The sequence below is a fragment of the Elaeis guineensis genome, chromosome 5, assembly GCF_000442705.2.
Source record: "Elaeis guineensis isolate ETL-2024a chromosome 5, EG11, whole genome shotgun sequence".
Classification (NCBI taxonomy): Eukaryota; Viridiplantae; Streptophyta; class Magnoliopsida; order Arecales; family Arecaceae; genus Elaeis; species Elaeis guineensis.
This window is the reverse complement of record NC_025997.2, coordinates 106,114,116-106,186,204: the sequence shown is the minus strand read 5'-3', so window position 1 is coordinate 106,186,204 and position 72,089 is coordinate 106,114,116. Positions and strand designations below refer to the sequence as shown.

Below are 72,089 nucleotides of genomic sequence, written 5' to 3'. Positions count from 1 at the left end.
ATCATGCTTCTACCAAAATTAAGCTCTCAAAACCTCATGGAACCAACTCACACCACCGCAACTCGCACAAAATCCCATATATTTGAGGAAAAATCTCAATTAGAACCTAAGAAACCCCTTTAATGTCTCTTAAGTGTTCTTCTTTCCCAAAGATCTCTGAAAAAGATAATAAAATGAAAAGAAAAAGAAGCAAAAAGAGAGAAAAAAACTGATCATCCATGTGGGGAAAGGTCTTATCTTTAAATTTTTTCTATCTTTCCATTATTTTCGTTGATTTTTTCAATATTTTCCCCCATTTTTCCTCTATGTTTTCCGTCCCGAGGAGTCCCAACCTAGTGGGAGGCTTGGAGCTACCAAATAGGGAAAGCTTAGACGATGGCTCGGGCTTTGTGTTGGGTATTCCTTTCCTTTTTCCTATTCTCGATAAGTCTCAATCGGATGGGATGCTAGGAGCGGCAGCTGAACAGGAAAGGTTAGCGGCTCGGTAGGAATTTTGACTCAGGACTTATATGTAAGGGTTTGGATGATATAAATATTTTGTCAATCACAATATAAATAAATTTGGTTAGTTGTTAGTGTTTGGAATAGTAGATAGACCATCCAAAAATTTGGAGTTCAAATTTTTCCATCCATCTATTATAAATTATTTTTTTTTTTAATTTATAATATCAATTTCTGATGGATTATTCGTTATAAAATCTACTTCTATTTGTTAAAATATTTCTGGCTGTTTGCCCGTCAGAACAACTATTTCAATAATTAAAAAAACTATTCAAATTATGTTTTTGACGGAAATTTTAGTTAGAAACGTTATTGATAAATAATTTGTCACTGAATCGGTCACAAATATTTTTTATATTTTTTTAGATTTTTATAAAAAATATTTCCAACAGATTTTTTGATAAAATTATTTTTGATGGATAATTTTTATCAAAAATTTTGAGATATATTAATTTTATTTTGTTGCTCCTTTTCTGACGGCAATCTGTCAGTGATTCGTCAAAAATTTTTGATGGATCACATTTGTCAAAAAAATTCCATCGATGAAATTCTTATTTCTAGTAGTGTATACATGTATGTATTCTGTAATCATCCACTTTATACTAACAGATCCGCCAAGTAGAAAGCCATCCAGTGATTCGAAGAACCCCAACGGCACATAGGAAAACCCTACAACCCTATGACTAGCTTGGCTTATTTAAAATACCGAGGCAGATATGGTCATGAGCGTGATATTATAGCATGGGCCATTGAAGCTGTCTATGCATGGTGACGCTATGCCTGCGGCTAATAGACATTCATGTTCACCAAGTGGTATAGGAATGGAAGAAAGGGGAAATTGATAGCTGCTCCCTCTTGTTGTTTTCGGGCTATAATCTCTAATTCCTGGGTTGAGACTAATCCTTGATCTAGAGTTTCAATTTCACTTAATTAGACACCTAGTCCTTGAAAAGGTGGCAATCAAATTGTGTCGGGCCCAAGATTGATCGAAAATCTGTTAACTCAAATCAGACCTTTCTATTAAAGAGGTCAAAAAGCCAGATTCGAGGATGACTATCACATTAAACAGATAACTTAGCCCAACCTGTAATGCATTGAATTAGGTTAAATGGGTTAAGTGGTTAAGCATTGCCACCCATCCCTCCCCAGCTATCCTCTATCTGATATAACCTATATACCCCTCCCGATGGGATAACCACTGATCTAAAAGAAATAGAATCTATGGCTGGAAAACTTAAAACTTAGGATCTGAGCTTGGATGGTTATCCAATGTGTTTGGTGAATAGATCCATAGAAGAGTCAGGATCCTCTCTAACCAAAACTTAATAGATGCCTAAATTTCAGAACCATAATAAGAAGGTAGTTCTTTAAGAGTTGACACCCATTTTGCTCCAATCCACCGTAGCCGATGGCTCCAAAGCAGTAGTTGTAATCATATGGTTGGAATGGCTGAACTTGATGCACCATATAGTCATATTCATTTTTGGTAAAAATTAATGAAGCGCTTGGTTAAGGTTTTGTCTTTCCAAATCACGATAGATGGGGCCAAGATCATTAACAAGTCTACTTGTCACACAAGCAAGATCGCTTCATTTGGTCATGCGCACTGTGAATTAGAAAACGCCAGCCCTAAGATGCCAAGATTGCCATCCAGAGAAAGAAGGGAAGGTAGAATATACATTAGCTCTTGGTCGATAGGCTCGAGAGCTATGCGAAGCCAGCCACCAGGTTTTTGGGGACCAGGTGATGCCTCTTGTTAGCTACTAATGCTTAGACTCCATGAGAGAAGAACTCTTTTGCATCATGTCTCAGGAGAAGAATAATTTGAGAGAGATTTTCGTAAATAGCCCATCACATTGCATATTTCAAATATGAACAATTTTAAAATTGTACAGTCTTGGTATGTGATGTGGTTAGTGTGCATGCATCTGCTGCATAATATGTACACAAGGCCCCTCAAATCTATGCATCATACAATATAAGGCTAGTGACAATTTGGTTAGAAAGAGCAAAAGTTGTTGATCTTGCAAAAATAGATACTTCACTGTTTCATTTCAACAAATCTAAAAATGGGAGTAGCTATTTACGTAAAATTATGTGAAGGAGAGAAAGAGCCTGGTGTACCTTAGAGAGGATTTTAGTCTATATGAACTATCGTTGGGTGCAGTCTTGATCATTTAGGATCCTCCATCAATGGAAAGCTGCCTCAGCTATTAACCAGTTTACACAATGTTATGAACTGAACACAAGCCAGAAATGGACTGGATGGGTGTGATTAAGCAAGACTAGAAAGGAATGCATAGGAAAGTAGGCTGAATGTCAAAATTTATTTTTTTCAAAAAAAAAAAGATAAATAAACTGTTATATGTTCTCTTTTAGGAGACTTCAAGGTGCTAAAGTCACAAAAATTTTTGATGTACATAATTTGATTCATTTCATGATTCAAATGATCGCAAAAGAGAATTAGGCATAAAAAAAATTAATAGGTAACCAAAAAAAAAAAAGGAGACATTGGATGCTCCAATATACATAAACATCTCCTAAGAGATCAAAACATAATAGATAAAAGGAATACAGTTCTTGCAAATCTTCATTGATAGATCTCCTACGATCTCTCTTCATAACCTCAGACAATATATGGAAGTTCAATGATCTTGATGTCTCTTGGAGCATCTCACTAGAGAAACATCTCTGAATCATCATATGGATGTTGAGATTAATAATATAAGCTCCAGATGGGGAACATTTTGGAAGCTCCAATGAGGAACACCATTCTCAAACCCATAGAATAACTTACCATGAAGTCCTTTAGATGGTAAAATATGTAAATTCAAGGTTGCGCCATGAGATATTTAGGTATGGATGGCATGGGACAAACGCTGTCTTTCTAATTCATGTTTCAAAACCACCCTTTGGGGACACTTGTCACTATTTTAGGAGTCTATACTCCCCTTTGTCGAACCACTCCATTGCTTTTACTAAAAAAAAACACACTCCATCCTCCCATTAAAAATTACTCCACAGCATCCAATCATGCCCCTTCAAGGTGTGGAGATCGCTTGGAGGAATAGAAGAAAGGATAATTCAGAACTCCCCTTTCACGACACTTGTCGCTATTTTGGAAATCTGAACTCTTCTCTGTCAAACCACTCCATCGCTTTTACCTAAAAAAAAAACACACTCCATAGCATTCCATTGGGTCCCATCAAGGTGTGGAGATTGTAAAAAAAAAAAAACTCTATCACATCCCATCACGTCCCATCAAAATGTAGAGTCCGAAGGAATGGAAGAAAATAAAAGAAATGAACGACCATTATCAAATCTCACACGTTAGTAAGAATAGAAAGAGAAAAACCACATACAATGAAATACGTGAAGGGAGCAAGGTGAGGGAGCTGGGCTGAGGAGTTCTTTTTCTAATTAATATAAAAATAAAAATTTATTTATTTAAATAATTTTATTTTAAATTTATTTATTAAAATAATATAAAATCGATAAAACATCATTTTGAATGATATTTTTCATGATCACGTCACACCCTATTTTTCACCTAGATCAAAAAAAAATTAAAAAATAAAAATATCAAAAAATATGATGATTTTAAAAACATCATTTGAAATGACGTTTTTAAAAACGCCATTCCAAATGGCATCTTTAAAAATACTATATTTTTTAATTTTTTTTTTCTCTTGCAAAAAAAATGATAAAAAATAGAAAAAAATAAAAAAAATAAATTTATAAAAAAATAAAAATTTTAATTTTGATAAAAATAAAAATTATCATTTAAAATTAGTATCTTTATTTCAAATTATCTTTTTAAAAAATATCTAAAAAAAATTGATGTAAAAAAAATTAAAAATACCATTAAAAATTTTAAGAAATAGAAATTATAATTCTAAAATTTAAGAAAATAAAAATTTTAATTTTAATTCAAATAAAAATCATCATTTCAAATTACAATCTCCTTTTTCAAATTAATTTTTTTAAAAAAATCATAAAAGAAGAAAAAAATAAAAAAAATAAAAAATTCTAATTTTGAATAAATTTTAAAAAATAAAAATTTTAATTTTAATTAAAATAAAAAAATAATTTAAAATTATTTTATCCATTTAAAATTTATTTTTTTAAAAAAATATCTCAAAAAATCTTAAAAATTTAAAAAAATATAAAATACCATAAAAAAGAAAAAATGAGAAAAAAGGTAGCCAAATAAAAATTATAATTTTGAATTTTAAAAAATAAAAATTTTAATTTTAATTCAAATAAAAACCATCATTTCAAATTACTTTTTCCATTTCAAATTAATTTTTTTTAAAAAAATATGTCAAAAAAAATAAAAAATAAAAAAAGTGCCATAAAAGAGCAAAATATTTAAAAATTGAGAAAAAAATAAAATTATAATTTTTAATTTAAAAAAATATTTTTTTTTAATTTTAATTAAAATAAAAAATATCATTTCAAATTATTTTTCTCATTTCAAATTATTTTTTTAAAAAAATATTCCAAAGAAAGAAGTAAAAAATGAGGAAAAAATGAGGAAAAAATAAAAATTCAAATGTTAACTCAAATAAAAAACATAAATTCAAATTATTTTTTTCATTTAAAATTAATTTTGTTAAAAAAATATCCCAAAAAAATTTGTGGGGGTTAAAAAATAAAAATATCAAAAAAATGAGGAAAAAAAATTATAATTTTAAATTTAAAAAAATAAAAATTTTAATTCAAAATTTTTTTCAATACCGCACCGTACGTAGCTGTTTGTGCTCGTACCAGATCGAGATGTATCAGTACGGTCCGATTCATCTCATAATTAAATTATCCGATATACTATTATTATTTACATTATAATTTCTATAGTTCTTTTAGCATAACTTTTTCTCTCCTAATGTTCTGAGATATATTAGAGTATGTGTAACCATATCCACAAAGCATAATATCCGATCACTTGAAATTAAATAATATAAAATAAAATTAATAATTAATAATATTAAATAAAATAAAAATATCAAGCGTACAAAAAATAATACAATAAAAGTTTCAAAAATACTAAGTACAAATCTAAAAAAGACTAAGTCCCACAAGGACGTCGTGGTGTCCATGGTCACTTGGACCTTCTCAGGAAGGTTCTCAACGGCTGCTCCTGCTCCTGCTGTGATGGCTCCTCCCCTATATCAGTGGAGGAGGTCTGCTGGTCATACTGCTCAGGAATAACGGATGCTGTCGGATCATCTACGGACTGAGCAACACGCTCAACCCTCTCATCTGGATACATGGATGGTCCTAAAAAGAAAGTATCATATTCATGTGGCCAACTGGTATCCGGTGATGTCATCTGGGGGATGTAGGAAGAAGAAGGCACTGCCATCTGTGGATCAAAAGACGGTGGCATCTGTGTAGCATCTAATGATGACATCTGCGGAATATGCGGTGATGACATATGTGAAACACATGGTGACGGTGTATATCTCATATCTAGTGCATCGGCTACTCCATACCAAGGCGCACAGCTATATGGATCAACACCAATCGCCACCAATGTTCCGAAACTTGTTCTCTCTATCTCACGCAGTATCCGAATCCGTTCGTCCTCATCAGTTATAGATAAAGTACGACGAGCATCCAACACAAGACTCGACATAGAATCAATCTACAAAATAAAAATAAAATAGTCAATATACTGTAAAATATAAAACAAAAATATAACACAAACAACATAAATTAATTTTTGTAGTCTTATCAAAAGACGCACAGCAGAACTCTCACCCTCGTATCCGAAAATTGTATACCGAGGCTGTCCAATGACTCACACTGTAATGCTAAAAAATCAAGCTATGTAGTCATCGGTATATAAACGACCTCTCAAAATAGGATCATCATGAACAATGTGATCTCGACGTGCATCCCAAATATCGATGTACTCTGCATGTCTGATACGCTAGTCAATACGAGCTCTCCCTCGTCGATCAATACGATGAAGTTCCGGCTAGTATCAAACTGCTCTGGGATACCCTGAATCTGACCAAACTGCCGCAGGACACGATCGGAAAGATACCACTCTACCACATCAAAACAAATAAGAAGCACCCTAGTAGTCCATATATTATGTCCAACTGTATACATCTGTGGTAATATAGCCAATATCTTATCTGTATATGGCTCTCACAAAAATTGATAGAGTTAAAAAAAAAATTAGTAAGCTAAAATTTTAATAGATTATGAATATTGTAAAATGATATTTGTAAAAAATTTAGAATTTATCTGTCTATATGTATCAATTAATGTATCCAACTGGCACCTATAAACCCGTGCCACTCTCGTCGATACGTGATGAACGTTGAATGCAACATTCTATGTTTCATAATCTACTCATGTTAAATAAATTTTATCAAATTTAAAATAATAAGTTTCAAATAAAAAAATAATATTTTTATACCTATATCCCAATGGTCCATCCAGTCTGAATGGAATATCAGGATCATGCTGCTCTAATGACATCTCGAGCAACTATCATCGTAATAGACTGATAGTCAGCATATGCTCCCATACCCAAATCTGCAAATTTAAAAAAAAATCATACATGATATACCCAATGTTTGAAATATAATTGAATATTAAAAATAAAAATTTTTAATTCACATACTTGTAATAATACAAAATAACCACCAATCTCGCTCTGATCAGCATAAGAATCCCGACACATAGCTTTGTACAAGCAAGCTATTACTGTACTGCCCTAACTGAGTCTACGAATGAAGTCTAAATCCTCTAATAATGGTAAAAATATCAACTTCATCTTATTCGATGAAGTATCAGGTAACAGAACACCACCTAACAATTGCAGCACCTAATCTCTAACATACTATTGCACCATCTCCTTTGGTGCATCATCCGCAATATGAAAACATCGATAACGATCATCCAAACACTCAATCCTGAGTCATGAATGATCGAAAAAGTATGCGTCGGGCTCAAACCCTAGCAATTGCAAGCACAAAACCTGCCACTCCAGAATGGTAAGCATGGGATCAACTCTGGTAACTGGATCGCCATCAACTGGTAGTCCAGTAAGGATGTTGACATCTTATAAAGTGATGGTCACCTCACCAAATGAAAGATGAAATGTGTGTATCTCTGGACGCCATCTCTCAAGCAAAGCAGTAATAAGACCAACGTCCATCTGTATATGACCGATCCGATATACTTCATAGAATCCAAGATATCGTAAATAATCCAACACTTTATGTAGGATATCCTCTATGTTGGAGCATGATCCCGGCTCCTCCCACGGACCTTGGGTGCAGCGGAACCAGCAACGAACAAATCTGGAGACTTCTGGACTCGATTGAAGGCCCTTGACGAAATCAGCCTGGTTGCAGTCTTCTTCGTCAGCCTTTTGTTCCAGATGAAGAATGCCTCTGAAATCACCTCTAAAAAATCCAAGATCTAGTACCCAACCAGATCAGACCTGGACCAAGGTCTTCCAATTCATAGATCTCGAATCAAGGTATTCTAGATAGGGAAGAAGGTAGATGGAGACAGACCTTGCAGATCTGTCCTGCTGCAGCCTTTCCTGTAGATCTTTTGATGGAGATCTCACCCGCACCTCAAACGACCTCAGATCAACTCTATATCTGAGAAGAACTTGTACCAACCTCTTCTCAAGAGATTCCAGGTCTTGGACCTGATGTTTGGATGGCTGCAAGAGAGGGAGAGAGGAAATGGTTGGCGGCACAAAGGGGGAGGGGCTAGCACCTCCCCCGCTTTTCTTTCCTTTTTGGGACCTGGCGGCAAGAAACTCTAGGGTTTCTTGCTCCTGGGGCATGGAAAATAGCTGGAGAGAGAGGGAGAAGAGAGAGAGAGATTTGGGAGAAAGAGTTTCGTATTCTCTTGGTTTAATCAAACCTATACAGTGCATGTATATATAAACACAGGGTCAAGTGACCCAAACCCAAAACTCCCTTGACCAACTCTATGGGAGATTAGGTTAACCCAAGCCCATGTACACCCATGACTCGACCTAATCTCACCTATCCTAGGCCCAGACCTGGCCTATAAAGAGTTGGTCCCTTGAGGCCCACATAACCTAGACCTCAAGAACCCGAAAGGCCTACAGCCTTTCAACCTAGGGCCCAACTAGCCCTAGAGCCTCCATGAAGCCCTCATGAATGATGGACCTTGGCCTTAGCCTTGGTCCCCTGGGCCTTGGGCACACTACCTGGATCACAACAATCTCCACCTTGGTGTCCCAAGGCCTCAACTAGCTCCACTCTGTCCATCAGCCGAATTAGCTTAACACATCTCTGAAAGCTGTCTCGTAGAAGTACCTTCGTAAGTGCATCAGCTGGGTTCTCTTTGGTGTGTACCTTTACTAGCTCCACCTCACCATCCTCCACAAGCTCCCTGATCTGATGATACCGAATGTCGATGTGCTTTGTCCTTGCATGATAGACTGAGTTCTGTGCTAATAGAAGTGCACTCTGGCTGTCACAGTGCACTCTAATGACCTCCTGAGTAAGGCCCATCTCCGTCAACAAATCCTTCAGCCAAATTGCCTCCTTAGCTGCTTCTGTCAGTCCGATGTACTCCGCCTCTGTAGTGGATAGGGCCGTGATAGGCTGCAGAATCGATCTCCAAGAAATAGGACTTCCATACAGGCTAAAGATGAAGCCTGTCGTAGACCTCGGGTATCCACATCTCCATCGAAGTCTGCATCTACATAACCGCCAATCAGCCCCTGAGCCTCCCTAGACATGTCAGAGTATCCCACTGCACCTCCTCGCTGTCCGTAGCAGATGCCAACTCCAACCGAACCCGTCAGGTATCTGAATATCCACTTCAGAGCTCTCCAGTGCTCCCTACCAGGCTACGCCATGAACCTGCTAACCTGACTCACTGCATGAGTGATGTCTGGCCTACAACAGACCATCGCATACATCAAGCTCCCAACTCCTGAAGCATAAGGAACCATCTCCATCTCTTGAGCCTCCACCTCAGTCTGTGGCGCCATGGTCTTCGAGAGTCTGAAGTGACCGGCAAGTGGCAGCTCCGTCGGCTTTGCTCCCTTCATCTCGAACCTCTCTAAGACCTTCTATATGTAACCCCCCGGAGATAGATGCAGCACCCTCTGGGCTCGGTCTCTGAAAATCTTCATGCCTAGGATCTTCCTTGCAGGGCCCAAATCCTTCATCTCAAACTCCCGAGATAAAGATGCCTTCAGATCCTGCACAACCTTCCTACTCTTGCATGCTATAAGCATGTCATCCACATACAAGAGTAGGAACACCCTAGAACCATCCTCAAGAGACTGAACATAAACACAGGGATCAAACTCGCACCTGAAAAGTCCAATGCTGCGCACATAGGAGTCGAACCGCTTGTACCATTACCTCGACGACTACTTCAGCCCGTACAGTGACTTCTGCAACAAACAAACCTTTCTCTCTGATCCTGGATCCCTGAAATCGGGTGGCTGCTCCATATAAATCCTCTCCTCCAAATGCCCATGAAGGAACACCGTCTTGACATCCATCTGCTCCAGCTCTAAATCCTGAGCTGCTACAATGCTCAGCAATACTCTGATGGAAGTATGTCTAACGACGGGAGAGAAGATTTCACTGAAGTCGATGCCTTCCTTCTGGGAGTATCCCTTGGCCACTAACCTCACCTTGAATCTGATACCTCCCTGCTCTGAAGGCCCTTCCTTACGACTGTAGACCCATTTGCAGCCAATGGGCCTCTTCCCCTGTGGCAACTGCACCAATCGCCACGTCTGGTTCTAGTGGAGAGACTGCCTCTCCTCGGACATCGCCTGGACCCACCGCTCTTTGTCCTGGCTCTCAATAACCTCCTGATACGTATATGGGTCTCCATTCACTGTCACCATGGCATATGACAGCATCTCCTCGAAGCCATATCGGTCCAATTGCCTGATGGTCCTCTTGGACTTGTGTAGGGCAACACCGATATCAATCCTCGATCCAGCTTGCTCCTGCTGGACCTCTTCACCTCGATCATCCGTCTGAGTCCTCTCCACCTGTGGAGACACCTTAGGTAAGTTCTCCACCTGAATGTCATGTCCTCCCGTAGTACCTACAAGAGACAAAATCAAAAAGGTAAGCTGTCCAGCAGTGCCCTGCTGGACCTCCTCCTGCTCCTGCTGCTCTTCCATGCCTGCTTGCCTCCGTAGGACTGACTCCTCATCAAAAGTCACATCCCGACTAATGATGACCTTCTTTTCCAAGGGATCCCACAGCCTGTATCCCTTAACTCCTCGCGGATAGCCTAGAAACACCGTCTTGCGTGATCTGACGTCTAGCTTGCTCCGCTCACCAGCTCCAATGTGCACATAGGCCGTGCACCCAATACCCGTAGATGGCCCAGCCCAACTGTCCTCCCAGACCACACCTCCTCTGGAAGCCTGCCATCCAACCTGATGTGAGGTGACCGATTGACCAAGTAACCCACTGCGTCAACTGTGTTAACCCAGAACGCCTTGGAAGTCCTGCCTGTAGCCTCATGCATCGTGCCTTTTCCAGAAGTATTCTGTTCATCCTCTCGGCCACCCCATTCTGCTGTGGAGTCCCCTTAACTGAGAAGTGTCTCCTGATCCCACACTCCTCACAGTAGTCCTGAAACTCTCTGCTGGTGTACTCCCCGCCATTGTCGGACCACAGACACTTCACACTCCTCCCCTGCTCCTTCTCCACCTCAACTCTCCAGATTTTAAACTTGGTGAAGACCTCTGACTTCTCTCTCATGAAGTAAATCCAGAGTTTTCTTGAGAAATCATCAATCAGGGTCATGAAGTATCTGGCCCCATTCCTAGCTGAAATTGGGGCTGGTCCCCACACATCCGTGCGTACTAACTCCAGAGGGGCTGCACTGCGGGCTGTACTGATGTTGAACTGAACTCTCCTCTGCTTTCCCATCTGGCAAGGCTCACAGATCTTCCCTGTAGCACCATCCTCCAGATCAGAGATGAGTCCTCTCCTGCTCAACTCCCTCAGCCCCTTGTCACCCATGTGGCCTAGGCGGTAGTGCCACATCCTGTAAGCCCCCTGCTAGTCCTGTGCTGCAGCTGTTGCATTAGACTCTTCGGTCACCACAGATCCCTCCATGCGATAGAGGTTATTGTCCTACCTCCTGCCTCTCATCACTACCATAGCTCCATTGGAGATGTTCAGTACTCCGCTTCTAGCCCTACTGCTGAAGCTGTATCCACTGCGCTCCAAGTAGCCTAGTGACACCAGATTCTTTTCAAGCTCAGGGATGTGCTTTACATTTGTCAATGTCCTCACAATCCCATCAAACATCCTCACCCTGACTGTCCCTATCCCAGCCACCTTGCAAGGATGATTGTCGCCTAGAGTCACTGATCCCTCATCTGTCTTGATGTATGTCGCAAACCAAGACCTGTGTGGTGTATAGTGATGTGAGCACGCAGAGTCTAGTGTCCACTCCTCTGTGTAATGCCTGTGACCATCTGATACCACAAGTAGATCATCCTCCACCTGCTGCCCAGCAACTGCACTCACTGATTTTGAGCCACTTCTTTCTCCCTTCTTGCTCTTCCATAGTGGACATTCTCGCTTGAAGTGCCCGAACTCGTTGCACTTGAAGCATTTCATCTCTTTCTTTCCCTTCTTGGACTTGGACCACCCCCTGGACTTGCTTCTGCCTCTGCCTCTACCTGTCCTCTCCCCTACTGCCAAATCCTCCTGGGGAGCCCGATCTCTGGTCAACATTTTTCTTTGCTCATTAGACCTCAGCACTGAGACCATGTCCTCATATCCAGAGTCTCCTTGCCATAGAGCAGTGTAGTCACCAAAGAGTCATATGATCCTGGCAGCCAACACAAAAGCAACAGGGACTTGTCCTCCTTATCCAGCTTCACCCCGATATTCATCAACTCCATGCACAACTGATTGAACCTCTGAATGTGACCAATCACATCAGATCCCTCCTGCATCCGAAGACTGTACAACCTCTTCTTCAGCATTAGCTTGTTGCACATGTTCTTCCCCATATATATGGTGTGCAACTTCGACCAAAGGCCCTTCGGGATCTTTTCTTCCAGCACCGAATACAACGTCGCATCTGCCAAACATCCTCTGATCATCGAGCATGCTTTCTTCTCCAACGATGCCCACTGTCTATCTGTCATTCCCTCAGGCTTCTCATCCAAAGCCTGATCCAGATCTGCTTGCACCAGAAGATCCTCCACCTGGATTTTTCACATGAAAAAAATTTTCTTGCCATCAAACTTCTCGACATCGACCTTCATATTGCTGCCCATGACTGGATCTAAGCCAAACAAGCAATATAAAATCAAGAAGTGTAGAATATACCTTGATGATATCTTGCTGAAAATTTTCAGCACTTGGGATCTTTAACTTCTCATGCTTAAAACCGCATCCTCACCAATGTGGCTCTGATACCAACTATTGGAGCACGATCCCGGCTCCTCCCATGGATCTTGGGTGCAGCAGAACCAGCAACGAACAAATCTGGAGACTTCTGGACTCGATTGAAGGCCCTTGATGAAATCAGCCTGGTTGCTGTCTTCTTCGTCAGCCTTTTGTTCTAGATGAAGACGCCTCTGAAATCACCTCTAAAAAATTCAAGATCTGGTACCCAACCAGATCAGACCTGGACTGAGGTCTTCCAATTCGTAGATCTTGAATCGGGGTATTCTAAATAGGAAAGAAGGTAGATGGAGACAGACCTTGCAGATCTGTCCTGCTGCAGCCTTTTCTGTAGATCTTTTGATGGAGATCTCATCCGTGCCTCAAACGACCACAGATCAACTCTATATCTGAGAGAAACTTGTACCAACCTCTTCTCAAGAGATTTTAGATCTTGGATCTGATGTTTGGATGGCTTCAAGAGAGGGAGAGAGGAAATGGTTGGCGGCACAAAGGGGGAGGGGCTAGCGCCTCCCCTGCTTTTCTTTCCTTTTTGGGACCTGGCGGCAAGAAACCCTAGGGTTTCTTGCTCCTGGGGCGTGGAGAATAGCTGGAGAGAGAGGGAGAAGAGAGAGAGACTTGGGAGAAAGAGTTTCGTATTCCCTTGGCTTAATCAAACCTATACAGTGCATGTATATATAAACACAGGGTCAAATGACCCAAACCCAAAACTCCCTTGACCAACTCTATGGGAGATTAGGTTAATCCAAGCCCATGTACACCCATGACTCGACCTAATCTCACCTATCCTAGATCCAGACCTGACCCATAAAGAGTTGGTCCCTTGAGGCCCACATAACCTAGACCTCAAGAATCCGAAAGGCCTACAGCCTTTCAACCTAGGGCCCAACTAGCCCTAGAGCCTCCATGAAGCCCTCATGAATGATGGACCTTGGCCTTAGCCTTGGTCCCCTGGGCCTTGGGCACACCACCTGGATCACAACACTCTGTCCTCTAAAAGTCAGTATCAGATCGTCGTAGACGAAGGTGTCTGGGCTCCTACAATAAAATATAATAATTGGATAATGTATATGACTTTTAAAAAAAATTAAATAGTAAATAGGATTTGAATGCTTACGCCGCCATCTAAAATAGTCTGTGATCGATGGTGCTCCTGCAATATAAGAATACTGCTGTCTCGAGGATCGAGATACCGCGGATCGTAAGCCATAATACGCTAATGAATCTAAAATAATGATATTATCACAAGTGTATTAAAAAATAAAAAATATGATACGATAGTAATTTATTTTATAAGAAATATATTTTAAATACAATATTATCACACGATATAACTTAAACACAAAATTCAGTTCATCTAACAGAAATACATAAAATAATAACGAAAATACATCTTCGGAGCCTTTAATTTCTTCCACTGCTTGAAGTTGAAGTGTGTTGAAGTATCCTAAGACAGCGGTGGCGGTCATGACCCTGTTCCTTACAAATACCATAATGGTTCTTACTTCTTATTTGCCTATCATCCATCTCATTTCGTAGTCTTGTTGATTTTGGTCTACCTTTCTTCTTGGGTCTCAAACGATGATGATCAGGAATACATTTGAACATACATATATGCATCCAATAATCTTCATGTGGTAATGAATTAAAGTCACCGCTCCAAGCATTCATATATGCTGTAATTGTATATGCATCATCCACAAAACCACTAAAATGTACAGCAATTTCTTGACATACAGCTAAAATATGTGAACATGGATATTTGTACATGCTTCACTTTCCACAAGAATATTTTCTTTCAGCTAAAGTAACAGTATGAGAATTTTCTCCACCTCGTAACCCTACGCTTGCTCTCCTCATAAGTACTTCATATATACCTCTTTGAAGGTTGAATGCTATTACTCGGTGCTGGTTAGCTTTAACTTGATCTTCAGCAATCTTATTTGCAACATGAGGAGTAAAAAGATTATTTGGATTCTCCTCTACATATCTCAAAGCTTGGACATACCTCGTATTGAAGTATTTCACAAGACGATAAAATATCATTTGAACACAAGCTGTAATTGGCACATTTCTAGCTCCTCGTAAAATACTGTTAAAAACTTCTGACAAATTTGTAGTTAAGACACCATAGCGTAGGCCATCATCATGTGCCAACGTCCACTTCTCCTTTTTTATCTCGGACAACCAGCTCCAAACCTCTTCATTCACTGTTCTGATCCTACCTATGATAAAGTTGAACTTGCGAACTTGATGAGTGCTTCCTGCTTGCCATACTGCTCTTTTCAGCTGTATATTTTTAAAATGAGTGTTGAAATTACTGCAGATATGTCTTAAGCAGTATCGGTGATAGGTACGTGGTGGACTCCATCCAATAGACTCATCCGCGATGGCATTTAATATACCTGGATGCCTATAAGAAATTAAGCATATTCCATTTCTATCTTTGACGATATGTGTTTTGAGTTGGAAAAGAAATCAATTCCAACTTACAGTCGTCTCCTCATCCATAATTGCATATGCTAATGGAAATATCCCATTCTCTGCATCAATTCCACTGACACCAGAATCTTTCTCAACAATATGTCAGACTAGTATGCCAATCATCCTTTTACTGACATGTTTGTGGTCTCGACTCAACCCCATAAACAAACAAGTGTGAAGACCCTCATATTTTATGATTTGAAAATATCAATGTTTTTTCAACAATGCAGCATGAAGCCTCCATTTATAATTTTGAGCATTATCTGATGATGCGCATTGTACGGACCATAATTTTGAATGTGACTGAACTACATTATATGTCCGATGCTTTACAATGTGATAAAGATCAACAGCTCTCCTTACATAATTTTTACTCTCAAACATTAAACCTTTAGAAAATTCAGTCATCGAGGAGTCCCAAAACTGATAGTCAGAGTTCAATCTTCGACCAGCACTAACACAACCACCATCATCTAAATTTATATCATTAAAAAATTATGAGGGTTCGTGCAAATGAGATTGAGGTTCTCCCATATTAATATTAGCCTGAACATCTTTATCATCATTCTCATCTTCACCATCATTATCATTACTGCTACTGTCCTCATCCGTCCAATAGTCTTCATCTCCGATTTCATCTGACTCAAAGTCTAGATTATCAGAATTTATTCCACTGACTACCCAGTCATCATTCCCTATATGAGTGTCATCTCCCGCACTTACCACTACTTCTAGCAAAAGAGAAGTCATTATAGCAGAAGACACAGGAGAAGTCACCATAGGACTCTGAATAATTGGACAACTAGGACCGGCAGTAGTGGAATGTTGTTCTGCAAACTCTTGTGCTTTCTAGATCCTTATACTCCGAAAAAAATACTGATCGTAGAATGCAATCCAAAATCTTTCCCAAGTATGTATTTCACCGTCTTATTCATACTTATGCTGTAGTCGCTGATACCAGTTGTATGCTTCTCCTTATAGTAAATAAGCTGCATATCAATTTTTTTCTTCATCACGACACTCTTGGATAGTAAAGATCTTTTCCATCTCCATTATCCAGTTATCAGCTTCCAAAGGTTCAGTAGTCCCCTTGAAAGCTGGAGGAGCAAGCTTTTTAAATTCTGAAATATTTTTCCGTTGTACTAGTTTCTCTCTATGTTGTGGTGGTGGATGCTGATGTTGTTGTGAATCTCGTTGTATCTGCTGTTGTTCAAGCATTTGTTATTGCATTTATTGTTGTATTTGTACCATCTCGATTAGGGTCTGTATTAACTGAGCCATATATGGTTCCTGACATGCTCTCGAAGTACTCCCATTAGGATTTATGACTCCCTCCTCTTGAGGGGTGCTACTGGTCAGATGGGGAGTGCTACCATCCCGTGGTTGTGATGTCTCTCTTGTGATTCCTTAAGTAGTTCTTGTCATTCTACAGAGAGGCATAATAACCTTTATAGTAGTAAAACCGTATTAGATTCATTTATCTACTAGTTAGGATGGGTTTACTATGATATTCATACTTTATCGTCCTAATATTCCTGATGTCTACCCACCTACACTTATACTATGTCTAATTCTGTGTCATAATTTATTTACTTATGCTCTGATACCATATTAATTATCATGCCCCCAGTCCGAGATCGCGAACAGGAGGTCACAACAATCGCCGCATACTTATGAAGAACTTTCTCCATAAGCATGCAAGGCATCTCATCACGATATCAATGCATCATAGTGAAATAAATTCAAATAATTATTATTCAACTTTAATTCAATTAATTAAATCCAATATCTTACGTCCAATAAAATTTTACTAAAAATAAAATAATAGATATAAGTTCAATAAAGTTGATAATGCTAAATCTCACCTCTAAAAGCTCTGTCCTAATATTATTTCCCACACTCATAATTAATTATCTGAATCTGAAAAAAAAAAAATGAGCTAGACAGCCTAGTAAGTAATAAATATCTCAACTAGATATTTCAGATATTTATATAATTTTTAAGAATAATGCTATGAATAAACATAAAAATATATTTCATACTGATTCAATGCAAACCCAATCTTTTCAAATATTCATATATAATATAAACATAAATCCGATTCGAATTAAAACACTCGTAACTCAACAGTCTCGACTATGACCAATGTTTAAACCCCATTGATGGGGTCCACTGAATACCAATGCACAACCTCCATTGACAGGGTCCACTAAACACCAGCATACAACCTCCACTGACAGGGTCCACTAAATACTAATACACAACTCTCACTAGCAGGGTCCACTGAGTATCAATATATAATCTTCATTGGCAGAGCCCACTAAAACATAGTTAGGCTGAGAGCATAAATTCGATCTGTATCAAAATACTTTTGTATCATAACATATCATAATTTTTATTGAACATATGTATAATCAATAAACTCATAGTATTTCAGAATCACTTTTTGTTCAAAATATAATTTCATAAATCATGCATAATTTCAAAGAATAATTATTTACTTTCAGAAAAAATATAAAATATCTCGAAAAGATGATTCATTAGTTACCTTTCACAGATCACTAAATGAATAGATCGATTAATCTCTAAGAGATTCTTCAGTGCCTATTATTCAAAATTATATTCTTACATTAATTTTAATTCAAAATTAAATCTAAACAAATTCTAAATCAAAATCCTACTTGTGATCGGACTCTTCACTAAACTTGATCAAAATTATCAAAATGAAGCTTTTCACTATGCTAATCTTAGAAGGATAACTTTGGAGAGAGAAATTCATCACTAGAAAGAAATAATTTAGAGAGAGAAAATTCTAGAGAGAGAAAGTAGAGAGAAAAGTTCAATTCTAGAGAGAGAAAGTAATGGTTCAGGCTGAAGGGAAAGAGAGAAAAATTTTCTCTCATATTTATTTATTTATTTATTTATTTATTTTTCTTTTCTTTTCTTTTCTTTTCTTTTCTTTTCTTTTTTCTTTTTCTTTTTTTTCTTTTTCTTCCTTCTTTTACTTGTTCCCGTGGCCTCCCATGGGTGAAATAGGTGAAACAAGGGACCGAATGGTCCCCTCATAAGATTGGTCGATCGACAATCGACCGACATGAAAATGGCCGGCAGTCGGAAGAGAGCGCACCGCCATCCGAAGGAACCCAAATCGGTGGCCGGTGACGACCACCGACGCCCGAAAACCAAAAAAAAACTGAAACCTTTCCCACGATAAAATTCAGTGACTCCGATCGCTGGCAAACGTGCACACCAGCATAGAAAGGAAGGGAGAAAAGAGAGGAAGAGAACCATATGCTTACCTCGAGCTCTGACAACATCTTCAGTGAGGAATCGCGGCAAGCATGGTGATGGTTTTCACGGACGATTTCTGGCGATCTTCACCATTTCGCTCCAAGTTTTCACGATGGGAGGAAGGGAGAAGGGTCTCCCTCTTAAATAGAATCGGAGGGGAGGAGTTTGACTCCTCTCCGGTGGCCTTTCCGACTCCGATTAGGAGTCGTCGACAGTGGAAGAAGACTCTCGCAGGGAGTCTTCTTCATTTTTTTTTGGGGCTTTTGTGTTTAAGGCCCAATGGGCCGGGTGTTACAGCTAGGCTGTGAGAGAGAGAGAGAGAGAGAGAGAGAGAGAGTGAGAGGAGTATAATAAATGATAGAATAAATTATATTTCTAGTCTCTAAATTAAGTTGAATTTTTTTAAATAATCTTCAAACTTTAAAATTTAAATTTTTAGTCTCTCAACTTTTTGAACCCGTTTAATGTTGCCATCCGATATTTTTTTGGTAACTTTCTCTCACCAAAAATCATGCATGGCATTTATCGATGATTGCCTGGCGTCTTTGTTTGCCTAGATAGCCATCGGTAATGATGTGGATAAGAAAAAATTTAAAATCTGCTTATTTGTACTAGAATTGTCCACATGAATGTCTTAAAACCGTCCGAATAGATTTTCTTCGTCAGTTGAAGGCTTTTTTCTGCTTATTTCCTAATTTTTTCAAACATCGTATCCTCTTCCCTAATCGAAGAAGGCTCTTCTCCTCCAAATCAAAGGAGTTGCTTGATTATCGATGTCATTCCACAAAATTGGAAGTTATTACTACTCGTGAGTGTTCGACTGCAGTCACATTTCTCTTCGACCTTCATCATCAATCGAGACTTACTATTCCTTCTGCATTGGTAGGCAACCCGCGCTCTTTTAAATTTCTTATGTGTTCGGCATTGTTGTTTGGCAAGTTGATATAGAGAGTATATTTTAAAAATTAGAAAATTAGGACAAGTTGCTTGGCAACCAAGAAATGAAATAAGAGTTGGCAAAGGGTATAGGAGTTGGCAGAGGATTATAGTTCATCGTGGATTAGGGCAATACTGCATTTTGGTTGTTGATGGCTGTATTTCAATCATTTCTTTAGTGATAGGACAGTTTCTAGGATTATTTTGGAAGAGATTCTATCAGAATTTTTTGGTGCTCTGTTTCCTTAATCGGAATCATGCTCTACAGTGCTATATTTAGTTTTTTTTTTGTGAGATAATTGGTTTGCGAATTTAGACATGTCTCAAAGTGTTTTCCAATTTATTGTAATGGTTCAGTAATTCTATCATTTTTTGTGATCACTATGATTAGATGGAGTTTATGGTTACTTTTAGGAATAACTCTGTATGTGATTAAATGTTTTCCTATTCATTGTAATGCAGAAATATTTGTTATATAATAGAACAATGTATCTATGTAGTCCTTATAGTATATTAACTATTTTAAATAGTACATAGATTTCATAAAACTATATGTTCAATGTAATTAGGTCAATATTTTTGGAATGTGTATTGCTAATTTTTTTTTTAATGCATGTACATATTGTTGGCTGGTATATTGCTTCCTATTGTAATTAAATGCATATACATATCGTTGTTTGGAACATGCTGATAATAATCACTACTGTTTGAGTCCTATTTCTAAATAATCACTAATATTAAAAGAATATTAAATTTGATCATTAATGTTTGAGTCCTATTTCTAAATAATCACTAATGTTAATAGAATATTAAATTTGATCACTAATGTTTGAGTCCTGTTTCTAAATAATCACTGATGTTAAATTTGATCTTCAGAGTATTGATGTATATGGCTTCAGATACATTTTCTATCATTTTTCATTATGATGGAAGGTTCGAATTCAGACGTACTGTACGGTATGTCAGAGGGCAAACTTCAATCTTTGATAATTTTAATCCTGATAGAATATCTATTCTAGAGTTGGAAGGCATGTTAGAGGATATTGGGGTTTCCAATTTTTCACAATTTTATTATGTCAAGTCAGAAAAAAATTTGAACAATGAACTGAAATTTATTTTTGGAGATTAGGATATTTTACAAATGGTTGTAAACATTCCTCCACATATCATGATATATGTTTATGTGGAACATAGAGATAAGAGAGTTCGTCGTGCATCCACTTCAGCTGTGTTGGATGCTGTGCCAGATCCAGAAAAGTTGGGTGAATTATAACTTTGTTCAGTTGGAGAGCCTTTGTTGAATTTAGCGTATGTGTAGCAGGGAGGGTTGGATCTTCTACTGGGAGGAGAGGATTTGTCGCTGGGAGGGCTAGATCTTCTGCTGGATGAGTTGGAACTTCTATTGGAAGGGCTGGAACTGCTGCTGGAAGAGCTGTAACTTCGGCTGGAAAGGCTGTAACTTCTGTCAGGAGGGCTTCATCTACTGCTGGAAAGGCTTCATCAACTGCTGAGAGGGGTTCATCTGCTGTTGGGAGGCATTCTTCTACTGCTACAAGGGCTGAAGTTTCAATTGGGAGGATTGCCTCTGTAGAGATGGCTAGATTTATTCCATTTAGGAGGGCTATGAGGGGTACAATTGCTGGTATTGGAAGGAGTGGACCGAGTTCATCTTCAGTAGATGCTTGAATGATCTATTTAATATGGTTATGTTGTTTTTTGTATGTAAACAATGTTAGATTTCGGCACTTTATGAATGGATGGTCTATGCAATGTATTTAATGTATCATATGACTGACAGCTTTTAATTACAATCACATGTGCACATACAGCTGATAATGTTGATGAAATACAGATTTTGAATACACTGGATGGCCTATGCATCATATATTTTGTTCGTTCCAGAACTATCTTAAATGTTTGAAAGGAGTCCTCAAGGTTTCAGGCTTTTTTTTTCTGTTCATGTGGCCAACAAATTTTGACTGCTTTTACAACTTCACATACAGGTTCCTAATAAATTAGATGGGCTTTGTAACACATATCTTGTTCATCCTTATACCATCCAAAATGTTTATATTTGATCCCTAAAGTTTCTGTAATATTTTTGTTCAGAAATTGTTCTATTTTTTTGATAGTTGTCCACCTTATTTGTTCACATACAGGTGCTAATACATTGCATTGTTTTTAAAAGCTTTATAAAAGTATTTTTGAAATAAGTTAACAATTTTACAGACTCTGTAAATGAAATCCACATTTTTTTTGTTCAGTCCTCCCCTATTTTCTAATAGTTCTGTAGTTTGTTTTGGTATACCGTAAATCAAAATCGTTATACCATTACTCAAAAAATACAAGAAGTTAACAAGTAGACTAACATAAAAAGATTTCATTTCATTAACAAATATCCCATTTTAACACCCATCAACCACCATCGTTAAGCATTACAAAATGCCAAAATAAAGTACAAAACAATACATCCCCGAACTAACCCTAGTTCTTCAACAACAGCGGATCAATAACCAACCAAGAGATCAAAATAATTCTCCGATATATCTTCTCTTTGACATGCCAGCATCCGACTTGCTTCACCATCTCATTGACTTCCTCCTTAAGCTGATTTATCACCATCTTTCCGCATAGACATATTTCAGCATCAAACCATTCAAAATAATCACATAAAACAATCCTCCCCTATCAAAAATAAAGAAATAGTCAAAAAGAGGGAGAAAATCAGCTGGAGTTAGAGAAAAACAACTCATACTCTAAATCGTGGGCAACCAACAAATCTTCGACCTAAATTTCTCTTAGTCCAAGAGATCTTCATTTGAGCACGATGCTCATAAAAGCAAAACCTTTCACTGTCATTATTGAAAGTCCTACATCGGAAGGAGCCGTTAGATCCAACTATTGATGAGCTTCTATCCATGGAGAATGCAGCTGACGGATGGCTATCGTAGCATATCGAAAAAAAATGGGGAAGATTTTAAGAACTAAGATTTCGAGATGATAGATTACAAAAAATGGCCAGTTGAAAGTGATTTAGAGAGGTAAGGTTTCAATCGCAGGAAGGGGAAGAAAAAAAATCCGTTCAAAGGATTTTAGGGATCCATACGGATAAGTAGGCAAATTTTTAAAAAAAATTTTGTCCAGATCATCACCGGTGACCACCTAGGCAAACAAAGATGCCAGACAATCACCAATGAGTGCCACATATGACTTTCGATGAGAGAAAATCATCGAAAAGATACCGAAGGGCAACATTAAATAGGTTCGAAAAGTTGGAAGACTAAAAATTTAAATTTTAAAATTTGAAGACTATTTAAAAAAATCCGACTTAATTTAGAGACTAGAAACATAATTTATCCTAAATGATATTTGGATAGTGATGCTACTAGATCCAACGAAGGAAGAAAAAAGAGTTGAGACTGTTTGTTAGTTTTTTTCTGTCATTTCCATCTTAATATGCTATTTACATACCTGTATGTTTTATTTTCGAACAAAATTTCTTAAAAATTATATGGTTATTTTTTTTTTATAATTCATGTGGTTATTTTTTAAAAAAAATTATACGGTTATACAAAAATTAGTGTTTGCTTCTTGTCTTTATTTCTTTATATCGAGCCTAGCCAGATTAGTTGTGCCGAGTATAAAAGCTCTCTCAAATCATGCCACGTGTCACTATTTCCCCGCTCCCTCTGCCAAGGACAAACCAGTATTTCTTTCTTTCCTTGCATACACGCCTCCCATCCTCCGGCTCCCCTCCTAACGACAAGCTCCCCCACGTGCCACTATCCCTTCAGCTTCCCACATCCCTCTTGGAAGGTTTGATTCAATGGGTGCTTGGCTTCGAAGCCTCAAGAGAAAGCTTAACTTGGAAGGCTCGATTCAGTGGGTGCTTGGTTTCAATTTGGCTGGCGCATACTAATGTAGCTACAGGTTCGACACATGGCTCAATTTAGAGGGTGCTTGGTTTCAAGGTTCTAACAAAGCTCTCAGTCCTTCAATGGTGCACATTAATGTAGTTAGAATCTTGAGAAGGGGCTAAATTCAGTAAGCACAAACTAGTATAGCTACCAATAATAGATGTTGATAATTTCTTTTATGCCATTTTTAGTAATTTGATAAATTTGTGCAAATTAGCTACTTAATTTTCCAACAATTGTAAGATTATGAATAAATTAAAGAGTGAAAAGTTGGGGCTTTTCTTCTACTACTTCTGTACTGCTTATATGTCAAAAATCATGATATTTTGAAATCCTTAACCTATACATCAAACGATCAAAAATCGGATAATTTAAATAATATAAAATAATATATATTTTTAATTAGTTGATGTATGGATTAAGAGCCTCTAAATCTTATTATTTTTAGTATGTAAGTAATTTAAAGATAATAAATCATATCCAATAACTTAAATCATTAATATTATACCCCATCATCTAATCATGATTCTTCTCTAGTCTATCACTAATACATATATACATACACTAATATAAATTAATATATATTTTTTGGATGCATAAAGATTAAGAATCTCTATGTTATACTACTTTTGACATATAAGCCAGTTTGAGATAATAGATCATATCCAATATCTTACATCGTCAATATCGAGCCCCATCATCCAATTACAATTCTACTAGAGCAAATCTTACCCTACCACCATATAAAAATAAAATAATATATACATTCTTTTTGACTACTTGATGCCCAGCTTAAGAGTCTCTATATCATATTATTTTTTATATATAAGCTATTTAGAGATAGCAAATTATATCCAATAGCTCATATCATTGATGTTAAACCCTCATTATCCAATTATGATCCTATTTGAGCAGATCTTAGCATATCATTATGTACATACATATAATACAAAATAGTGTATATTTTTTAACTAGTAGACACATGGATTGAGAATTTTTCATCCTATTTTTGGTAATATAAGTAGTTTAAAGATAATAGATTATATCCAATAATTCAAATCACTGATATTAGACCTCCATCATCCAATCATGATTCTGCTTAAGTAAATCTTAGCCTATCACTATATATATATATATATATATATATATATATATATATATATATATATGTGCGCATCCATCCAACAATACATACAACAATTTGGATCATTTCATTAATGTTGGATCCCCAACATTCAATCATGATTCTTCTCGAGCAGATCTCAGTCTCCCACTACATACATACATACACAGACGTGGCTACATTTGAGTACATCTCCTCTTAGATGTTAGGAAGTGTACAACGATGATCTAAGATATCGGACGTGATCTAGTATCTTTAGATTACTTACATATAAAAAATTATATGACTTGAAGACTATTAACCGATGCATTAAATTGTCAAAAATTAGATAATTTATATAATACAAAATAATATATATTATTTCACTATTTGGTGTATGAGTTAGAGATCTCAAAATCATGTGATTTTTATGTATAAACAATTTAAAGGCGATAAATATCCAACAACTCATATTATCGATGTGGAATCTCCAACGTTCAATCTAGATATGACCGAATCAAAATAGCAATCCAATCATATATGTGTAGAAATATGTGTGTGTGTCTCTCTCTATATATATAGAGAGAGATGGACTAAGCTACATAGATTTAATCAACTTTAAATCACATGAGAGGATTTCATATCAAAAATTTAAATGTTGAATGTGACTTACTATCTTTAGATTACTTATATATCAAAAATTATATAATTTAGAGATATCTAATCTATCCATCAAATGATCTAAAAATAGATAATCTAAATAACATTAAATTATATATTTTTTTATCATTGAATGTATAGATTAGAAATTTATATAATTTTTTAATATATAAGTAATTTAAAAATAATTGACCGCATCCAATGCTCGGATCATTAATATATCTGTGTGTGGTCTATACACATAAGGATTATGTATGAAGGTATGCACATGCACGTGCGCCCACACACACACATATATTAAAAAAAAGATATAAAGTACTCATTTATAAATATAGACCGTATGGTGCCATATCAGCAAAAATACAGCACTAAAAGACACAAGCGCTATGGACAGTAGAAAAGATGAATAATTAATTGAAAATTACCAAAGCTTAACCTCATTTGAGCAAGCTTTTTATGTACTAGGTTTAATAGATTCATCACTAGGAATTTTCAGATGTGCCACCCAAACATGGGCTTATCAATTTTATAGTCAATAAAAGCATCCAAAAAAGACGTTCATCCATGATTTATATGATATTTTCACAGTAACCGATGAATTTACACCTTTGACAAACCCTTAAATTAGAACAGAATTCATGGGAAGTATACAAGAAAATTAAGAAATACTGGGCCTTGGAGATAAAAATAGATAAAATATGGAAAATTTATTTCTTATTTGTGAAACCAAATCTGACCTATAGGCCAGACAGATACCAGCAGCGCATCATCTGAAAAGTCATCATATCCAATTTTGAACGTCTTTATCCCAGCAAATTCACTTCTATCGTCCACAAATCAAATATATAAACCTAGCCATCAATTCCTCATCACATGCTTTTTAACTTTCCTCTAGATAAAATCCACCTACAATAACAGTGCCAGTGAAGGCAGCCATCCACCAGTATGTTGCAATCGCATGTCTTACACTAGCAAAGTGGTCGATCAGAAAGAGCAAGAGAAACATGACCATCTCATATTGTTTCATCAAAACCATCAAATCTTAGAGAAACTCCAGCAGGCAAAAAGAAAGATCCTACAACCCCCCAATTAGCTTGGCTTGGTAAAATTGTTGAGATAAATTATTTCCGCGAGATATATCATAACATTTCCCATGGAAAGCAGCTACGCATGGTCATGTGATGTGCTCTGCTAGTTGAAGACCATACTCACCAAGTGACAGAAAAACAAAGGAAATCAGTCAATATAGATACTGGTAAGAAAACCTGACTTCGGCCCCTACCATTGCATGGTCGTCCAATGTGCCCAATCAACAGAATGAATAGAAACATATACCTGCCTTTTTTTTTTCCATTAAAAAAAGCATACAGGAAAAGGCATAGATGCCTACGTTTTAAAACAATGTTAAATATGGAGTTTTGCAAGGTTTGATAATTGACTCTCTGATCCAACATGTAACTGATGGCTTCAAAGAAGCATCTGTAATAATATGAAGGGAATAACTAAAGACTACGAACAAAATCAAATGCTTGATGCACCTCATAGTTATTCTCATTTCAGGAAAATAATAGTGATGCCTTTGGTCAAGGTTTTGGCTCTTCACATCACTAGATGGGGCTTAGGTAGTTAGCAAATCTGCCTGTCAATCAACAAAATAGAAGATAACGATAAGAAAGATCCATTCATTTTGCCCTACTTCTGTACACAGAAAACCTGAGAAAGCATATCAGAGATGGAAAAGCCAGAAAACAGCAGAGTATCTAGCATAACATGGCATGACTCTTATGCTTATATAAATTTAAAAATAGGAAGAAACTAGCAATGTTGCTTGCTATTCCAGTATGATCCACCACAAAATATAATAATAAGAAAAATTTAATAATGAAAATGTAGCTACTTCGATTAATATTGATTCAATTTCTTAACATGATGTTGTCCATAGAGGAGATGAGTAAATTATCAAACCACTTCACATAAGGTTGTGCTAGTGTTGACTCTTACAATCAAACCTTTTCCTGTAGAATTCTATAAGCATTGCATGCTGACACCTTCTAGTGGATAACAAAAGTGTAGAAAGTTAGGTGCTAAACACAAATTGCTGCAGTAGGCCTACCTTGTTTAGGGAAATCATTTCTCCTGCAATAGCTACTTGTACTTGCAAACTTCACTAAACACATCTTTGATGATGACCTCAAAACTGCCCTGATCATCAATTACATGTTTCCTCCAGGTTGACAATCATGCATGCTGACCAGCATTCGCAACCTTAGAGATCAACTCAAGAAAATCTAGCAAATAGCCTGTTCTTGCTGACTCAGATTTTATTTTGTCGCATTGATTGCTTTCTTGATAATTTCCTTTAGATGGAATGGAGAAATCTCACTCATATCTTTGATATACATTAATGGGAAAGAGAGGACATGAATGTCTCACCAAGCAAGAAATTACACAAGTGATGTTCATTTTGAATATTATCTGCAGGGAAAAACTATACCTTTGCCGAACGAAAAGCTTCAGCTATGGCTCATTGGGGCAATATATTTGATTGGTGGTAAGAAACAAAGTTGAAAAGGTCAAACAGGTTTTCACAGTCCCCATGGTGATTAAAGAACACGGTCACAAAGAAGAAATTGCAAAAAACAGAGATCAGAGCATATTAAGCTGACAAGATGGTTCCCTGACCTCAAAGAGGCCACTACAACCTCTTGAAAACTATGGACAACCGCAAATCAACTAAAGATTATTGTCAATATCCCAGCAAAAACTCTAAAACTAGAACTGAACCATTTTGATTTTGCTGGGATTGAGGTCAAAACTTTTGTAGTTTGGCCTCAAACTGATCTATGAGCCATTACTTGGTCCACATATGGGCTGTTTTGTGTTAATCTTAGTTTGTTTCATTTATTATGATTTAGAAAAATGGTATTTCAACAACAATAAAGTTGGAACTATGCCAGCTTTAAGAAACTTGAGGTACAAGTGAATGCCTTTTCTCTAAATGCCTAAAAGATACTTGAAGTTTTGAGAAATTTTTTATGGGGGAGCAAGCGGCTTGCAGAGTAGATTGGGCCTTGATGAAGTCAAGCACCTAGATCATGTGACAAATTTTCTACTGTGATGATCTAAGCCCTAACCGTATTTATGTTTTGTACATAGCCGGTCCCAAACCCTGATATAAGAGAAGGGTTGTAGTAGCTGATGGCCAATGTAAAATTATAGTCACATCCTATGAACATGAATCCATATAAGTTGATTTGAGTTGATGACTTCAGTGCTCATCTGGTTGCTAGGAGCATCGATGGAGCATGGTGGAGCATCAAAGTTATTTGATGCTCCAGGTGTGATTATAAGAAAAGATTGCATTTATTAGTATCTAGTTAGACTAATAGATATTAGGTTACTTTGCCTTCACATAACTCTAACATTAAGTTACTTGGCCCACAAGTTACTTTTTCTCCAAGTTACCTTTTTTTATTTTATTTGGTTACTTGGTCTTTAAGTTAGGGTAGGCTATATGTTTGTATGATATGGGAAAGCTAAACATAAACTTAAATCATGTATTTTATGATTTGCTTTCTTGAGAAAGAAAGTGGTTTTCTTTCCTCTTATCCATCCCTCTCTTTCTTTCCATGCCCTCTCTCTTGTTTCCCTCTTACTCTCTCTAGTGAATTTTTGTCTCCTCTTCCTACTCCCTTTTCCCTATCTATTTCTTTTATTTTATCTTCTTTCATCATCAAATCCCTCTCTTTAACCATGGCCTAGGATTTGATTACAGGTCAATAGTTTACCCCCAGCTTTAACCTTAGAACCTTAAAAGCCCTATTCCTAACATCAAACTATGTTCTCTAAACCTTTGAGCCATCCTAGAAAACTTCCACAATATCCTTCTTTCACCCCTGCTCCCTAAGATTGGATGTCAAGAACCAGAGAGAGCAAAACCCTAAAAATCCTAAACCATTAGGTCCACCAACACCTAAGCAGGTCATCCGCAAGTTGTCCTGCATCAGGCCTCCTCAAGTTTGGATTCGAAAAAAGCCAAAACATATGCAGGTGGTCAAGGAATTTATGAGATTTGAGATAAGAATTCCTTTCCAGTGTTTTAAACTTCAAAACCCAACAAGTATCTTCCTCAATCTCTCTAGGACAAATTCAATGTTTTAAAAGATGGCTCCCATGTGCAGGTGGTCAAGGAATCACATAACTCATGTCATGCACGTTACACATATGGGCACATATGCAGTTACTACTTCAAGTATTTAAAAAATAAATATATTAAATATAATAAATAATAGCAATATCTTTATAAATAATACTAATCACAAAATTATCTAGCAATTAGTGCTTACTACTTGAGATTTAATTCTTAGTAGCAATAGCGTTGGCATAATTAGCAGATTGACATTATCAATAGATATGTACCCAGCCTGCTTGAAACCCACATCCAACCCAAGAATTAGCTTGAACCTACCTTGTCTACATAGTCCTCCATAAGAGTGGCTTACATGTGGTGTCACAATGCTAAGAGGGTCACATATGTGGTCACAAAATGATAAGTAGGCTGCATATACATCTACACAATGCGAACCCTACCACATATAAACTCACAAAATGGTAAGAAAACTCTAGTATAATAATTGCATATAAGGCATGCGGTGCAGTCACTGGACCACATAGACATATTTCTCCTCATGCACCACACTTTGAGACATTCTATAAATTTATATAGACCCATTATCTTTGTGAGCTAACCTTGTAAATTTATCAAGAATTTCTTGAATTTTAATAACAGGCTAGCGATTTTCAATAAAGTTACTCGCTATAATGCATGTGAACATAAACATCCATATAAAAAAATAAATTTAAAAAAAAAATGATGTTATTAGTCCATCAAATGGTTGGCCAGAATGATTTTCAATGGTCCCAATGATTTCAAGTTGTTAATAACTCATGTTCCGGGCACAAGAATTTTGCTTCTCTAACATATTACATCAAATAATTTACATGCAACCAATTATGTTTATACAAATCAGCTTTTGATTGGATTTGTTTTATAAAAATAAAATAATGACTACTACAATAGCTATTGTTAGTGCTTATAGTTGAAATAAATAGCATAATAGCAAATTTTTTTATAAGTTTAAATTCTATACTATATTTAGTTAATAATGATAGGAAAAAATAACAATATTTGTATTTAAAATATGAGGCCTTTGAAACTATTATAACATTTATTAAGTTTAATATAATACATCATTTATGGCCCTCTTCTCCTTCAAACCACTTGGGATATGATTCCAAATCCTCTAACTTCTTTCGCATACATTTCATAATTAAATTAAGGAATACACGTTTCACCCACAACTAAAGCAATAATCATGGGAATCAAATCATGGGATAGGAATGCAAAATTGTTTTTAATCTTAATGCAAAGATACTTCCATCGTCATGGACTTCCAAAAACTTTGACCTGACCAATGCCAAAGATTATCAATTGGACTGCCATGCAACAACGTTAGATAATAATTCCATAGCAACCCAAAGCAAAATGGTCGAGGGATCTCCGACATGTTGGAGATGGGATTGTCATCCATAGTTGATCCCATCCTCTTTGGTGATCATCAACTAAGACAACCATACAAACTCATCCTCCTTGATAGACCTTTGTTCCTTTTCCTTGTTTCTCTTGATCCAGTAACTGTGTAGCAGTTGAAGGTGTCCTCAAAAGGAGTGTGGGGTTAGAGGATGTGTCAACGTAATGGGGAGCACATGTCTTAGACCCAGCCCTATAGGGAAAACAGAGGAGGAGAGGAAAGGGTGGAGAATAGGATGAGAGGGTATGGTGCTCATGTTGGTGAAGCAAAGGGATAAGAAGAAAAGGATGGAGAACAGAAAATGCCAACTAAACTAACTTAAGCTTTCATGCTTGAACCAAAGGTTTTGAATTTGCACTATACTCACATCCTTGTTATTTTAATATAAACTTGGGATGCGGAGCATAAAACAAAGGATAATATCATTTTTTAATAAAGGCATAAAAGCTTGGGAATATTCTCACTTTTATAAAGTGTGAGGACATTTTTCACTTAGTTGTTCAATATATCATGTCTTATCAAACAATTGAATGAAGTGTTGCACTTAGACTATTTGATATTTTATTTCTCTAGTTTATAATTAATCATTAGTTACAGTTTACAAAAAATCAAATAATACACCCAAATATTGCAAATAATAGATATCCTTTAAGATATTTCCTAAAAAAATATTTGACAAGTTGAATTTATCTTTAATTTATGTTTGCTGACAATTTTACCTAATTTTGACTTTAGGATCTTGTTCTTCTTTTTTAGCCGAAACTCCAAAACTTCAACCGATCTTGCCAAAATCAAGAAAAAAATCTTAATAGCCTCCTCCATCTACCTCCTATTATCTGGTGATTACTGGATAAATATTTAATGAAGTGAATCTTGCTCACGTATCATGGATCCATTTAAACAATTGACTACCATTTTCATGCTTTAGTAACTGCTAAGTACAGAAATTTTAGCTCAGCCTATGAGTACAAACAAAATAGAGGGTGAGTATTTGCGTAATGGTAAGGTTGTTCCATCGTGAAAAGGAGGTCAAGGGTTCAAAACAAAGAAATAACCTCTCTATATGGGGGTAAGGCTGTGTATATCTGATCATTAGCAGACTTTGCAATACTAGGAGCCTTGTGCACCGAACTGCCCTTTTTATGAGTACAAACAACATGTTCTTAAAATCAAAGACCTTCTCCAATTTACCAATACATATAAGAGTGTATATGGAGTAAAGATGCTTCTTCCTCAATTGCACCAAAAATCCCTACAAACAATCACCATTTGGTAAAATGAAATATTCACATACTCTAGTTCCAATAATGGTTGGCTTTCATTACAGATTATGACCTTCCCTTCCCAAAGAAGGCTGGTAGCAAAAGATAAGATATGAGAATTTTCCCAATTTTCAATATTTCTGTTCATGTAATACGCTAATGTGCTCCATTCATTTGTCTTCAAGGTGTATGACTATCACACCCCTCCCCATGAGCTCCCTATACACAATAAATGAGTGTCTAAGCATACCTACCTCACATACATGCCCTTTCTAAGTCCATTAAAAGTCGAACTGTGACAAACTTTGCTTGAGCACGATCTCCAAAAGGCAACTGATACTCCCTTCAAATAACTAACCAATCTCATTGATAATATCAAAAACCCTCATCCTATTGCACCTCTAACACTTTCATTATATCATGCTCTATTCCTATAAACTAGGGTTCCTTTCAGACCAAAGGAACAACCATATGCCTAAAGGTCTTGCTTCAATCCTCACCATGTAAATTACAAAAATATCCATAGCTCCAAGCTATCACCTCATAGCTTCCTAGGTCATGTACAAGCAAGGGCCTAAGTTGGGGAAAGACTAATACGCTTAGTGAGCAAAAGAGTAATGATGCCAACACAAATTTCAAAGTTCCAATTGCATCCAAGTAAATTCATATATTCCACCAGCCACAATCCAGTGCCACTCATATTGCTGGATCACGACTTCCACCCACGCTAAAACCTAGAACATCAATGTCATTTCCACAAAATAGAATAGCTCGAAATGCAGCCTCTAATTTAATATGACTAAGAGACTCTGAAACTACAATCTGTAACATACCACCCTACGAGAAACTGATAATGAAATCAGTTCATTACTTTCATCTTAAACAATAACTACAGCCCCATTAATGCTCCGATCCTACGTAAAACAGGCATAAATAAGATTTTGGGGACATTCTTTCTAGTTATTATTTATAAGTTCCTCACTTTGAAACCCATTGAGCCAAGAAAAAAAAAAATAGATAAAGGGAAAACGATGGATGCTCCTAATCTTAACAAATCCCAATGATGAACGGCCCCATTATTTGGAGAGAAAATGGAGATCACGGAGAAAAGGTGCCAACTTTACCTTCTAAACACGCGCTTGCTTCGACTGGAAGCCTGGAAACTAGGCGAGCCGATGCGAGGGCGCTATGGATCGGGAGCATCGACATCAGAATCAGTGTTGCTCTGCGGGAACTTCAATCGAGGAGGACAAAAGCTTCAGCCATGAATGGAAGAGAGCACGAAGAGAAGGGAAAAGAGGAGCACGATTACCTGGAAATCCGAGGAGGTCGTTGAATCCTTGGAATTGGAGGCCTCAAATGAAGAAGAGGAGAGGAAGAAACGGGTGGCCGAAAGGACAAACGTAGGAGGGTGGCTCTTCGAAGGAGAGAAGCTGCCAGCATTTTGAGGGCAGGAAGGAAGGAGGATGACTTCTGGCTCTTGCTCCCAAAATTATTGTCTGGTTAGCTTTTCTTTTTTTTTTTACTAACAAAAAAAAAAAAAAAGGAATTTCAAGACATGGTTTCCAATATTTATCGTAAGTTTAATAAAATAAAGATCATGATTTTGATAATGACATTGTTTTCATGGACCCTCGCCAAAACTATTATCGCCGCTTACGACGCCAAATTTGTGGCATACAGCATGATTTACGGTTATTAATATTAAAATACTAACTAATGAACATCTATTACGTGTGATAATTCGGCCCGTGGGTCAAAAGCCCACTAAGCCGACTTAGAAAAAAAAAAAAAAATAGGAAAGAAGACTCCCGATCGGAGTCTTCTCCTTCCCCGGTTCCGATCAGGAATCGGAGTCCTAGGGCCATTAAAAGACCCTGAGACGAGCTCTATAAGAACCCCCCTCCTCTCCTCTAAAAGAAGACACAACAGTCACCGACGATCGCCGGAGTTCTTCTCTGATTTTTCTGATTGAAGCCGCGGCCCCTCGACTCGTGCTCGCCGCGATTTCACGCCAGTGGGGGTCATCGGAGGCTGTGGTAAGTCCTTCCTCCTCTTCCTCCCTTCTCTCCCTTCTTTTCCATGCCGGTGGGCATGACTGCCGGTGACAGGAGTCGCCGGATTTCGTCAGAAAAGGAAAGCCATGTTCGGCCTCTCCCTTTTCCTGATTTTTTTTAAGGCGCCGATGGTCACGCCGACCGCCGGCTCTGGCCCCTCCGAACTTGGAAAAGTCGTCTCTTGCCGCCGGCCACCGTCGAGCAAGGTACGGCGGTGAATGGCCGGTCTAAGGTACGGGGACCTCTAGGTCCCCTATTTCGGCCAAAGAAGGCCACGGGAAAAAGAAAAGAAAAGAAAAGGAAAAAGAAAAGAAAAAGAAAAAGAAAAAAAAAGAAAATATATATATATATTTATATAATAATAATAATAAAAATAAATAATAATAATAATACACATGAGAGAAAGTTTCTCTCATCCCTCTCTAAAGTCTTTCTCTTTCTAAAATTGGACTCTCTCTACTTTCTCTCTCTAAAAAATTTTCTCTCTCTAAGAAGCCCTATGGATCTCCTATTAGGCCATCTTCTCCACTCCTAGGGACCTATGACCTTAAATCGATTTAGAGTCGAAGGAAGAGATTTATTGGACTGATCATCAAATCGGTCATTTCCTTATATTATGTAATTTTATTAAATATATGAAATAAAATTTATTGATAATTTAATATTTTAAATAGAACTGTCCGATTCTTTTAAGGAAGATTAAAAGGTCCAGGACGATCGAGGTAAGTAGATCTTATGCTCCTTATTTATTTTTAAATGATCATGTTTTTATGCAAAGAATTGCTATTGATGAAATCATAATTTTTCATAAAATAAAGATCGGTATATGTGATATGAAAAAGTATGTTTTATTGTAAACATTGATTTCATGAATATGTCTTATGAAAATAGCATCATTATGAAGCATGAATTTCATTATTTTTTCATCTATGTATACGTATGTTTTAAGAAAAAGATATAATGATTTCAATGGCTCTCAGATGGCTATGAATGAATCCCTTCGGGAAGGTCGATATCCGGAGCTAGCATCCACACGAAACATGGCCCTGCCAGTGGGTATAAAGTTGGCACATGAATTAAGAACTCTGTCGATTAAGAAATATAGTCCTGTCATGAGTATAATAGTGATCTTAGCACGAATATCTGTGAGCAATATTTTGAAACATGACATGAATACATGATGAAAATGATTTACGATTCATAATTGTGAAATATACATGATTTATATATGCATGATGAGCTTATAACTTGCTTTATTATATGTTCTATGAAATATTTATTTTTACAATAATTGTTATTTGCTAAATGATGCATTATCATAGAAAACTTATGCTTGATCCGATAAGGAAGCGGAAGTCTACTTACTGAGCTGGTGTAGCTCATATTCTTTTTGTTTTCTTTTTCATATACAGAGAAATAAGGCTAGGACTGATGGAAAGGGAATCCAGGCTTGATGATCAGCAAAGCAAGCTTGGAAATTTTGCACTAGGAATTCAGTTTATGTTTATGGATTGTAGTCATTATGAATTTTAAGGCTTGGATTATTTCATCTTTGGATTTAGATGCTCTGAACCAGTTTTGATTTAATTAAATATTTGAATTGAACTTTATTATTACATTTATTTGTGATACCTGTTATTATATTTAAGAAGATGAATTTTGGCTTCGTGTTATCGTGGGTCCATCCCTCGGTAGCATGGCCGTGTTATGTCCCAGATTTGGAGCGTGACATTTTATGGTATCAGAGCGAAAGGTTTACTCAAGGGTAGAACTTAAAACCTAACAGTGGGTAGCTAGGTTACGCATAGTTAGACTCTGACTTAAATTATTAACTGTACTGCAACTCTGTTATAAAATAATGTAATAATGTTGGCATTTGAATAGGAAGCGATGAGCGATAGGGAGGGCGAGACCTTGGCAAATATGGCTGCTAGGATAAGAAGAGCAAGATTGACGTCGCGGGGAGCTGCCAATCAACCAGTTGAGTGGGCTCCTGACGCACCGGCTACTCAGGTGGACATTGCTGGTGTATGTCAAGTGGTGGCTCAGCTTATCCAGCAGCAGGCACAAACTGCTCCTCGACCGATATTATCTATGGAGTCATACTATGAGAGATTCAGAAGGCTCAACCCACCTCTATTTGAGGGTGGATCTGATCCTATGGCTGCAGAGACATGGATTCGAGAGATGGAAAAGATGTTTGATGCCCTGCAATACCCTGAGAATGTGAAGGTCCGATTAGCCGTTCCTATGTTAAAAGGGAATGCTGAGTTTTGGTGGACTGCAATAAAAGCTGTCTATGGGAACAATGATGATCAACTCACTTGGGAAGAATTCAAAGAGATATTTTATGATCAATACTTTCCGGAGACAATGAGATTGATAAAAGAAAATGAGTTTCTAGCCTTAAAGCAAAAAGATGATATGACGGTGTTAGAATATGCTAACAAATTTAATGAGCTAGGCCGCTTCTACCCCCAGCTTATGGAGTTCGAAAGGGGTAAAGCTAACAGATTCGAACAAGGTCTAAGATATGAAATTCGATCCCGTCTGTCTTCTCATATTTTCAATAACTACAAGGACGTACTGGAGCGAGCTTTGAAAGTGGAGTCTGAATTGAAAAGAGTAGATCTAAAAAGAGGAGATAAGAAGAGACCGAGATCAGCAGGAAATCTAAAAGATCAGCAGAAAAATTTTAAAAATAATAACTCTGATAAGAAGAAAGAATCTACATCCTGCTCCTATTGTGAAAAAAATCACAATAGACCTTGTCTCAAGAGGATAGGAGCATGCTTCTTATGTGGTGAGAAAGGATATATGGCTCGTGATTGCCCAAATAAGAAAAGAGATGACTCTAGACCTAACAAACCAGTTGATCAAAAATAGAAAGGAAATGCACGAGTGATTACTTTAAACCAGTAGGAGGCCAATGCAAATGATCAAGTGGTGACAGGTATTATCCCAGTCGATTCTATTCATGCTCGTGTGTTATTCGATTCTGGCTCTTCACACTCTTTTATATCTCTCAAATTTGCTACTTCTTTGAATTGTGTGCCTGAAAAACTAAATGAACCATTATATGTTAGCATACCTTTTAAAAATATTGTTGTTGCTAACATTATTTTTAAGAATTGCATAATCCAAATAGAAGAAAAAGAATTAGTAGCAGATTTGATTCAGCTAAACATGTATAATTTTGACGTTATTCTTGGGATGAACTGGTTATCTTCGTACCATGCACATATTGATTGTTTTGGAAAAAGAGTGGTATTTCAAATTTCGGATGAACCGCAATTCTTCTTTCAAGGCGAAGTTCATAATACAGAACCCAAACAATCTTTGGGTATTATCTCAATCATGAACGCAAGAAAAGCTTTGAGGAAAGGATGCAAAGCAATTTTGGCCCATGTAGTAGACGCCGAGAAGGAAAAGATAAAGTTGGATGATATCCTAATTATCAAGAAATTTTTTGATATTTTTTCAGATGAACTACCCGGACTGCCCCCAGAGCGTGAGGTTGAATTTAAAATTGATATCACCCCAGGAACCGGACCTATTTCAAAACCTCCTTATCAGATGGCTCCCGTAGAATTACGAGAATTAAAAGATCAACTGTAAGAACTTTTGAATAAAAAGTTTGTCCGACCAAGTACATCACCCTGGGGAGCTCCTGTGTTATTTGTGAAAAAGAAAGATGGGAGCATGCATTTATGCATTGACTATCGGAAGTTGAACAAGGTAACCATAAAGAATAAATATCCTCTTCCTCGAATAGATGACTTATTTGATCAACTTTAGGGTGCACAAGTTTTCTCCAAAATTGACTTACGATCAGGCTATCATCAACTAAGAATTAGAGATGAAGATATACCTAAGACTGCATTTAAAACCAGGTATGGCCATTATAAATTTTTAGTAATGTCTTTTGGACTAACCAATGCACCGGCTGCTTTTATGGATATGATGAACAGGATTTTCAAGCTGTATCTGGATCAATTCGTTATTGTTTTTTTTGATGATATCCTAGTTTATTCTAAAAATATAGAGGAACATGAGAGATATTTGAGGATCGTGTTTCAGACCTTGAGAGAAGAGAAGCTCTTCGCCAAGCTTAACAAGTGTGAGTTCTGGTTGGATAGTATTGTCTTCCTCGGCCATGTAATATCTCAGGAAAGAATCTCAGTCGATCCAAAGAAGATAGAAGCCGTGGTGAATTGGTCTTGTCCGACTAATGCGACGGAAGTTAGAAGCTTCTTAGGCTTGGCTGGTTATTATAGAAGATTCGTTGAGGGATTTTCTTAAATTACAATTCCTCTAACTCGTTTAACTCAGAAACGAATAAAATTTGAATGGAGCAGTGAATGTGAGCAGAGTTTTCAAGATCTGAAGCAACAATTGATATCTACCCCAGTTCTTACTTTACCATCTAATAAGGGAGGATTTGTCATTTATAGTGATGCTTCCAAGAAGGGATTAGGTTGTGTGTTGATGCAGAATGATAAGGTCATAGCTTATGCTTCTCGATAATTAAAAGCCTATGAGCAGAATTATCCGACACATGATTTGGAGTTAGCAGCTATTATTTTTGCTTTAAAGATTTGGCGACACTATTTATATGGAGAATCATGTGAAATCTTTACTGATCATAAAAGTTTGAAATACTTATTTACTCAAAAAGAGCTGAACATGAGGCAAAGAAGGTGGCTTGAACTATTAAAAGATTATGATCTAAATATTAAATATCATCCTGAAAAAGCCAATGTGGTGGCAGATGCACTTAGTAGGAAGTCTTCAGCGAATGTGATGACTCTACTATCCTTTCAGCAATAAATTCTAAGGGATCTCGAAGATTTACAAATTGAAGTGACTTATACTGATGTTAAGAATGTGTTAGCAAATTTAATGGTACAACCAGCATTGATCAAACAGATAAAAGCGGCCCAACAAAGTGATATTCATTTATATCAGTTTAAGAAGGACATGGAGAAAGGGCTACGAACTGAGTTTAGGCTACATACAGATAGAACTCTTTATTTTGAAAATAGATTATGTATACCAGGAGATCCTGAACTAAAAAAAAATTTTTTGAAAGAAGTCCATAAATCCCGTTTCTCCTTTCATCCCGGTAGTACAAAGATGTATAGAGATTTAAAATAACTCTTCTGGTGGAATGGAATGAAGCAGGAGATAGCTCGGTTTGTATCTCAATGCTTGGTATGCCAACAAGTAAAAGCCGAACATCGAAGACCTGCTGGTTTGCTAAGACCATTAGAGATACCAGAATGGAAATGGGAGCATATCACGATGGATTTCATTACTGGACTTCCAAGGACAACAAGAAAAAATGATGCAGTGTGGGTGATTGTTGATCGACTTACTAAATCAGCTCACTTTCTATCTTTTCGAGTTGGCACTCCACTTGATAAGTTAGCCCAGATGTATATTAATGGAATTGTACGCCTGCACGGTGTTCCAATAAATATTGTGTCTGATCGAGATCCATGATTCGTATCTAGATTTTGGAAAAGTTTTCAAGATGCTTTGGGGACAGAATTGAGGCTTAATACTGCATTCCATCCCCAGACCGATGGCCAATCTGAAAGGACAATTCAAACTCTTGAGGATATGTTAAGAGCTTGTACTTTTGATTTTGGAGGACATTGGGATAATCATATGACATTGATTGAATTTGCATATAACAACAGTTTTCATTCTAGTATCCGGATGGCACCTTATGAAGCCCTATATGGAAAAAAGTGTAGATCCCCTCTGTATTGGGATGAAGTAGGTGAAAAGAAATTAATAGATCCTGAGTTAGTTCAAGATGCTAGAGACAAAATTTATCTAATCAAAAGAAGACTCAAGGCAGCACAGGATAGACAGAAGAGTTGGACAGATAGAAAAAGAAGAGAATTAGAATTTCAGGTCGGTGATCATATTTTTCTAAAAGTATCACCTACTAAGGGTGTCATGAGGTTTGGGAGACATGGCAAGCTGAGTCCGCGATATATTGGACCTTTTAAAATTTTAAATCGAGTAGGAGATGTTGCTTACAAACTAGCCTTACCACTAGATTTATCCAAAGTGCACAATGTCTTTCATGTTTTACTACTGAGAAAGTTTGTACCTGATCCAAATAGTGTGATAAAGTATGAGCCATTGCAAGTTCATGAAGATCTAACCTATGAAGAATTTTTCCTCCGAATTATTGATCGAAAAGAGTAAGTTCTAAGACGGCGTATCATTCCATATGTAAAGATTCGTTGGAGTAATCATGAAGAGAGAGAGGCTACATGGGAGCTTGAAGATGATATGAAGACGAGATATCCACATTTATTTGAAAATGAAGGTGTGTTAAATTTCGAGGATAAATTTTTTTTTTTAAGAGAGGTAGAATGTGATAACCCGGCCCGATGGGCCAAAAGCCCACTAAGCCCACTTAGGAAAAAAAAAACAGAGAAGAAGACTCCCGATCGGAGTCTTTCCCTTCTCCGATTTCGATCAGGAATCAGAGTCCTAGGGCAATTAAAAGATCCTAGGACGAGCTCTATAAGAACCTCCCTCCTCTCCTCTAAGAGAAGACACAACAGTCACCGACGATCATCGGAGTTCTTCTCCGATTTTCTCGATTGAAGCTGCAGCCTCTCGACTCATGCTCGCCGCGATTTCACACCGGTGGGGGTCATCGGAGGCTATGGTAAGTCCTTCCTCCTCTTCCTCTCTTCTCTCCCTTCTTTCCCGTGTCGGTGGGCATGACTGCCGGTGACAGGAGTCACCGAATTTTGTCAGAAAAGGGAAGCCCTGTTCGGCCTCTCCCTTTTCCTGATTTTTTTTAAGGCGCCGACGGTCACGCCGATCGCCGGCTCTGGCCTCTCCGAACTCGAAAAGATCGTCCCTTACTGCCGACCACTGTCGGGCAAAGTACGGTTGTGAACGGTCGGTCTAAGGTATGGGGACCTCTAGGTCCCCTGTTTCGGCCAAAGAAGGCCACGGGAAAAAGAAAAGAAAAGGAAAAAGAAAAGAAAAAGAAAAAGAAAAGAAAAGGAAAAAGAAAAGAAAAAAGAAAAAGAAAAAGAAAAAGAAAAGAAAAGAAAAATATATATTTATATAATAATAATAATAATAATAAAATAAATAATAATAATAATACACATGAGAGAAAATTTTTTTCATCCCTCTCTAAAATCTTTCTCTCTCTAGAATTGGACTCTCTCTACTTTCTCTCTCTAAAAAATTTTTTCTCTCTAAGAAGCCCTATGGATCTCCTATTAGGCCATCTTCTCCACTCCTAGGGACTTATGATCTTAGATCGATTTAGAGTCGAAGGAAGAGATATATTGGACTGATCATCAAATCGATCATTTCCTTATATTATGTAAGTTTATTAAATATATGGAATAAAATTTATTGATGATTTAATATTTTAAATAAGACTGTCTGATTCTTTTAAGAAAGATTAAAAGATCCAGGACGATCGAGGTAAGTAGATCTTATGCTCCTTATTTATTTTTAAATGATCATATTTTTATACAAAGAATTGCTATTGATAAAATTATAATTTTTCATAAAATAAGGATCGGCATATATGATATGAAAAGTATGTTTTATTGTAAGCATTGATTTCATGAATATGTTTTATGAAAATAGCATGATTATGAAGCATGAATTTTATTATTTTTTCATCTATGTATATGTATGCTTTAAGAAAAAGATATAATGATTTCAAAGGCTCTCAGATGGCTATGAATGAATTCCTTCGGGAAGGTCGATATCCGGAGCTAGCATCCACATGAAACATGATCCTGCCAGCGGGTATAAAGTTGGCACATGAATTAAGAACTCTGTCGATTAATAAACATGGTCCTGTCATGAGTATAATAGTGACCTTAGCACGAATATCTGTGAGCAATGTTTTGAAATATGACATGAATACATGATGAAAATGATTTACGATTCATAATTGTGAAATATATATGATTTATGCATGCATGATGAGCTTATAACTTATTTTATTATATGTTCTATGAAATATTTATTTTTACAATAATTATTATTTGCCAAATGATGCATTATCATAGAAAACTTATGCTTGATCTGGTAAGGAAGCGGAAGTCTACTTACTGAGCTGGTGTAGCTCATATTCTTTTTGTTTTCTTTTTCATGTATAGAGAAATAAGGCTAGGACTGATGGAAAGAGAATCCAGGCTTGGGGATCAGCAAAGCAAGCTTGAAAATTTTATACTAGGAATTCAGTTTATGTTTATGGATTGTAGTCATTATGAATTTTAAGGCTTGGATTATTTCATCTTTGGATTTAGATGCTCTGAACCAGTTTTGATTTAATTAAATATTTGAATTGAACTTTATTATTATATTTATTTGTGATACCTGTTATTATATTTAAGAAGATAAATTTTGGCTTCGTGTTATCGTGAGTCCATCCCTCAGTAGCATGGCCGTGTTATGTCCCGAATTTGGGGCGTGACATTACGATAAAGAAAATATTGGATAACTATGGAATATAATAACGTTATTTTCTGACTTATTATTCACTTTATGATTTTTTAGGATGCTATCTTTTTTTTCAAAATTTAAATGTTGTAGCAACATCCAACCCTCCGACCTCAGCCACTGCCTTGGGAACCACTAAATGTTATGCCAATGCGATCAACCGATGTGTACAACTCAATTCTTACCAACTAGCTTATTCCAAAAAGTCTTAACCAACATGACCACAGACAATCCGAGCCATTTCCGCCGTCCTAACGCATATGGGTTGACATTCTGACCCTCATGCAGCTAATGGTTGCCTAATAAAATTTTACATGATATGAGCGCAAGAGAGCCAGACCCATTCCCAAATATCACGGGCTAAATCATCTAGTAACACATAGTGGCCTCCGTCGATGTAATAGGGAGAGAAGGGGACCCTTAGACAAGCTCTCTCATTCTCAAGCTATCACTATCCTCTCTCTCTCTCTTTAATAATTTCCAAAGCTCCAACTAACTGAGACATCGGAGGATCCTCTGCTGGACAATCTCTAGCAAGTAGATTTCTTACTTTAGTTTCTAGTCTCCCTTAGAGGAAGGCGTATTTCTTTGCTTTGGGTGCTCGCCGGCTAGATTTAGCTTAACTTAACCTGATCTCGACAGCGATTTTGCAGCAACAGATTGGCACTAGAGAAAGGATTCTTGTCCTTGATATGAAATAGAGAGAACAGGAAAAAGAAATTTAAGTGAGGCAAGAGCTCAGAATACATCCACCATCTCCCAAGGCAAACTTCGTCATAGTGAAGTGGCCTACTTGTTCAACATGCTGAGCCAATATGTTCACACTTGGCCTATGTGGTAATGATAATTCGATACTTTGGTGCAACAAGTGCGGGCCTTAATAGTAATCATCTAAAACTTGCAACATACAGCCTTGACAAGAGCCCATTTAGCAGTGACGCCATCCTGACATAGCCGACAATTTGCCCTTGAAGTCCTAAGAGGGCACAACCAAGCCAATGATTTCATAACTCGAGCATCCTAATAGGAATCTCCATTGTCATCTCTAGAGTCCCAAGGTGTGAAAACCACCACCCCTCAAAGTTCTCCGAAGGAGATTTGACGTTGAGCCACTCCTGGCGATCTAGGCAATCTAAAACATCCTGACGAGAGGCTGATCTCAATCAAAAGCTCTGAGAAATCAACTACTGCATCGAAGCTCTACAAGAAAAGAGATAAGGATGGGAGAACGGGCTCGGCTTCAACTTGCAACCCCATTTTTCTTAGTAAATCATGGAAGAACTTATCCCAACGTAGTTCAAAATGCCGCAGCTGGAGCCTTACAATAGATCGACCAATTTGCTTGATCACATGGATTTCAAGGCTCTCTTGTTGATCCAAGGGACTATCAACGTCCTTCATTGCTTGGCCTTCCATACCACACTTTGAAAAATTGCTCAGGTGTGGTACTCTAATCTCTAACCAAATACGATCCACTCGTTTGAGCAGCTCGGGAGGCAGTTCGTCACACAATTCGGTAGTAGTAGGAGGTAGCAACAAAAATCAAACAACCTCTTCTCTGTTTAGCAAAAAGAAAGAGAATCTCTTCAAAAATATATGGCTCACTTCAATGCAGCCACATTGGAGATTCGTGACCTAAACGAATCGATCATAATATTTGCATTGAAGAGGATACTTAGAAATTTCAAGCTCACCTTCTCCTAGACAAAAAGTTCCTACAAGACTATACTGAGCTCATAGCATGGGTATAGAAGTATGCATAGGCTGAGGAGGTAGTGGTAGAATAGCAAGAAGCAAAAAAAAAAAAAGTTTACCAAAAAGAAGAGATCTTTGGAAGAGTCAGACGATGCCTAACATGAAGGAGAGGCCCCTTGTCAGTTTAAGAGTCCAAGATCGAGGATCCCGACTTAACAATTATTGATCCAAAGATTGATTTTGATGGATATAAAATATTTGAGTACTTATTTTATTGTTAATGAGTCATTAAAGTCTTTGTGTAGAAGAGAGGATGGCCAGTAATATAATAACAATAGCTCACAAAGACAAGACTAATAACACTCAAATAGAAGAGCAATTTTATCAGAAGAGGATAATAGAGATGGGATCACAAGAGGAAGAAGGAGAAAGGCAAAGCCAGCAAGACAAAGAGAAGGGGACTAAAAGGGAATAAAAGGGCTTAGTAAGGATAGTTACTAGCAAGATCTAGCAAATAGATTGAGAGAGAGAACCGACTATATTAGGATAGCAGCAAGGTGGTGAAGGGAGCAGCGGCTAAGGTATCACGTTCCAAGTCCATCATTTAGGTTGGCACATGACTAGATCTCATAGTCCATAGAATATAACCTATAAAATATGCAAGATCCACTCGATAATAAAATTTCACTATAAATAAATCTATTGTAAAATAAGACAAATATTTTCAATTTTAACAAGTAACAAGAGCAATCCAAATATATTTCTTTCTAATGGTATCAAGGATATTAATTTTCCATCCATCTCTCTAACAAACCCCAACCTCAATTGAATGCTAAGTATCTTGGAGCTCCGAAAAGAAAAACAACATCGGCAATGATATGAGTTAATGGCTCAACAAGAATCCTAAGAGAAATAACCCCACAAATAATTTAAAGATAGACGTAGGTAATAATTGATACAAAAAAATATATGTTATCATGAAATTACATACCAATAATCCAACATAGCTTAAATGAACTGGAAAGTGCATATATACAATAATACCAAAATAATTGTTTTATGTATTTCATGTAATATCAAATTAACATTTTATTCAACAGCGATTTCAAATAATTTATTTATCTTTTTTTATTCTAATAACAATTATCTTTTGACTTAGGCTAACCTCTTATCACATTTTCTGCCCGTGATAGGACAATCAATAATAGCAAGATTAGCTTAGAGTTCACGTATCTAATATTCTGTTAGAGCAATCAATAATATCATTTCTGCATATGACGAGACTATCTATAATACCATGCTCCAGCCATGGATAATTAATAATAACATGGCTAATCGAAAGCTCTCATATATCAGTTCATTTCAATAATACCTATGGTTTTGGACTGAGCTAAGGTCATGTTTCCTGTTCACAATCAACCACCATTAAGCACTAGGATCTAGCAAGCACGCTAGGTTGCAATCCATCATAGGAGAAGCAGCGACAAGGATGAAAGGCTCTAGTGAGCCTATCTCAGTCCAAATCAGGATTGTATCTAAGAAAAGGGGAGGAAAAAGTTTCAACTATTCCTCATATTCCGGTGAAGAGATCGGGATGAGCACAAGCGAGGGTTGAGGGGGCTAAAGGAGGAGATCTCTTCTTTGGATGGTGGTGGAGAGGATTCAAAAGGAAAAGAGAGCAAGGAAGGGTGGGTGAGGCCATAGAATTGGGAAAGAAAGAAAGAGGGAAAGGAAGAATGGCAGATTCCATCTTCCTTGCACTTGCCAGCATTAGAAAAGGAAGGATAGGCAATATGGAATCTAAGAGTGTATTGGGTTTGCAAGTGGAATCAAAATCGGTATGGCAAAATCCTTCGAAGTATTTAGTTTATAACAAAAATTAGAATCAGAATAAGAATAGATTATTCCCATTTTTATCATTTGGATCATTTAGAGATAGGAATCGAAATTAGCTAAAAATCTTCAAAAACTGATTATTTTTATTCATTTTTAATATTTTTTGGACTCATTTCATCTTATTTATTTTAATAAATAAAATAAATTGATTATTTTTGGACTCATTTTATTTATTTTAATACTTTTATTTATTTTTAGTTCATTTTATTTGTTTAATATATAGCTAAACCTTAAATAAATAAAATATCTTGATAATATTTTTAATCATTATATCTGATAAATATTTTTAATAAATTAACAAATATTTATTAATACTTTTTAATTAATATTTTCTTTGTTTCTATTGTTATCCATTTAAATGGTGTCACCTCCCAAAATCTATTGCATCTCCCCTCTGCCTATTTGGATCGTAACCCTAACCCTAACACCGACACCATCCCCATGACCTCCTGCAATGACAAAAACCAACTGACGATGAAGGCCGCTGCCTCATTTCTCTAGTGGATCAAGATTGCTGCTGGCCCCTTCGCCACGTCCAGTCTTGTTAGCTCCACCATCATCCTCTAGGCCTCGTCCACCATGTCCCCTAGTGCCACTACCACTCAGTCGGATGCGCCAGCACCACCATCACCCGATCGAACGACCCCTCTTACATTCCCAACCACCTTTTCCACCCCTGCAAGCCAACCTCCTCCCTCCCCTCCTGCCAACTTGTTGCGGTCACCACTAGCCATGCTCCTTTGTCGGTGCCCATGAGCATGTCTCCAGCCCTGAGATCGATGGCACGAGCCCATGAGCATGTCTCCAACCCTCGATGGCACGATAGAGGTAGCCAACGATGGGTGTAGGGGGAGAGGATGTGGAAGGATATGAAGATTTCTTCGATGGATTGTTTTTACTTTATTCTCAATGAGATCTAAATCCAACAAGGAGAGTCTGAATTGAATTCATAAGGGATTTGATCATTCCCATTCTGTTCTGAAATCAGAATCAGAATAGGACTCCCTCCAATCAAATAATTGGAAGGAGAGTCATCCATTCATATTCTCATTCCCATTCCAAGCCCCAACTTCTCCAACCAAACATCCCAAAAAGAGGAGAAGAAATAAAAAATAATAGAGGAACTAAGTGGGGGAGAAGGGAGAAAGCTGAGATGGGTTCAGGCAAGGCCGGTTGAGCCCTAGCTCGCATGACCCGTGCCTTTGGGCTGGGTCTAAGCCAACCTAACTGGTTTGGAACTCGCAGTTACGAAGACTCGGGTACAACATATGTAATGCACATGCAAGAGACCGAAGATTCCACATGCATGAGAAACCACAAGCACAGTCCTTTTCCATCAAAAAGAGTGCCAAATAAAAGTTTAGTAGAGCATGGGAAGGTACCGAACAAGCTGTGGGCTGCAGTATGGGAGAATATTTTTCTTTTATTCTGGCCAACAAATGTTCAAATACATGATTTCTTTTTCCTCCTTTACTCAAACGTGCAAGCTCACAATAATGCAGTTTATACATTAAAAACATCCATAATGCCTTTTACAAGGCAAGAGACATTTTTGACCTTTCTTAAGACAAAACTAACAAAAAAATATTTAGAGGCCCACATGGTCAGGTAAGACCTTTTTTATTTTGCACCTGATTTTTTGTCTGGGCCACCAAAATGCGGGGGCAATAAAGCCTTTGCGGCTCCAAGCTCTCTAGGAATGCATGCTCACGTGCAAATGTGTGCGAAATGATACCAACAATATTGCCTTAAGAAAATTGTTCCAGGCTCATTCATGGTCTTTTTCATTGGCTAAATGATCTGCGGGTTGTTTTCTGACAATTAATCCACCTGACATTTAGTGAATTGCTCATGATTCTCCCATGACCAAACAGGGCCTTAATGTAATTACAAAAAAGTGATGATATCTGTAATCATTAATCGAATGCTATGGTACGGGTGGTATCTTTCGCGCTAAAAAAATAATTCACCTATTTTTCATGGTACGCACCGTTGGACCACGCAATAGCAGCTATACTATGCAATCATACGAGAGAGAGAGAGAGAGAGTTCAGAGTGATTTGAGATCATGCGATCCACCAGTTGATATAGCGAAAAAAAGATCAATCATTCTTTCGTGCAAAAGATATATCTAACTTGCTCATGATCGCAACATTATTATTCTATTTTATTCTTTCCCAATCATGTTTTGATATGGCTAAATACATCAACATATCAGTTCTAAAATGGTTATTTACTTCACTCTCTTTTTCATTTTTTTTTTCCCCTGAGGAAATGCTTTTCAGTTTTTATTATTTAAATTCTTTCTGAAATATTGGCTTCACCATGGAATGAATTAGTTGTGATAGCAAACTTGTGACATGGTAACAACTCATTATCATATATAAAATCCAGAAACTTGGAAAGAATCCATGAATGTTAGATAAGGAAATTGGACAGAAAAGCATCTGACCAAGAGTAACAAGACAACTCACACCCTCCCCAAATAAAGAAATAACCAGTTTAAGGATTACTTTCCTAGGTTGGCCACTCAAAATCTTGGTATACATGAAAGAATTAGTGTTCTACCTTCTTTCTTCTAAGCCAAGTAACTTGGTATACCTTTACCGTACCTGGACAACACCTTCTTCCCCACACTAATTTCTCAAGCAACCAACACCTTTCACTATTATACCAAGACCTTCATGCAACCTAAGCTTCACTATATTCCATTGAATCTGACCAGCTGGACCAAATTATTATAAGTACAGCATATGTTTTTTTCTTCATTGAGAAATATCGAGTCTACCTTATCAGGGCCAGAGCTCAAGCTAATGAACAGTTCTCTGGAGATTGATAGACAGAAAATGACCTCCATCTAAGAAATTCTGTTCAATCCATCAAGCAAAAGCACTATCATTTTCCCAATTGCCCAATGCACAGTTACTATTCATCTACATCACCTCCAAAGTCTATAGTGCCGAAGCAATACCATTCAAGCAGAATGCAGTATGTTCATATCGAACAGGATAAGCTTGGTAAAATGGCAACTACAGATTTGTAGGACCGTTCTATTTCTTTTATATGATCACCATATTTTTGTAGCAGTTGTGTGAAGATACAAAAAGGTGATGTTCATTGCCTTCCACATCCTCACGCCCAACTCCTACAGCTCCCTCCAAAGCCTTTCCTCTTATTATGGGTTGCATGAACCTTTCCTTTGTATGTTTCCTTTCAGCTTTGTTTGATATGGAAGCCTTGTGACTTTTGTGGTGTCCACCTCTGAGAAGTATAAATGAAGTCATTTCTCACTCACTGAAATTCCAGCCCCACTTCTCAAAGATGGCCAAAAGCCTAAGTTAAGGCCACCAAACTAGGTGGCTCACATGGGGGGCAATGACACCCCCAAGTTGATAATTTTTGGAATGCACCCCCTCCCTGGGCCTCATCAGATACTCTTTAGTGGTCCTTGAAAGCAATTCGTCTCCCATCGCATTACGCATGCCTCATCGGTCGCTGCTTTTCTTCCTTCTTTTGTTGGCTAGCAGCCTTAAGGAAGCAGTCTTGTAGCATTTTTGAAACATGCATAGGGTGCAGCCAGTCCTAACAAGCAATTCTTTCAGGGCCGCATCACTGGGGAGATAGCCGGACACAACTACTTGAGAGTGAAAAAAAAAAAAAAAAAGTATTTATACACGCGCACACATGAAAGTAAGGACCAAATGCATGCCATGTTTGTTGATGTGTCTAGAAAAGCAACTTAAGATTTTAATCAAAGATACTGTTGCACCCTTGAAGTATAAGCAACATTGCTGATCTTCATCATGTCAGGGAACTAGTATCATAATCTGGCAATGCTTCAAGCTAAATTCTAGAGCGCATGGTAGATCAAACCAAACTCTAATAAATCGACAATCAGAATTGGGTATAAGATTCTCGCAGTCGCCTTTGTAAAGTGACATAAGATTATGACTTAATCATGGCCATTGGGCTTTAATTTTGTAGCTGGTGGATGTATTAGGATTAATAAGCAGCATAAGAATTAATAAGTAATATGATTAAGTACCAATAAGTAAATAAGCAACAAAAGTTGGAACACTGCGAGCAAACATCAATGTGATGCTTCAGGGTTTCACCCCTGAAGTGTTTACCTAACAATGTCATCAATGCCAACTCCCAATCCTGTAATACAAAATTATTGCGAGACATCTGTACTAGATTTAACTACCTTCTCCTTATTGCCAAAAAAAAAAAAAATCCTCTTCTTCTTATCTACTCAGAAACCGCATCAACTTTGTTGAACCACTCTTCCATTTTTAATTATGGAGTCTTCATATTCCCAACTAACATCTGATCATAGTTGTCCAGCCACACCAGAATTTTTCTAAAAACTGACCAAAATATCATCTACTTTCTGAAAGACAAAAATGTCCCACCCTCTAATGCATTGGCCCTACGCTTTACCCACTTACAGAGGTCGATCCAGAAAATTTCATTATTATTGTCAGAATTCGGTTACCGCAACATATGATTCTTTGATGTCCATGGGCCCATATAAAGCCAGCAAGATAACAGATGGATGAATAGAAGGTATGTAGAGACATTAGAAAATAAGAAATGTACTCCTCTTCTCTGAGATGCCCCATCCTTCTCTGCCAACTTAAGCTACCCATCACATCTCCAAGCTGCAGCATAACACACTGGAATTCCTAGACACCACCACTGCATTCTGTAGCCTGACTCTCCATAAGATGTTACCATCCTCATGAGCTCAGAGATGAGGGAAGATCAAAAAGAAGCAGCACCCATCTATCAACTTCCAGAGGAAATCAGTCTCCAGCGAGCATCTGAGCTCATTAACTCCTTGATCTCCTCCTCCTACTCCATTCTCTCTTTCCCCGCCAAATGGCAATTAATCAGAGATAAGCTTGAGCAGCTAAACTCCAACCTAACAGTCGCAGCTGATGGCAACTTTTTGAGTGCTAATTCGGAACCCACTGCATTCTTGAAGTCGATGATAACAGTCCTCAATGACATCCAGATGCTTGCTGATCAATGTAGTGATGAAACTTACAGCAGGGGAAAGCTCCTCATGCGGAGCAATCTTGATGCTGTCTCCTCTAGGCTCGAGATCCACATGAAGCATCTCACACAAATATGTGCTTCTGCAATTCTTTCACAATCCCAAGCCATTGTTCTGACGAGGCCTGCTGTTGGTGCAAGCCGAGAGGACATGAGATTCTACATGAAAGATCTCTTCTCAAGACTAAGGATTGGAGATTTGGATATGAGAGCTCAAGCCCTGGCCATCCTTAATGAGATACTTCGTCAAGATGAGAAATATGTGAGGATAGTGGTGCTTGAAACGGCTGACAGTATTAGTCTTCTCGTGAAGTTTCTTGAATTTGGTGATGTGGGTACTCAAGAGAAGGCTGCAGGGGCTGTCTCAGTGATTGCCAGCTTTGATTCATATAAAGGAGCTCTTGTTACAGGCGGTGTCATTCCACCATTGATTCGGACATTGGAGATGGGAAATGAAGCTGGAAAAGAGGGAGCCGCTCGAGCTCTGAGGAAACTTACCGAGAATTCGGACAACGTGTGGTCGGTCTCGGCTCATGGAGGTGTTACAGTGCTGCTTAAGGTCTGTGATAATGCTGATAGCAGCAGCGAGTTGATTGTTTTGGCTTGTAATATATTAAGGGACCTGAGCAGTGTCGAGGAGATTAAAAAGTTCATGGTGGAACAAGGAGCAGTTTCAGTTTTCACAAAGCTTCTGAAATCAAAGGAAGAAGTAGTCCTGATTCATGTAATCGAATTACTGTATGCGATGGCTTTGGAAGACGACAGCCTTAGGCAAATGGTGGTTGGAGAAGGGGTCAATGGGTCACTTGTGAGGTTATTGGATCCCAACTCTCCCTACTCGATGAAGGCAAGAGAGGTTGCTTTCCGGGCAATTGAGTTGTTCTGTTTCACCTCAACAAGTTTGATCAAAGCTTTGATGGGTTGTGGTTTCCTCAATCGGGTTCTATTTTTTCTTAAGAATGGTGAGATATCTACTCAGGAATCTGGCCTCAAGGTTGTTTCTCACCTTTGTGAGACATCTGAGGAGACCAAGAAGGTCATGGGCGATGCTGGATTTATGACAGAGCTTGTAAAGTTGCTAGAAGCTAAATCTTTTGAAGTCAGAGAACTGGCAGCTGAGGCACTGTGCAGTATGGTTCCAGCTCAACGAAACCGCAGAAGATTCATTCAAGATGACCACAATGTGAAACAAATCATGCGGTTGCTAGATCCAGATGAGGAGAAATCTGTAACAAAGAAGCTGCTGCTCTCAGTCCTGATCTCACTAGCAGATAGCAGCAGTGGAAGGAGAAAGATTTTGGCATCTGGGTATATGAACCACTTAGAGAAACTAGCAGAGGCTGATGTTTTGGAAGCAAAGAAAATCATTAAGAAGCTCTCTGGGAACAGATTTCGTAGCATCCTAAGTAAAATATGGAGTATGTGAGTTCTATCATTAGTACTTTGAAATCTTCTGGTGTATATGTCTTAACTTTAGTTTCTTACTTTTGTTCCCCTCCCAAGTTTCGTTCCTTTTAATTATGATGTGGAGCATCTTTTTGTGCAATGTTATTTTCTTTTCTGAAACAACCACCAAAATATCAATGGTAAGAAATTGTTTCCAACATTCTTGAAGTTGGTGGTCATTAAACAATTACATGCCTAATAGTGTATTTCTGTTTCTATATGATGATATCAGAGATGCTTATTGGTGGTCTATCGACACTTGATGGGAAATCTTTAATCCAAAAACTCAGAATTTCCTTGCCAACTGGATGGCCATCTTGTTGCAGCAAAAGCACTTGTTGCTGATGGATGAGGCAATGTGGGTCATACCATGTGCCACATACACATTAACTTGCACATGGAAGCTTTTATCACACATCAAATAACATTAGTGCTCTTCCTATTGCAACAAAATAGAGCTACAGATTGCTCCATCACTTCTATGAGGTTATGGCTCTGTCCTTGCAGGAAAGGTCTTTGAGTGAGACAGTTCTCCCATCTTCAGCATTTAGAAGTGCTGGGTTTCTTCGGGATACCTCAGAAAGCCAAAATAGAAAAAAGTAATAGAGAATCCAACAAGTTTCATAGAAATCAAGTGATGCATTCTTTGTTAGCTCAATGAGCATAATTTTTTAATAAATAGTCGAATCTGGTTAGTTAAAACAGCTTAAGAAAACTAGAAAGTGGATTCCTAAAGTAATTAAAATAATTAACCGGATGAAATTATTGATTAAAATTACAAATAGTTATGTAGACTGTCAGAAGGTCTCTGTCTTGGGGGAAAATTGTATGGGCATGGAACCAAGTATGTTCCAAAAGCACCCCCATCAAGGCTTGTCTGTAAGCTTTTTGAGATAACCCAAATGGATGCTCCTAGCTATGCTGTTTTTCTTCTACATGTGTATCATATACATCCAAGGAGCAGGCAGCATGTGAATCTTTAAATGAACAGAATTTTGTACCAGCAGCCTTCACCATGTGTGCCTATTGTTCAACCTTTCTGCACTGTCAGAGCAGTAAACCATCTTTCCTCTTGTATGGTTACTAGTGCTTAAGAGTAGGCCCCATCAACCAAACTGGTACTACTTTAGCATATATAAACCATCACTGCCATGTGCCCTGGCTGTGTACAGTATCCACTGAAAGGGATATAACTGAGAGTAAGCGTGGTCCAGGGATTATTTGCCACTACTCACACAAGCTTCTTGGCCACTAGTTTTATGTTCAAGTTTTACAGATGAACTTATTTTCATGGTTTGTTTGCATCATAGTCATCAATCTGGAAGCTAGGCTTTTTTTTTTTTTTTAATTTTCCGTCCGGACTATTTTCTTAGTAAAATTATGAGTTTCAGAACATTTGATTTATTTTCTTGATTGAGTTATGAAGTGTCAGATGCTCACAAAAAAATATGAGAACATTATTCGGGAAAGAAGATTTTTTCTTTTTTTTTTTTCTGCATGTGTTTTAGACTTTTAGTTGTGCCATTCAATTTTCACTGATTTAAGAATTTCAGCTTTTCTTAACATTCAATTTTACATAATCATTGTTTTATCATCCCAGATTTCAGTTTCTATAATTGAGTGTTCAATATGGGGATGAAGTTTCAAGGGTAGATTCACTCAGTTAATGCCACCTATAGTATTCAAGGCCATTGAACCCACTTTCTATCAATCCTTGGTCAGAGCAGAATGATGCTTTTTTTTTTTAACCAATTTTTCTACTTCTTTCCAAGTTCAACTGTAACTCTTGTGGTATAATGACTCAGAACCTCATCCAAAAAGGTTAATCAAAAAATATTAGTTGGATTCTTTGGTACTATACAAGTACCCAAGGTCTTTCCAGCGAATAGCAAATGTGAGACTAAATACATGCCCATATGGGTTCTCACAGTCTTTTTATTTAAGCTCCAGCATTCTTGTTAGGCTAACAGTCCAAATTCATACAAATCCATTCATAAATACTATTATCGAACCGTAATCAGCCCCAATGAACTTGTGCTGCAGTATCCCCTAGTCCACATAAGTTATGAGTTCGGTTGGCTCTAATACCATTGTATCGACTCGGGACCTTAGCCAAAAAGGTTATTCAAACAATATTATTTAAATTTTTTGATTCTATATAAGTACCAAGATTTTTCCACTGAATAAGCGATATGAGACAAATATATGCCTGCACGGCTCCTCACATGTGGTACTCTTTTTTCACACCAAGATTTTCAATCCCTTATCTAAGTCTTCCATCATGTTCATACAAGTACAACATTCTAATCTTATAATTATATGTACTGGTGGACTGTCTTTCCAATGTCTTTGATCCTTGCTTCATGGTATTTGTTTGAGTTAAATGTATCAGGTTCCCATGTCCAAGTTTACAGTACATTCCAAAGTTCATCACCCTACACAATATAAACTTTAAATCCAGAGACTGAATAAATTGTAAGCCTTTCAATATTATCTCTTTTCTGTCATAAGAAAGCTCTTCCATCTAAACCGGTCAAAGTGTATTTCCACTATGTTGGGTTCCCAATACTATATGGCATTCACTGTCATGGAAATCCAATCAGAAGGCTTCCCCATCAAAACTGGTAACTGAATCTAACTCTTCCACTATATTGTACTCATGTTACCATAAATCAGTTTAAACTCTAATCCACTTCATGTGAAATAAAAATCCATGATCACTCTGCTATATGAATAGGGAAGTCACATGCAAGGCTTCAGACTTCTTGCAGCTTTGGGGTTCCCAAAGAATCTGATATTGTTGCTAGAAAAATCAAACTTCTTGCAGCTTTGGGTTTCGATTGCGTGAAATTGTAACTAATCACCTGGTTCTCTATCCTACTTTGCCTAATCCAAGTCTCGGAATTTGTTTCTGCTAGATTTGGGTTCATTGAGCTTGCTGACCACTAGTTCTAGTCATCAGTTGACCACATTCAACCAAATCTCACATATCCTGTGCTTTATTTATGGCTTGCAATGTTAGATTGTGTGGTCAAACACTCGATACTATCCTACTTGAACTTGCAATATGATGTTTCTACTACTTGCAATTTCATACAAGCTTACACACATATACTTGATTCTCACATTATTAAGTGGTGAAACAAAAAGACTAAGTTGTAGTAGTGTTGGCCCCCATGTGGAGGTAAGAATCCTCAGATCAACCATACTTCCTTTTGAGATTATTCAGAAAACTGATGTTCCAAAACATCAATGCTGCTAATACTTAATCATATGCTCTTCTCAACTAGCACAGTGTTGACTTTAAGATCAAAATGCTAAATGAAATAAACTGTCTGTAGGATTTCTTTTTTTAAGAATAGCAGTTGGTGCATCAGCAATCATTTCAAAGATGTCATGAGAGAATTACCCAGGTCAAACAGCTTGGAGAAAAACTCCCAAGGTTTCAATTTGGAGCCTCCTCCAAATGGACGAGTGCAATTGCTGACTTGTCCATTTGTGATTCAAGATGTCGGTGTTGCAAATGTCAGCTCTCGTATCTCAGCCTTCCGCATATGTAATTCTCAGGAATGTAAAATTTAGTTTATCCTAGAATTTTATTCATTTATTCTTAAGATCCCAGTTCTAAATTGCTAAACAGTTAACATGCTGGTGCAAAACTAAGGATATGCTTTTCAAACTTCACAGTTCCCATTTCAATGAAAAATTCAACTTCAAGAAATATGTCTATTATTCTAGCATTTTCAGTATGATAATCATCAATTATTTCTTTTTATACAGAAGCAATAGTTAGATAATGTCGCATCTAACATTTTTAACATTATAGCTACTGTACCCTGCTTCAATCATTTAATATGAAAAAGGGTTCCACAAAGCTTGCCCCTTTTTCAAAAACTAATGGTTAAAGATTTTATACTGTACGCAAAACAATAGCTTACCACTTCAGGAACAAGCGGACACAAAAGAAACATTACAAATTATGTTCCATTACATGGCAAAACATCAAAAAATCAAGCCTCTGGAACTAAAAGAAAGCTTACACCAATTGAAATGTTTTCACAGTTCCCATTTCAATGCAAAATTCAACATCAAGAATGAAGTTTGTCTACAACTGAAGCATTTTCAACATGAAAATCATCACTATTTTCTTTCCATAGAGAAGGCACTGGTTACATATTGTTACACAGCATTTCTTAATATAGCTACTATATCCAGCTTTAATCATTGGAAGCAGAAGAAGGGTTCAGCAAAGCTTGCCCATGTTTCAAAAACCAACAACCAAATATGCTATACTGTAAGCTAAAGAACAGCTTACCACTTCAGGAGCAAGCAGATCAAAAATTACAAGTTATTGTCCACTGCAAAGCAAAACATCGAAAAATCAAGCCTCGCTGCAGCAAAAGGAAGCTTAAAAAAAAATTGACACACGAACAATTTCAAAACTATGCCCATGCCGACACAAGAAGAGGACTGGATCAATGCTAATGCACTACTCTTCCCCTTCAAATGTCAGGGACTGGCAAGGGGAAGCAACATCCTCATCATCTGCCTTACCAAAGACCGGCCTTTTTCCAACTAATTCAGCAACTCTCTTGGCACACCCAGAGTCACGGGGGCTCTCATTGATGCATCGCAATGTTTTGATCTTAGGAAGTGATTCGGCAATCTTCATGATCGACGGAGGAGAATTCTCATCAACAGATAACAAGCGATCTACATTTCCCTCCACCTTGCTTGACATCTCCCCCTCTTTCTTCATTTGAACATCCAACTCCTCTTGGCTCTCATGCGCAGACCCATGCGATCCTTGAATGGATCCATTGGTCTCATCCATGCCTAACTCTGGCAATGACCATTTCCGCAGACTGCTTTCTGGCTCATCTCCTGCAACCCGTGTGGTGGCCAGACTATAACGGCTCGCCACAACTCTTGCTCTGGTATTCTTCGATGGCCTTTTCGCAGGGACCGTATTCTTTCCTTCATGGAAAAGAACCTTAGGTTTAAGGCTAGTCAGTGATCCTTCCTCTTTTTTCACCGGTTTCTTTGCTCCAACAGTTGCAATCCCTTTCCTTAGATCAGAGACTTTAGCAGCAGCAGATGATCGCCGTGATCTAGGACTTGTGCTCAAACTTCGTCCTCGCTTCTCTGCCTTCATCCCTTTCTCTTTGACTTCTTGAATCTTTCTTATCTGACGAGATCGAGCACTCATGGCTATCTCTGAGGGCCCAAGACTGACACCCCTTCGCTGGAGCCTGGCATTTGTTGGAGACTCTGCAACCTTCTTTGTTGCAGCGGTTGTCGTAGCGCCCTTCCTTGGTACGGAGGCTTTAGCAGCAATTGATGGTCGAGATTTAGGACTGGACCTCCTTGTTTTCCCCTTCTCTTCTTGAATGCCGTCAAGCTTCCAAAAGCCTTGTTTCTTGTGAATCTGCACTGATCTCAGAGTAGTACCCTCAAGTGCCTTCGATTGCCGAGACCTGATGCTCTCATGGATTTCAAGTGGCCCGAGGCTGACTCCTCTCCGTTGGAGTCTTGCGCTTGCTGGAGATTCTTCGATCTTCTTAAGAGCCGATGATGACCCAAGATTCTTCGTCGAGCTTTGCTTCAAATCCAGGACTTTTGGGGAGCTAGCAATGATTTCCAGCGGTCCAAGACTACCACACCTCTGCCGAAGCTTCGCGCTCGACGGAGATTGCTCCATCTTTTTCGAAGCAGGCATCTCAAGAATCTTCATCGTGCTCTGCTTCGCGTCCATGAATTTAGCTGGAACGATCCGCCCATGCCGTCTGGCGGCCGCAACCCTCGAATCCCCCTCCGCCTTCTTGACTCGTAGCGCTTCGAGCCTCGATGACAGCCGCCTGATTTCCTTCTCGATCTCCTCGATCTCGTCGTCGATACTTTCGTCGTTGATCTGGGCATCCTCCTTGAAGGATACTTTGGATGATTTGCCAGAAATAGCTGGCTTGAGAGCTGTCGAAGATTTCTTGGAGATCGGGGTTTTGTCGTAGACCGGAGTGGGACTGCGGTTCTCCTTGCACGGATCGAAGTCGAGTGACTCCGATTGGTTGCTGGAGATGGGTTGGAGAGCAGACAATGCCAGCTTTGCTGCGGCCACATCGGAGCCACCGGCGGCATCGTCAAAGACGGCGTTGTTCCAAATCTGGAGGCTTTTGGAGTTGACGGCATCTGGGAAATGGAGGAGACTCATCTTCTCGTGGATTGGGAGAGAAGATCTTTGAGGGGGGGAAGAAAAAGGAGACGAGAGATTTTGGAGAGCTTTTTCTTTGATTTCTTGTGGATTCTTGGGAATGGGAATGGGCGGAGCGAGGGGTTTTTGTCCTGCAGGTTTTTTGACCGTTAGAAGAACTAGACGTTGGGGATCGTTGAACTCTGATCGTTGGATACCAAACGGAGACGCTCCGATGTGATTTAGTGGGGATTGAAGGACGTAATCACGCACTTTCCTTTTTGACAAAAGCAATTGTTAATGGCATAAATTTTCCTTTCTTGACATATTTGACACGGTGGGCCGCAGCTGCAATGCAGCGATGGAAAATGATTACCTAAAAATGAAAAGAAAACAGAAGGGAAGAGGTTCCACAGGACCGGGTTGGGACCGGTCCCATTTGGAGTGCATCACATGGAGGACGATGAGGGCATCGCCATGGTAAAGGATGTTGCCGATGGCTCATCGGAGGCCCTCCTCCCCCATGGCCATCCTTGGACCCCATGCCTCTTTGGTCGAGTTCTGGCTTCTCCTTCTTCCCTGCCCCTACCCCTTAATCCACATCTCCTCCCTAGCCGATCATTCGGATTATTCTACCACAAAAGAGTTGTAGGAGAAATTAGAGGAGAGATACATATCCAATAAAAAATTCCTTATTAGTAGAGTTAATAATTATAAAATAATTAATGATAAATTTATTATAGAAAATTGCATAAAATAAAGTGTGCTCTTAATAATTATAAATTGCATAATATGTATATAAATGAACTCATAACTGTATCCTCTATTATTGACAAACTTCTTTTATTATGAAAAGATATTAAAAGAAGTTTGAAATATAAAAAAAAAATATATCTTTTGAGGGTTTGGCTAATCATTTTTGTATCAAGAATGAGTATCATAGATATGATGAAAATGAGGAGTAAATTGCCTATATTTCTAATGTCCACGAGATAAAAGGATGATTAGTCCAACAAATCCATAAAGAATAGAGCCCAACAATTTGCTAATACTCACAAGAGTACAAAGAAGAAAAAAGGTACATGTTTTTATTATATAAAATATGAATACCATACGGTAGAATATCATTTACTTGAAAAAGGGATACACAAGTCAAATGGGGCTTAATGGATTGATTATGACGGAATTATATATATGTGTAAGGAGAAGAGTCCATTCATGATCTACAAATGTGTAGAATATGAAAGTGTTTCAGATGCGAAACTCATCGAATGCACAAGTCAAGGGAAAAAGAGCAATGGAACTCAAGTTCACTTCTGAAAAAAAATTCTCTTAATGATTCATATTATGTATCAAAGTTAGAAAAAAATCTTCTACCTAGTAATCTTTTTGATAGGTTTGAGTTCAAATTAGTATCAAGGCAGATAAGTTTATTCTATTCAAAGATGGAATTTTCGTGGAGAAAGACTACATATGTGAAGGTATATTCAGACTTAATATTATTAATAAAAGTAAACTTGTTGTTTCTAAATTTTATACGAATGCATGATATTGTTCAAATGGACTTAATTCCATAATTTGACAAAAAAATTGGTAAATATAAACATCCATCACTAGAAATCATTTTTCTTGTGTTGATAAATATATGTATAGATGTACATACGTACCTACATACATAAATACATACATACATACATGGGTACATATGTATGCACACACACATCTATGCATACACACATCCACGTACATATATAAGCATGTACATGGGTGTGTATGTATGTATATACATACATGCACACATGTACATGCCTATATGATAGGTTAGAAATCAGGGAATATTTTTAAATTATATCAATCATTTTTCACAAGGAGAATGTCTTCCCATTTATCTTGAAAAATAAGTTACTTAACCCACTAATTTTCTTACCAGCGCGCATTAACTACCATGTGCGCTCTCTCTCCTCTTTTTTCCAATTAAATCGAACCCATGCCATAAAAATTTCAAATAAATTGAACTAATCAATTTTGTTTATAAAACTCTCAAACATATTGGGCTATCTCTTCTATAATACAACTCCCCAAATAGATTAAACCTTTGATTCATCTCCTAAATAAATTGAAATCTATTGCTTCCTCTCTCTTCTCTTTTCTCCCAAATCCCACTTGCTTGTCTATGTTAAATGCAAAATGTGCTCTTGCCTTCAATTCCAATCAAATCATTACCTTTCATAGAAGTTCCGGTTGCATGGTAAAAGATAATAAGACATCCAAACAAACAAGCTTTTAACAGTAGCTAAAAGCTCAACCAAAACTCTTTGTAATTTACTACTACAATTGTGTCCTGGGCACCTGAATTATATATTAAGGATGACAATTTGCTCCAACTCATCCAATATACAACCTGACCGGATTTTACCCAAATCATTCGCAGTGGTGGCGAGCATGCACTATAAGAAATAGGGGATTCAGCAGCGGTCAAAGTTGCTCAGGTAAGTACCAAAAACCGTCAAGAAAATTTTTCCAGTGGTCTTTCTGATCACTACTGAGCTACAGTCATAACACTGTCCAAGCGCATACAATGGTTGTATGTTTAATTTTTCATTCTTTATATGTTTAGCAAAGGTCCTGACTAATGGGAATTCTTTAGCAACACTTCTAACTACTGGGAAAAGTAATCTTAAAGTAGTAATTATGACCACTGGGAAAAATTTTTAATCATTTGACAGTAGTTTTGACCACTGGAAATACACACTTTTAACAGCAATTCTTATCACTGGACATAATCTTTTAGCAGTGGATGTGATCACTGGCAACATATTATATATATAATGAATCATCTGATAACATGGGTAAGAGCATATGTAGCATTCCCATTTTCAGTTGCATCTTAAAGCCACCTAATGCGCTAAAAATAGGTTGACATGAATAAGTAATCAAAATTTTAAGTTTAACTTCCACAAATGATTAGAATCAATTGCTCATTCAAAAGTAAAAAGAAGTTTGCAATAAGAATAGCTTTTTATATAACAAAAATAATACTGATAGAAATGTAACTTTATTAAACAAAGTTGTTGATATGTCCTTCAAAGTTTTGATAAAAGAAAACGTATTGTCCCAAATAGAATTTTTTTTATAAAAAAAGTACATAATGTGTAAGAGCCATACGTACCTAATTTCTTGAAAAATTCAACCTGCAAAAAGAGAAGTAAAAATATAATTAGCTCTCAGTAAATAATATATAAGAATAATGAAAACTAGCACAAAAGAATAGTAATAAACTTCAATATGTTAAAAAATAGAAGGCTATGTAATTGTAGATCCAATAGCATCGTGAATTACTTATTTTACCCACTTAGATGATTTTTACTAATAAGAGTTTCAAAGCTCACTTTGCACCCTTATAATATCAATATAAATCTCCTAATTCAATCCCTACAATAGTAGTCCCCACCATCTTATATGAATTTTTACTTATAAGAATTTTACATGCTACCTTAATTGTATGTCACTACCTAGAATTCTTCAAGATGATCTCATCTCCTTCCTACAGCTAGAATTTTGAATTTATCAATATATATGAATACAAAGCAAATAAATATAAAATATATAAAAAAATAATAGAAAATGATCAATTTATTTTGATGGTACAAATTTGTCAGGGTTTTACTCTCTTATCCCAATTTTTTTGTAATTAAATAAAGAATTTAAATAACTCTATACGGAAAAAGTGATGCAACTTCGCAATGATCACCGTATAAAAATTACAATGATTTTTCTTGTTATGACCATAAACTGGTTGCTTTCCCAAAGCATGACTAAAGATGCAAAGGTTAACTTGATGATATGCAAATCAAAAATACGAGAAATTAACAGCAGACATGTAATAGGAACCACGTCGGGTGCTTCTCTGATACACATAATGGTAGAGAGCTGCAGCCCAATGTTGATTTGTGAAAATAAATGGGAGTTTTGGAGTTTATATGCGGAAGTAGGCGTCTTGGACCAAACTTGAGCAGAAGCACCTAAAGCTTTGCCTGTCATGCCATCAGATGTTCGATTGTAATTATAAGATTTTTTGGAAGCTTGTTATTTTCTAAGAAAAATAGTTTTCAGCATTTTTATTCTCCATATATAGCAATAATACAAATGTGAACTCAATAATTTAACAAGCTCCACATTTGCAACTTTATTTATTTAAGTTACTCATTAAGTAGTTAATGCCGCTGCAAAGCCCCAAGTCTAGGCTGGCGTCTATCCGAGCTGGAAGCGGTCAACCAAAAACGAAATGGAGAGTGGTGTCTACCCTTATAGGTGACTTAAAACCAAAAAAAAATCTATTAGCTAGAGATTGTTTGGGGGAAGATCCTTCGATGCGTGAGTCAGTCTAAACTTTAGGAACAATCGAAAGAGAGAGAGTGCATGTGTGTGAACGAGTGAAGAATGTGGAGTACTTATTCCATGAATCAAAGCTTACCTATGGGTCCTCTGCTTCCCTTTTTATATAGAGGGGTGTCGGTTACCTAAATTTTCAAGGTTGACACGTAATATTTGGTAAAGGGCCTGAATCTTTTGCACTTGTGATAGCACAGATAGGAGACTCAATATGAATTGCACAGAGTCTGGTTGGACTAAATCATTTCCAAATAAGCTGGCCGACAAGAGCCAAGTTGTGCTCATTGGTTAGTCTCATCAGTATAATGCCAAGGTAGCCCTTTAGATAGCAGCCGAGATTGGAAAGTTGGAGGCTACCACAACAATTATCAAATACTACATGCCAAAGATCATGTTTTTTCTCTCAAAGTTTTGAGCATATTTAACTTTGATGGTCTGCACCCTCATTAAAAAATTAAAAGGTGACGCCTGTAACAACTTGACATGCTTCAATTACATATTTCACTTAGATGACATATCAACTAATATTCCTTTCTCGAAAAAAGACATCAACTAATATGAAATGGTTAATGTAGAAATGCAGGTCTAGCCTCAATTATGAAAGGAAGAAAGCAGAGAGATAGTACTATGTCCAAACCCAACACACCACCTTTTTTTAAGAATTGCAACCCAGCAAACTTAATTTGTTCTGTGGCAACTCACTCCAGGTCTTTCCCCATTTACCCGCCAATCTAGTTTCGCCGAAGCAAGGAAATGACTTCGCTGGATTGTGCTGGTCTTAATAGAGATTGCTAGCTTATGATGGAGTAGTTTGCCCTCTAGCTTCAGCTCTTTGGAAAGTCCCAAAACAAACTACGCACTGGTAAAACTCCTCCAAAAAAAAGGGTTGGAGCTGGAGTTCAAATCCTTCTTGCAATAACACCATGGATGCCCGATCATGTTCTGCTATCCTGCTACTTTGACACCCATACTAAGAAGAGTATATTTTTCAATGCCTGCATACTATAGTTTACCAACAAATTAGCTCTTAGAAATCTCTGGTTTGGAATCAGGAAATGCCAGCAAGCTAAGCATTATTTGACTTCTTAAGACTCCCCCACCCTTACAAATTGCTGGTCACTTTCAAGAGAGAGACGACAAGGTTTTCCTTGGGGCTGCCAAAACCATAAAGGGATTTTGAAAATTGATCTCTCTCTCACTCTGTTTCTCTCAGGAAGTCTATCATCCCAATAAAATCAGCTGATAGTTTCAATCTTCTCTCCAACCAAACTTAGTTGCCTCATAATACGTTGATATTTTCTCCTCTTTGTAGTTTTACTCTTCTTCCTAAATCCCAAACTCAGCAATTTTCCACTCTCCAAAGTCTTGCATCTTTTTTTATACTCCTCACAGTTACGAGGCTAGCACACAGAGATGGGTATATCCAAATACTTAAGATCATAAAATGTTGAGTGCACCGAGAATCATTTTATACCTGAGAGAGACTGCAGAAGAGAGATGCTAAGAGCTTCTTGAGTATATTGGGCTTACAATGAAAATCAAGGGGATTATTTAATGAAACATGCAGTTCTACATGTTCCTATACAACAGAAATGAGCTGAAAGTTCTAACTGGTACCAATATCAATGTATCTAAAGCTATCAAGTATAGTTATTTTCTACTTAAACTGAGTCCTATATTGTTATGTGGCTCTAAAATTGTAAGCTAAATTTTTTATTTTATCGTATGGTATATTTGTCATGATATCAATCTGATAGAATAATCTAAATCATATTAATTTTATAGAATCAAGTCAAGAAGGAAAGAAATGATAGAGTCAATCCAAGATTTCAATAATCAAGGGACAACTATGATCTCAGCAATTAAAAAAATCTGTCAAGAGAATCAGTCATAACCAGCAATACGATTTTGACAATAAAAAAAAATCTGTCAAGAGAAGCGGTCATAACCGGCAGTACTATTTTTAGGATATATCCTTCTGATTTTTCTCTCCTTATTATATATATTTCCATTCTACATCATCATCTGTAAGAAAGCAAGAGAGTAAGAGTTTTAGACTTGAGAACTTTTCTTTTATGTAAGATTTGGATGTATTGAGATTTTGGGTTTGAGAGATAACTATTTATTTTTGTACTCCATTTTATTATAGTGAAATTCTTTTGCTCTGTCCTCGTCTGTGGAGTAGGCACATAGCCGAACCACGTAAATTACGTGTCAGTGTATTTTTTCTTCTCTCTTTCTCATATCTTTCATAACAAACTGATTTTAGAGCCAATTTCATGAGATCGATCGCTATGGCTTTTTCATTATTTGATATTGAGAAGTTTGATGATACTGGCAGTTTCAATTTATGACAAGTTAAGATGCATGCAGTCCTAACACAGAAGGGCTTGAAAAAGGCACTGCTAGGAAAAGAGAAGATGCCCAGTAATGTGACAGAAGAGCAGAAAGAGGAAATAGATGATAAAGCTTTGACAGTGATCCACTTGTATCTGTCTGATGGGATTTTGCGAGAGATGCTTTCAGAGAAGATAGCTGCTAGCTTGTTGTTGAAGATGAAATCTTTGTACATGACAAAATCTCTTACCAACAAGTTATATTTGAAGTACCATTTATACATACTGCGCATGGCTAAAGGTACACTCATGAAAACTCATATTGATGAATTTAATTTCATTATTACAGATTTAAAATCTATTGATGTTAAGATTGAAGAGGAAGATGAGGCTCTATTATTATTGTGTTCTTTATCTCTCTCTTATAAGCATTTTAGAGAAATTTTTCTTTTCGGTAGAGAAACTATATCCTTAGAAAATGTTAAAGCTGCATTATTTTCTAAGGAGCTACTTGAAAAGTATATATCTCGGAGTGTTACCGAAGGACAGGGTGATGCTTTAGTTGCCAGGGAAAGGTCTAATGATAGGGGTTCAGGTAACAGTAGCCAGAAGCATAGGTCTAAGTCAAGAAATAAAAACTTGACTTGTCATTACTGCAATAAAAAGGGGCATATTAAATCTGAATGTTATAAATTAAAAAATAAGGAACAAAATAACAATCAGGGTCATGGTCAGAAAAAAATTGAAAAACAGATAGAAGCTAATGTTGTGGGAGAAGATTCTGATGGTGCTGACTATGTTCTTGCTGCAACCAGTGATGCTTATTTTAGAAACAACTGGCTCATGGATTTAGCTTGTTCTTTCCACATGTGTCTCAATAGGGATTGGTTCTCTACCTATGAGATTGTGAGCAGCGGAGTTATCTTAATGGGCAGTTTGTAAAATTGTAAGGATGGAAACAGTTCGAATTAGGATGCATGATGGTGTAGTGAGGACTTTGACAGATGTTCGGCATGTCCCTGAGATGAAGAAAAATCTAGTTTCTTTAAGTACTCTTGATGCTAAAAAGTATAAGTATTCATCCGAAGGTGGAGTCATGAAGGTCAGTAGAGGTGCCTTGGTTGCTATGAAAGCAAAGAGACTGTTTTCAAATTTATATATCTTGTAGGGTGCTACTGTTATAGGTTCAGTTGTAGTTTCTACATCTTTTATATCTGACTCAGAGTGTACCAAACTGTGACACATTAGACTTGGTCATATGGGTGAGAGAGGACTACTCTATTTAAGTAAGAGAGGTCTTCTTTATGGTTAAAATGTAGGAAAGATGGATTTTTGTAAACATTGTGTTTTTGAAAAGCAAAAGAGAGTTAACTTCAGTGCAGGAGTTCACAAAACAAAAGCTTTTTTAGACTATATTTATTCTGACCTTTGGAGGTCTTCACGTGTTTCTTCCATAAATGGTGTTCGGTATATGCTAATTTTTATTGATGATTACTCCAGGAAGACTTGGGTGTTCATACTGAAGCACAAAGGTGAAGTATTCAAAAACTTCAAGCAGTGGAAGGTGATGATAGAGAAGCAGACTGGTAAGAAAATTAAGCGACTCAGAACTGATAATGAACTAGAATTTTGCTCTTTTGAGTTTGATAATACTATAAGAATGAAGGCATTATTAGACACAAGACTGCGAGGCACACACCACAGCAGAATGGGATAGCTGAGCATATGAATAAAACTTTATTAGAGAAAGCATGATGCATGCTCTTGAATACTGGCTTGTCTAAGCAGTTCTGGGCTGAGGCAGTCTCCACTACATGTTATTTGGTAAATAGATCTCCTGCTTCAACTATCGAGTTCAAGATTTCTGAAGAGGTATGGTCCGGTAATCCTTCTAATTATTCTAATTTGAGAGTATTTAGTTGTCCTGTATATGCCCATGTTGATGAAGAAAAGCTAGAGCCTAGAGCTAAAAAATATATTTTTCTTGGCTATGTATTTGGGGTGAAAGGGTTTAAATTATGATGTCCTGATCCCAAATCATCAAAATTTATCATTAGTGGAGATGTTACTTTTGATGAATATGCTATGATTGATTCTAGATAGAAAAATACTATTAGCTCTGAATCTACATAGATTAAAGGTAACATCAAGCAGGTGGAGCTAGGAGCAGTTGATTCTAATCCTTTATGGGATTTTACTCTTGAGTTTTATTCAGAACAGATACTACAAGTTAATTCAGAGCAGACTTCACAACAAGATGAGCCTTACTGCATTGCCAAGTATAGACAGAGGAGGGAGATAAAGTCACCAGTCAGGTATAGCCATGTTGCACAGTCTAGTCATGCTGATTTTATTGCTTATGTTTTGTCTGTAGCTCAAGAGACAAGTGACATTGACGAGCCCTCTACATATTCAGAAGTAACTTCTGATATTGACTCTACTAAGTGGTTAGTAGCCATGCATGAAGAGATTGAGTCTCTGTATAAGAATAATACTTGGGACTTGATAAAACCATCTGAGGAAAAGAAGATTGTCGGTTGCAAGTAGATTTTCAAGAAGAAAGAAGATATCCCTGGAGTAGAAGATGCTAGATATAAAGCACGTTTAGTAGCTAAAGGCTATAACCAGGTTGCTGGTATTGATTTTAATAATGTCTTCTCTCCAGTAGTCAAGCATAGTTCTATTCATGTGTTACTCTCCTTAGTTGCCATACATAATTTGGAGTTAGAGCAGCTTGATGTTAAGACAGCATTCTTACATGAGAAACTTGAAGAAATCATTTACATACATCAGTTTGAAGGTTTTGTTATTGAAGGCATGGAGGATCATGTATCCTTGCTCAAAAAATCACTAAATGGATTAAAATAGTCCCCTCGATAATGGTATAAGCGATTTGATTCTTTCATGGTAGGTTGTGGTTATTTCAAAAGCAAATATGATAATTGTATATACTTTAAGGAGCTTGTTGATAGATCTTTTATTTATTTAATGTTGTATGTAGATGATATGCTTATTACTGCTAAGGATATATCTAAGATTGATAGGTTAAAATCACAACTTAACAGTGAGTTTGAGATGAAAGATTTGGGAGCAGCCAGAAAAATTTTTGGTATGGAGATTCAGCGAGATCGGAAGGTAGGATTGCTTCATTTAACTCAAAAAAAGTATATTGAGAAAATTTTGGAGCATTTCAATATGAAAGATGCCAAACCGGTTAGTACTCCACTTGCTGCCCACTTTAAGCTTTCAGCTAGTTTATCTCCACAGTCAGATGATGAGAGAGATCAAATATCTGGCATTTCTTACTCTAATACTGTTGGCAGTCTTATGTATGCCATGATTTGTACTCATCCAGATATTTCACATGCAGTCAGTATTGTTAGCAGGTATATGTCTAATCCTGGTAAAGAGCATTGGCAAATAATGAAATGGATATTTAGATATTTGCGAGGTAATTCTGATGTTTGCTTAGAGTTTAGAAGACATGGCAGCAGTATGATTGGTTTTGTTGATTTTGATTTTACAGGAGATCTTGATAGGAGGAGATTCATTACAGATTATATATTTGCTCTTGGTGGATGTGCTATTAGTTGGAAAGCTTCTTTACAGCCTATTGTTGCTTTATCAACAATAGAGGCTGAGTACATTACAGTGACAGAAGCTATTAAAAAAGCTATTTTGCTGAGAGGCTTGTTTTGTAAACTCAGTTTGGTATATGATATAACTGTTGTTCATTGTGATAGTCATAGTGCTATCCATCTAACTAGAGATAAAATATTTCATGAGAGAACAAAGCATATTAACGTGAGGTATCACTTTATTCATGATATTATTTCACAGGGTGATATTATTGTGATTAAGATTGGTACTGCAGATAATCCAGCTGATATGTTGACAAAATCTCTTCCAATTGCCAAGTTCAAGCATTTCTTGGATTTGGTTGGTGTTTGCAGTATTTAAGTTTTTTTCTTTCCTTTCAGAAAGTAGTGGAGAAGATAGAGAAGGTTTCTACTATATTTGAAGTAGTTTGACCTAATTTTAAGCCAAAGTGGAGATTTCTTATGTGGCTCTAAAATAATGAGCTAAGTTTTCTATTTTATCGTATGGTATATTTGTCATGATATCAATCTGATAGAATAATCCAAATCATATTGATTTTATAGAATCAAGTCAAGAAGGAAAGAAATAATAGAATCAATCTAAAATTTTAATAATCAAGAGTCAATTATGATCTCAGCAATTAAGAAAATTTGTCAAGAAATCAGTCATAACCAGCAGTACGATTTTGATAATTAAAGAAATCTATCAAGAAAATCGATCATAACTGGCAGTATTATTTTTTGAATATTCTCTTTTGATTTCTCTCTCCTTATTATATATATTCCAATTCTACACCACCATTTGTAAGAAAGCAAGAGAGCGAGAGTTTTAAACTTGAGAGCTTTTCTTTTGTGTGAGATTTGGGTGTATTGAGATTTTGGGTTTGAGAGATAACTATTTATTTTTATACTCCATTTTATTATAATAAAATTTTTTTGCTCTATCCTCATCCATGGAGTAGGCACACTGCCGAACTACGTAAATTACTATGTCAGTGTGTTTTCTTTCTTCTCTCTTTCTCATATCTTTCATAACATATATTATATGATTTATTTAGTGGAGGCTTCATTTGGCATAGATTGAGCTTATACTGAAAGAAGAATGAAAAAACTATGGGATTGATTAAAATGTGGCTTTATAGCTATCTAAATTACTTATGGAAACTTCCATCACCAAGGCATTGCATCAGAATTGAATCTGAAACCATTCAATAGCAAATAATCGCAGCAACTAAAAGCATCAAACTACAGTACCACAAGATGTAGCCATGGTAGACTAGTGCAACCATTGATTCTTGAGAGTAATATATTTCATAGCACAGGAATAACATGGTAACCTAATGAGTTGAAATAAAATAACTTGATGACGACGAGCCAATGGGATGTATCGGCAAACCCTCAAGATCACTACATGCATCATTTATCTATACACACTTTTTAAAAAATCATTATCACAATGTATTAAGATTTTAAGTAATTTTTATATTTAAAACCATTGTTACATACCTATGTAGTATGAATTAGTGGGGCATGCATACCATTAAATTGGGGCTGTTGACAATGTTGGCTCTATAAGTCCTATAAAGTTTGTCACATGGAAGACAGCTTGGCTTGTACTTGGGCATATTTGTCCTCTAAGTCAGTATTCTTTTAAGTTATAGCAATCAACTTTTTCTTCACTTCCCGAAGCTTTTGTCGATCTTGTGTAACATTGCTTATGTACTCAGAACATGTTGTTTTGCCCCAAAGATCACTCAGTGCTACACTCTTTTTTTGTCTCTCACATCCCATCACTTCCGAATACACATTATTAGAAGCAATCCCATGCTCAATTGCATTAGGCATATCTCTAGCAACCATGCATTCACGAAGCTGTTGCTGCAATATAAAGCAGTCAATAATTTAGTAAAAAAAGTAATAAATATAATGATAATAAGTGAACAATAATATAGCAATACGATTGACAAACAATTATCTTTACCACCTCATCATTCATCGACTTTTGATTTTTGTGCTGATGTGTAGCTATAAAAAGCTCGGCTCTTATAGGATGCAAACCATTGAGCCTTTTTTGAGCCTACAAATGACAATTGTGATTGCAATACAGCCGATACATGAGTATGTCAAATAGTACATAAGAACTAATAACATTAATAACTAACGATTTGAAATACCTTATCATTCTTGATTGTGGCAAAGCTTTTGACTCCAGCAGCGTGGCTCATGTTTTGCATTGCATGATTGAATCTCGCTACATTTCTTTTATCAATGACAAAGTTTTATAAGCTGATTATATGAAAAATTCATTAACAAATGTATGCAATACTTGATAGTTACCTTTGCTTCATCGAAAAGAAGAAACTGCAAATATATATATGCCATTAATCTTGAAAATCTCTTAGATCTTTGCATATAGTATTCTTCTTCTGCTCATCGATCTCATATACATCAAAGAAGTGTGGCTTCAATTCATTTTTCCAATCCTTCCACTTCCTAGAAAGAGAAAATATACTTCAGGCTTTGGCTGGATCAATTTGGACCTTACTCTACAGCACATATAATAAGAAAAATAAATTCAATTTGAACCAAATCTTATTAATTAAAGATTTATATGTTCGAGGCACTATTGGAACAATATTGAAAATAAAAATTAGAACATGTAAATAATATAGATTACATTAAAAAAATAATTGGCAATGTGTGACATACTAGCACTATCTCCCATATCTTTTTCTTTAGA

At 37.1% G+C, this 72,089-nt stretch overlaps 2 protein-coding genes and 1 long non-coding RNA gene across 3 annotated transcripts; 1 reads left to right on the top strand and 2 right to left on the bottom strand.

Annotated features, from left to right (window-relative positions):
- Positions 1-26,634: 26,634 nt before the first annotated feature.
- On the bottom strand, positions 26,635-33,622 carry LOC105045433 (uncharacterized). Its single transcript, XR_832053.3, has 3 exons — positions 33,482-33,622; positions 33,294-33,403; positions 26,635-26,955 (listed from the first exon to the last, which is right to left on the bottom strand). It is a non-coding gene; the product is annotated as an uncharacterized lncRNA (long non-coding RNA).
- Positions 33,623-50,908: 17,286 nt separating this feature from the next.
- Positions 50,909-52,958, top strand: LOC105045434 (uncharacterized). The gene has a single exon (XM_010923712.4). It carries the CDS (start codon positions 51,073-51,075, stop codon positions 52,813-52,815), a length of 1,743 nt encoding a protein of 580 aa, XP_010922014.1. The 5' UTR covers positions 50,909-51,072; the 3' UTR covers positions 52,816-52,958.
- A 3,931-nt stretch (positions 52,959-56,889) lies between these two features.
- Positions 56,890-59,521, bottom strand: LOC105045436 (uncharacterized). The gene has a single exon (XM_010923713.4). It carries the CDS (start codon positions 59,041-59,043, stop codon positions 57,325-57,327), a length of 1,719 nt encoding a protein of 572 aa, XP_010922015.1. The 5' UTR covers positions 59,044-59,521; the 3' UTR covers positions 56,890-57,324.
- Between the last annotated feature and the right edge of the window lie 12,568 nt (positions 59,522-72,089).

Bases quoted from the DNA above. Each gene is read 5' to 3' on its own strand.
- LOC105045436 (XM_010923713.4), bottom strand. From the start codon at position 59,043: ATGAGTCTCCTCCATTTCCCAGATGCCGTCAACTCCAAAAGCCTCCAG.
- LOC105045434 (XM_010923712.4), top strand. From the start codon at position 51,073: ATGAGCTCAGAGATGAGGGAAGATCAAAAAGAAGCAGCACCCATCTAT.